Here is a 65,786-nt window from a genome sequence, read left to right as displayed (position 1 = left end):
TTTAATAACCCAAAGTTAAAAATGAATCCAGGTTCAAATAAATACTTAAAAGTAATACATAAAAGTTGCATTGTTTTGTTTCTCAGTTTTTTAGGAAATAGCCCATTAAACTGAAAATACAATATTGGGGTCAAGGAAATAATTGTCATCTATATTCTGGAGAACATTTATAGTATTTGAATAACCATTACTTATTGGGGAACATCCAGTACATCACTATAATAGGAAAACTGCTTTGTTATCTGTGAAACAGAGGGGAACTAATGTATAGTTTCACTTTAGTTAAGGGTACAGAAAAACATTAGTTAATTGTCAGATAGTGATTAATACTGATTGGTTAGTCTCTACCTATTTGATATAATGGTTTACTTTACTTTATGCTAGGGGGACCAAACGTCCGTATTTCCCGGGACATATCCGTATTTCACGTCCTCTCCTGTTTTTTAAAATTATCTTCATTGGACCATTAAATTTACAGGCACTAGGGCACTGCACACGGCGCTGTGTGTGACGTAATCCCTGAGCCATGTCAGTGCGGGCAGCCCTGTTCTTAATCAGAAGATAGAGAGCGTGGCTGTCTGTACGCCAACATGCCAAAGCGAAAATGTATATTTACAGACGATTTACAAAAGAGTTTCCCCGCTTTCAGACCGGGTCAAGTCAAATGGGAGGCCTTGTGCACAGTGTGCAAAGCAGGAACATATGTCTTGGTGTCCAATGGAGGTGTGAAAAACCACCAGGACACCGAGAAACACAAAACAGATGTGCGAGGCGAGAGCAGTGCTAGCTTGATCACACAGTACTTTGTCAAACCAGGGAACGAGGATGCAGTGAATGCAGCGGAGGCTGCATTGTCATTCCACACAGTGAAACATCACAACAGTTATCACTCTATGGACTGCACGAGTTCATTGTTGAAAAAGACCCTCCCCGATTCAGACACTGCAAAAAAGTTTAGTTGTGCCTGAACTAAGACCGCGGCTATTGTTGATGGTGTTCTGGCACCTCATTCTTTTGAAGTGGTGCACAAAGCGCTCAAAGACATCCCATTTTGTGGTGTAAGTACTAACGGGAGTAATCACGGTGCGGTAAAAATCTTCCCCATAATTATTCAGTAGTTTGATTGGAAGGAGGTTGGTGTGGAGAGCAAGTTGACTCAAGTGCAAGATACACCAAATGAGACTGCAACCACCATCGCCAATTACCTAATGGAAACATTGCCAAAAAACTATTTGGCTTCCAAATGCGTCGCATTTACTGGGGATAATTGCAGCACAAATTTTGGTGGAACCCGGCGTGATAAAGGGGGAAATAATGTATTTGCAAATTTGAAGAAAATGCTACAAAACAAAACATTGATTGGCGTGGGTTGCCCAGCACACATACTTAATAACTGTGTCCATCACGGGGCAGACAGACTTGATGTGGACATTGAGAATATCATTTTTAAAATCTACCAGTACTTCCACATTTACACTGTTCGTGCAGAGTCCCTCAAATAGTACTGTGATTTTGTTGATATTGAATACAAGAGGATGCTGTCACACAGCAAGACGAGGTGGCTCTCTCTGTTCCCAGGCATAGAGAGGATGCTACAAATGTTCCTTGCTTTAAAATCATTCTTTTTGTCTCAGGAATAGCCACCCATGATGATCAAGGCATTTTTTGAAAACCCATTTAGTGAGATATACTTGTGGCACATGCACTCTCTCATGTCCGTCTTCCACAATCACATTCAAGAAAAGGAAAGGGAGAACAACTCCATCATGGAGGTTAAGAAAATATTGAGCAACATCCACAACATTCTTATTGAACGGAAAAACAACAATTTCATGTCCCTCAAAGTTAAGGGACTGCTTGCCAAAAATCGCAGAGAAGGACTTGAAGAGGGCTATGATAAGTTCATGGCTGATGTGCTTGGCATGTACAGGTCATGTTTGGAGTATCTGGAGAAGTGGAAGACACCTATGGAAGAGTTCTCACCATTCATGTGGATGGACATGAGTGAGCCACCAAAGTGGAATGATGTGGAGGCCTGCATCAAGTACCTTGGAGAGAAGGGGGTGCCAATTGATGATGTTAAATGCTTTGACCAAGTTGCCAATCTGAAGAAATTCATAGAAAGCTGCGGTGATGATGACTTCATGGGCCTGCAGGTGCACCAGAAGTGGACCAAATACTTTGAGAAGGCCAAAAGTATTGCATGCTACTCAGAACTGCTAAAGAACTTTGCACTTCCTCCTCACAATGCAAATGTAGAGAGTTTTTTCACTAATGCAGAGCCAGTGAACAAAGGAGATGAACCAGCTCTCAGTTGAGTCATTGAAAGGGATCCTATTTGTGCAATACAATTTCAAAAATATGTCTTGCAAGAACTTTCATACGTATGTGGTGAGCCACAAGAAACTGCTGAGAAAGATCAGCTCTACAGCAAAATATAAATGGGCAAACAAGGACAAAGAAGAAAAACCGGATGAAGAAGAGGAAAAACCAGATGAAGAGGGAGACGAGGATTAAGCAGGAAAGTCAAGATAGTCTATTGATATGTTTGTTCGTTTTTGGTACAGTTATTTTTGCTACACAAGAGGTTTTTTTGTTAATTGGCTGATTTGTTAATTTATTTTTTTCAATAGCTTACAGAACAGTTCATTACTGAGGCTGAGTATGATGTGTTATTGGAAGTTGAGAGTTATTGTTAACTTTTATTGTTAAGTGAGCGATGTTTAGATGAGACATTATTTCTTTCATTGTGCTTTTTTTCATTCATTACAGGAATTGTTAACCATTTTTTAATAGATACATTTTGAATAAAATTATCATTTGTTGTTGGAGTTATTGCTGTTGACTTTTACTGAAAAGCATTTTTAATAAACTAACTGTAAATATGTTTTTGTAGGATTACGTAGACCTATGTTAAAGCTGCAGTCTGTTACATTGAGAAGAGAGCAGACTTCGACGGAAAATTTGAAGAAAAACAGGTTTCACGCCACTCCCCCACCCTCTCTGCTTCACTCATGCCCCACCTCCAAACTCCACCCCTCTCACAGCATCTGCGCGGCTACCGCATGCGACCAGTTCAGCGGTGAGAGGGAGGGGGCGGGATTCAGCGTGTGTGAGCTGTGATTGACACTCCATCAGACGCTCCTCTGGCTGTGATTGGTTGTTTTGTCTCATCCCGAAATATTCTTTCCAGATTGCAATACAGGCAGTAGGCGGGACCAATTGAAGCAGTTTTTTTCACAGGTTACATATCACATGTACTGCTGCCTGGGCATAGGGACAGTTTTAGCTAATATGACAAAAAAGGCAAGGCAAGGCAAGGCACATTTATTTGTATAGCACAATTCAGTACAAAGACAATGCAAAGTGCTTTACATGATTAAAATACAGGAAGATAAAACAGAATCAAAGCAAGTAGGAAAAAATAAAAAATAAATAAAATAAAATAAAAAATGTAGAAACAAAAAAAAAAGAATATTAAAAACAGTTGGATTAAAGAAAACATGTTTTTGTTGAACTGCTTAACTAGAATAGTCGAAGGCAATCCTAAACAAATGTGTTTTTAGTCTTGATTTAAAGGAACTCAGGCTTTCCGCACTTTTACAGTTTTCTGGAAGTTTGTTCCAGATAAGTGGAGCAGAGGAACTAAATGCTGCTTCTCCATGTTTAGTTCTGGTTCTAGGTATGCCACCTTTCTCCAGCAGAGTCCGCCGTGGATCCTCTGAGGGAGCCTCCTGCACAGCTGCAGCTCGTCTAGATCATCAGAGGATCCACTACTTAAGCTGTCTTCAGACCTTGCCTCAACGCCGCAGTGTTGTTCCAGTTGGTCAGCACTTAAGCCTAGATCCTCAGAGTAAATCTATGACTTTTGAATCCAGCTTGGATTCTAACCCCTGTGTCTGTTTTCCAGGAAACCTGTGCCTCCTCTGTGAAAGCTCTGGAAGAGCTAACCTGCCGAGCCGACCCTCTGAGCAAAACCTGAAGATTCACAGAAATCCTCCAAGCAGCTCTGGACTTGAGCTGGGTAACCCAAAGCCAAGGTCTGTTCTAAGTAGACGTGAGACGCTGAAGCAGCTACGGGCTCTGCTGATGAACTCTTCTCCAGAACCAACAGTGACTCTCCCAAAGCTAACCTCAAGAACCCTCAAGGTACAATCAGTGATCCTCTGGAAATCAAACCTCTGTTGGCAACGCTAACTGAACTGTCTCTCACGCAGACTCTGGTGAACCAGAATCCAGGCCCCGAACCTGAACCAGAATATTCAGTGTGTTTGTGCAAAATAAAACTGTTAAACTTTCATCCTTGTGTCCGTCAGTGGTGTTCTGCATTCTTGGGTCGCTTTCAGTGAACCCATCATGACAGAACACTGCGGCCAAACTCAAGGCCCAGCAGATCACCTCACCCGTCGACTGGAGGAGCAGGATGCCCAAATTCAGGGACAAACCCAAACGCTCCGTGAGTTATACCGTCTAGTTGACTCTCATAACCAAATGCTACAGAGCTGTGCTAATTATCTGAACAGCGCTAATGCTGTACCACAACCATTTCCGGGTCCAGTTCCTCCTCCGAGGTCACCAGCAGTGACGTCATCAGAGTTCCGTCCTAGTCTCCCAGAAAGATTTTCTGGCAACATGAAAGATTGCAAAGGATTTTTATTTCAATGTCGGTTGATTTTTCAGAACTCCCCTGGCTGTTTTTCCACGGATCACAAGAAGATAACTTTCATTCTCTCTCAGTTAACAGGAAGAGCCTTGGAATGGGCTCAGGCAAGATTTGCCGCTGACGACAGCTTAAATTGCTACCACTCTGATTTCATTTCTGAATTTACCCAGGTATTCAACCAAGAAACTGACCAAACTATTGATTCTAGAACTCTTTTCAATCTTAAACAGGGAAACTCTTCGGTGGCTGAATTTTCTATTAACTTCCGGGTTAAAGCGGCAGCTTCCGGATGGAACCAAAGCGCCTTGAAAGGAGCCTTTTTCATGGCATTAAACGAGCACATTAAAGATGAACTCGCAACCCTCGATGAACCTGCTACCCTCGAAGATTTAATTCGCCTCTCCATCAGATTAGATAATAGAATTCGAGCCAGAAACAGTTCAAAGAAGCAGAGTACACTTTATTCTGCCTCACATAACGTGACTGTTTGTTCTCCCTCTACAGAGCAGCTGCCAATACAGAGGCCTAAGCCCCAGTCTCTACCGTTGCCTGTTCAAGCCTCTCATTCGGGCGAAAGAGATGTTGAACCCATGCAGGTGGGACACACCAGGCTCACACCAGAGGAGAGTCAAAGGCGTTTGCTAAGCAAGCTATGTATCTACTGTGGTGAGAGTGGACACTTCATTGCTGCCTGCCCGTCTAAATCAAAAGCCTGGGCCCGCCAGAGGATCTGAGGAGTCTGGCGGGCCAAATAAACACTAAGAAATCTCCTCGACTGTTGCTGCCTGCCACACTTTTCTGTGCTAACCAGAGCCTATCCTTCTCTGCATTCATCGACTCAGGCTGTGAACATAACCTTATCGATTCTAACCTCGTCCAGCAACTCCAAATTGAAACTATTCCTCTGACCCAGCCTCTCAGTGTATCCGCTATTGACGGAAGAAGACTCCATCAAGTTACCAACCAAACTCAGCCTCTCGAGCTACTTCTGTCAGGTAACCACCGAGAGACTATAACCTTTTTTGTTTATCCCTCTGCATGTTCCCCGCTGGTGCTCGGTTTCGAATGGTTGGAGAAGCATAATCCTCACATTAACTGGACTAAACGTCACCTGGAATCATGGTCCATCTCATGCCAAGAGACATGCCTTCGTTCTGCTGCCCCCTTGGAGGGGTCTCCTAGAGGTGGGGGGGAGATGGACTCTCCTGACCTTTCTTCAGTTCCCTCTGAGTACCATGATCTCGCCCCTGTCTTCAGTAAGGTCAGTGCGACGTCCCTACCTCCACACAGACCATACGATTGTGCCATTGAACTTCTACCTGGTGCTCCTTTACCTAGCAGTAGATTGTATAACATTTCAAAGCCCGAGAGAGAAACAATGGAAAAGTACATCAACGAATCACTAGCTGCTGGAATAATTCGCCCTTCATCTTCCCCATTGGGCGCCGGGTTCTTCTTCGTGGGAAAAAAGGATGGTTCCCTGAGACCTTGTATTGACTATCGAGGTTTGAACCAGATCACTATTAAAAATAAATACCCACTGCCTCTTCTCGCCTCTGCTTTTGAGCCCGTACAGGGGGCTACTGTATTTTCTAAACTGGATTTAAGAAACGCTTATCATCTCCTTAGGATCCGTGAAGGCGACGAGTGGAAAACTGCCTTCAAAACTCCCTTGGGCCAATTCGAATACCTGGTTATGCCCTTTGGTCTAACCAACGCTCCAGCCTGCTTCCAGGCCCTCGTTAACGATGTTCTAAGAGACTTTCTCAACGTATTTGTTTTTGTGTACATTGATGACATTCTCATTTACTCCAAGGACCTTGATGAACATAAAAGACATGTCCGTCTTGTTTTACCGAGACTGCTGGAGAATAAACTGTTTGTGAAAGCCGAGAAGTGCGAATTTCATCAACCATCAGTCACCTTTTTCGGGTTTGTGCTTGAGGGCGGCCAGGTTAAACCATCTGAGGACAAGATTAAGGCAGTTTTAGACTGGCCAGTTCCAGAGAACCGCAAACAACTACAAAGGTTTTTGGGTTTTGCTAACTTCTATCGTCGGTTTATCAGAAACTACAGCCAGACCGCCCTTCCTTTAACTTCTCTGACCTCTGTCAAACGCAGTTTTCAGTGGACTCCCGAGGCTCAAGCAGCATTTGAAAAATTAAAGTCATTGTTTTCCAGAGCACCAGTCCTCATGCAACCTGATCCAGCTAAGCAATTCATCCTAGAGGTGGATGCTTCAGATTCCGGTGTTGGAGCAGTCCTTTCCCAGAGACTAGACTCTGATCAGAAGATACACCCCTGTGCTTTCTTATCCCGTAGGCTTTCTTCCGCTGAGCAGAATTATGATGTGGGTGACCGAGAACTCCTGGCCATTAAACTGGCACTGGAGGAATGGAGGCATTGGCTGGAGGGAGCTGAGCACCCGGTTCTTGTTTGGACAGACCACAAGAACCTGGCTTACATCCAGTCAACAAAACAAGCTAATCCTCGCCAATCCAGGTGGTCAATCTTCTTTTCTCGGTTCAATCTAATCATCTCCTACAGAACCGGATCCAAGAACATGAAGCCCGATTCTCTCTCTCGTCTCTACTCCGTCGATCATCCCGAGACACCTGAACCTGTCCTTCCGGCTTCATGTACAGTAGGAATGGTCAACTGGGAGATAACTGACCTCATCAACTCAGCCCTGGCCACTGAACCCGATCCAGGTAACGGCCCATCTAATCGTACATATGTTTCATCTTCTGTCAGGTCCCGTCTTATCCAGTGGATGCATGCCGCCAAATTCTCTGCTCATCCAGGAGTCAGTAGAACAGTAGCTCTCATCTCCAGACGCTTCTGGTGGCCCACTCTCCACAGGGACGTAAAGGAGTATGTGTTGGCTTGTCCCACATGTGCCCGTAACAAAGCCTCACACCAACCTCCTTCTGGCCTGCTTCAACCACTTCCTGTTCCCTCGCGTCCCTGGTCCCATATCGCCATTGATTTCGTCACCGGTCTCCCTGTCTCTCGAGGTATGTCCACCATATTCACTATTGTTGACCGCTTCTCGAAGTCCTGCCATCTTATTCCCCTCAGAAAACTTCCCACGGCCTTCCAGACTGCCCAGCTTCTCATCAAGCATGTTTTTCGGTTACACAGCATTCCCCAAGAGATCCTCTCGGACAGAGGCCCGCAGTTCGTCTCCCAGGTCTGGAAGGCTTTCTGTTCTGCTCTCGGCTGCAAACCCTCTCTCACCTCTGGTTACCACCCCCAATCGAATGGTCAGACTGAAAGCATGAATCAGCAATTGGAATCCACCCTTCGCTGCCTCACGTCCAACAACCCCGTGGATTGGAGCCAATTTCTGCCATGGATAGAATACGCCCATAACTCCCTCAGATCTGCATCCACTGGACAATCCCCATTTCAGGTCAGTCTCGGGTATCAACCACCTCTTTTTCCCGCAGACGAGAGAGAGATTTCGGTGCAGTCCGTCAACCATCATATCCGCCGTTGCCAAAGAATCTGGAGGGAAACCATCGCCACTCTCAACCAGTCTTCTGAAGCGACTAAGCGCTTCGCCGACGCCCGGAGACGTCCCGCCCCCGAGTACACCGAAGGCCAGGAGGTATGGCTGTCCACTCGAGACATCCCCCTCAAGGAGATGTCTCGAAAACTCTCCCCTAGATTCATCGGACCCTACAGGATCACTCGAGTCATCAACCCTTCAGCCGTCCGTCTCCAATTACCTCAGTCCCTCCGGATCCACCCCACCTTCCACGTGTCCCAGATCAAGCCTGTCTCCTCGAGCCCTCTGTGCCCTCCGTCCGACTCCCCACCGCCCTCCCTGGAGGTCAATGGACATCCGGCCTTCACGGTTCGCCGCATCGTGGACTCCCGTCGACGAGGTCGCGGATGGCAGTACCTCGTCGACTGGGAGGGCTACGGACCGGAGGATCGCCAGTGGGTTCCAGGCTCGTACATCCTCGATCCAGCCCTTATCGAGGAGTACGAGCGCTCCTGCCCATCAACCTCTTCCGGACCGCCAAGGGGCGGTCGTTGAGGGGGGGGTACTGTTGGGAGCTGGGGAAATTCCACCTTTCTCCAGCAGAGTCCGCCGTGGATCCTCTGAGGGAGCCTCCTGCACAGCTGCAGCTCGTCTAGATCATCAGAGGATCCACTACTTAAGCTGTCTTCAGACCTTGCCTCAACGCCGCAGTGTTGTTCCAGTTGGTCAGCACTTAAGCCTAGATCCTCAGAGTAAATCTATGACTTTTGAATCCAGCTTGGATTCTAACCCCTGTGTCTGTTTTCCAGGAAACCTGTGCCTCCTCTGTGAAAGCTCTGGAAGAGCTAACCTGCCGAGCCGACCCTCTGAGCAAAACCTGAAGATTCACAGAAATCCTCCAAGCAGCTCTGGACTTGAGCTGGGTAACCCAAAGCCAAGGTCTGTTCTAAGTAGACGTGAGACGCTGAAGCAGCTACGGGCTCTGCTGATGAACTCTTCTCCAGAACCAACAGTGACTCTCCCAAAGCTAACCTCAAGAACCCTCAAGGTACAATCAGTGATCCTCTGGAAATCAAACCTCTGTTGGCAACGCTAACTGAACTGTCTCTCACGCAGACTCTGGTGAACCAGAATCCAGGCCCCGAACCTGAACCAGAATATTCAGTGTGTTTGTGCAAAATAAAACTGTTAAACTTTCATCCTTGTGTCCGTCAGTGGTGTTCTGCATTCTTGGGTCGCTTTCAGTGAACCCATCATGACAGAGTAAGCATGCAGCGATATGACCATACGCGAAAATCCATCAACAGCCCTATTAATACAGATTGCGTATGGTTTTAGTTTTACATATGAATCCACATGCTGCATAAAGTTGGGACCTGGTCATTTTAAACGATTCTGAAGCTGTCATGATCTCGGCGCTGATGGTTCGGTTTTTCCCTTTGCTCCTTGCTCCCCTGTCTAATTATTCCTGCGGCTGATTAACCCTGATGATTAAATGGACAGTTCTATGTGACACCACCAAGCCAGCTTAAATTCTTTTCAGACGCATTCATTTACTACCATAAAGCAAAAAGTTTCATTGCTCCTGCATGAAAAGTGTAAAGTCAGAGTGGGCTTCATCGCCTATAAAAATTCTAAGGACTTACTTTACAATGCTGACAAATTAAAATAAATTCAGTCCACATTAAGGAAACTCGGTATTTCCCAGTGTCGCATACCTAAAAGGAAATAAAAGCATATTAAATCCAGCAACCCACTCATTGTTCACGTTTCATGTAGCAGAGATCAGCAATGACTGTCAATTTCAATTCAATTTATTTATGTAGCGCCAATTTACAACACATGTCATCTCATGGCACTTTACAGTTCAACACATCATACAGTCTAATTGATTCAAAGTTTTCTATCTAAGGAAAACCAGCTGATTTCATCGACTCATTGACTCGAATGCAATCCCTCACACTAAGCATGTTTGTAGCGACAGTGGAGAGGAAAAACTCCCTTTTACAAGAAGAAACCTCCAGCAGAACCAGATTCTTCCTGATCTCCTAAATATCACAAATTATCTCATAATTATGACATTTATGAGATAAGATCTCATAATATTGAGATCAGGATCTCATAATTACGACATAAAGATCTCGTAATTATAAGATAAGCTGTCAGAATTGTTTTCGTTGGTGAATGCAATACGCTTCTGTAAAAAAGATCCAACAGGAAATTGCTGTGAACAGGGTTCGAACCTGTGCGGGGAAACCCCATTGGATTTCAAGTCCAACGCCTTAACCTCTCTCTCTGGAGATGACCAGCTATGTCAGTCATTAGAACGGGTGATAAAACAGGTCAGGGAGTTGAACTGGAAGGATGCAATGAATAAAAAAAAAATTAGAACTCAGATATAAATACATCAAATTTTAACCCTCCTCAAAACATACACTGTTTTGTTTGTTTTTCTGATTGAGGGTGGAGTGAAGTTGTATCACCTCTTAACAACCTTAAAAACACTGATAATGATGCAAAATCAGCTGAAGTCGCTACAAAATCAAGAATGTGTTATATTCCCTCCATAGACAGCAAACAATATTCCAGTTTCATTATAAAAAACAACAACATAAAAATAACCTCTGCTCTTAGAGATTGGTCATGATCCAAATTTGGGTAGCGTCCATTATTTACTCGAAACAAAGTCATTTAGAATGTTTTTAGAGCATAAACAGCAGTGTATAGGATTTCCTAAAAGCGCGTTCACGAGTCTACGGAAACCGTGGCAGACCAAACCAGATGAAAGAAATCCTATACGCTGCTGTTTATGCTCTAAAAACATTCTAAATTACTTTGTTTCGAGTAAATTATGGACGCTACCCACTCAGGACACTTGGAATACATTGGACGAGCAGTATGGAGGAATATTGACATGTTTTCTGTGGACTTTTATGGACATATCTGCCTCGGGCACCATAGACCTCCATTATTTGAATGTCAGCAGACAGCAATAAGCCTCCCAGATCTCCAGATGCATTTGAGATATCAAAAAAGTACTCCAAAGTGTTGTTCAGCATGGGGGTGAGTAGAAAATGAAGGCTAATCATGTTCGGTGTACTATTCCTTTAAAATCCTCCGGAGTGTGCCTGCTGGGTTAGTCTGTTGGCCAGAGTGTTCTGTCATGTTTGGGTTGTGTTACTAGCCCAAATGCAGAACACACTCTGAGACAGGGGAAAAAGTTCAAACACACAGGTTTGAACACAGAACTGGTTCTGGGGAAAATCTAGTCCAGGACTGGTCACGACTGATTTTCACTGCGGAGGGGGACAGAATGGTTAGCTAAAGTCCAGGTAATCTTGCTGGTTGAGTGAGCGCAGGCTTGTACCTGTTCAGAGGTTTGAGCAGAGCGGCAGAGGGAGAAACCTGGAGGGTCCAGAGGCTGACGGCAGGCTGAGGGCTAACAGGTTTGATTCTCCAGGGTTCCTCCGTGATCAGACAGACTGGTTTCAAACAGAGAAACTCTTCCAGAGTTTCTGATCTCCAGGGTTCTTCAGTAATCTGACAGACTGGTTTCAGACAGAGATACTCTTCCAAAGTTTCAGGTTTCAGACAGGTCCTTCCTAGAAGCAGAGAGGACAAAAACAGGTTAGGTTCAGGTTCAGGTTATCAGGGAGACAAGATTCAGGCAGGCAGGTTGGCTCAGGCTTGCTAACCATAACTGGCAAAACACTCTCTCACTGGAGTGTTGTCCACAGCCCACTTAAGTACTGGTCTCTTGATGAGCAGATGAGAAGCAGCTGGTGAAGTCAGCTCCAGCTTCAGGACATCCAGTACGCCCTCTGGTGGAGGAAGGTAGACAGCACCCCAGATCCTAACAGAAGAACAAACCATCAGGAAGGGATCCTTGGCGCCCTCTGGTGGGCAAGCCTCTGGATCCCAACAGAAATCCTGTCCATAAAAGTTATGAACAGGACCGGTGACAGAGGGCAGCCCTGTCGGAGTCCAAAATGCACCGGGAACAGGTCCGACTTAATGCCGGCAATGCGAACCAGACTCCTGCTCCGCTTGTACAGAGAACGGATGGCCCCTAATAAAGGGCCCCCGACTCCATACTCCTGGAGCACCCCCCACAGGGCAGCACGAGGGACACGGTCGAATGCCTTCTCCAAGTCCATAAAACACATGTGGACTGGTTGGGCAAACTCCCATGAACCCCAAGCACCCGTCTCTTCTTCCCCCATGGAAGGCGTGTCTGTTGGGTTGAGGAGATCCTCAAAGTATTCCGTCCACCGCCTGACAATATCCTCCTTCAAGGTCAGCAGCTCCCCACTCCCACTGAAAACAGTGTTAGCGAAACAGTGCTTTCCCCTCTGGAGGTGCCGGACGGTTTGCCAGAATCGCTTTGAGGCCAACTGATAGTCTTTTTCCATGGCCTCTCCGAACTCCTCCCAGGCCCGAGATTGGCTTCACGGTACCTGCTTGCTGCTTCAGGAGTCCCACAAGCCAGCCAAGCTCGATAGGACTCCTTCTTCAGCTTGACAGCATCCCTTACTATCGGTGTCCACCACCGGGTTTGGGGATTGCCACCACGACAGGCACCGCAAACCTTACGGCCACAGCTATGGGCAGCTGCATCGACAATAGAGGCAGAGAACACAGCCCATTCAGACTCCATGTCTCCAACCTCCCTCGGAACCTGTGAGAAGCTCTCTCGGAGGTGGGAGTTGAACACGTCCCTGACCGAGGGTTCCACCAGACGTTCCCAGCAGACCCTCACTACACGTTTGGGCCTGCCGAGTCTTTCAGGCTTCCTCCTCTTCCAGCGTATCCAGCTCACCACCAGGTGGTGGTCAGTGGAAAGCTCTGCCCCTCTCTTCACCCGAGTGTCCAGGACATGCGGCCGAAGATCAGAAGATATGATTACAAAGTCGATCATCGACCTTCGGCCTAGGGTGTCCTGGTGCCAAGTGCACCGATGGACATCCTAATGCCTGAACATGGTGTTCCTTATGGACAATCCGTGACTTTCACAGAAGTCCAATAATGAGACACTACTCGAGTTCAGAGCTGGAGGCCCGTTCCTCACGATCATGCCCCTCCAGGTTTCACTGTCGTTTCCCACGTGGGAGTTGAAGTCTCCCAGTAGAATGATGGAATCCCCGGGAGGGGCGCTTTCTAGCACCCTCCCCAGGGATGCTAAGAAGGCCTGGTACTCCGTACTGCCGTTCCGCCCATAGGCCGAAACAACTGTCAGAGTTCTCCCTTCAACCCGAAGGCGAAGGGATGCGACCCTCTCGTCTACCGGGGTGAGACCCTCTGAGAAGGCTGAGCTAGGGGGAGACAAGCAGCCCCACCCCCGCCCTCCGCCTCTCCCCGCGGGTCACTTCAGAGTATAAGAGAGTCTCTCAAGGAGCTGGGTTCCAGAGCCCTGGCTGTGCGTAGAGGTGAGCCCAACTATTTGTAGCTGGTATCGCTCCACCTCCCGCACAAGTTCGGGCTCCTTCCCCGCCAGTGAGGTGACATTCCAGATCCCTAGAGCCAGTTGAAGCGTCCGCGGGTCAGGTCGCCGAGGTCTCCGCCTCTGGCTGCCGCCCAATCCTCTTTGCACCGGATTGGCAAACATGTTTTTCTTAATTTTCATTGACTAAAGAGTCCAAAGGAAATCACTGTAAACAGGGTTCAAACCTGTGTGGGAAACCCTATTGGATTGAGAGTCCACCACCTTAACCTCTCAGCCATCACATCTGGAGATGGGCACCATCACCCCTCACAACCCCACTTGGGATTAAGCATGTCAGAAAATGGATGGATAGATGGATATAAACAGATCAAATTTGAACCCTCCTAACAGTTTTTTGTTTTATTGGTTTTTCTGATTCAGGATGAAGTGAATTTGTATCAACTCTCAACAAACCTTTAAAACACTCATAATGATGCAACATCAGCTGAAGTCGCTATATGATCAACAAAGTGCTTTAGTTCCCTCCACATATTCCAGTCTCATAAACATACAATGACATGAAAATAAAGACTAAATTAAAGTTTTTCTTTATATTTTGTAACATTATATTTTAGCATTAATGGTCAGGGAGTTCAAATGGATGGACTCTATTTTTATTAAAGATTACATTTTTTCTAAAACAAAGGTTGATCATTTCTTTTTTGTTTTTACTCCTGATATTTCAGCTTTTTTGCAGCATTGTACTGTTGCCATTTTTACAGTGGACTATATTTTTTAACCATTTTTGTTCTGTAAATATAAAAGTTGATGCTGGCTTTACAATCAACAAGTATTTCCTTTAAATTTTAATGTGAAGAACTCAATAACCTGTGGTTTATCTAAATAATGCAATAAAAATTGAGGCTTTTGGAAATGTTTATTTGTATGGCAATTTCTTTTAAAATGTGGGCATATTTTATTCAGTTTCACAGTGAATCCCTGTTATTTTCTTATTCTTTTAGAGTTATATTTAGTGTTTTTTCAGGTTATTTGATTAACTGTTATCTAATGTATTTAATAAAGTAAAGGACTGCTTTTGGTTTCACAGTCTTTTACTGTAGCTATTTGACAGTGTTTTACTGTATATTCTAATGACTTTTGTTTTTACTTTTTTTTTTACAGTAAAGGTAGACTGTTTCTCAGGGTTTTTATTCATAACAATTTACTGTTTTGCTGCAGATGTCTGTAGCTATTTTGAGTAACAGTATGTGAAACCTTCACAGCCTTTCTACAGTGTTTAAGTTAGTAAGATACAAGCTTTGTCTATCCAGAGCAGGGCTGAACATCATGTCATCTTTGTTCTTTTTCTTGGCAAAGAAAAAATGCAGACCGAGTGAAATCCATCGACCTACAGTATGTTACTTGGCTGTGGCTGTTATCTCCATGTAGACTAAGGTTTTGAATGGTCACACTTGTTTTTAGATGTGTTCTAAACTACCCATAGAAATGTCTCAGTCTTTTATTGCACATCACCATTTTATCTCTTTATCTTTTAAAATAAGGTTAAAAAATGTTTAACAACCAGAGAGTGCCTAGGGAACTAATCAGGTTCTAATCGGTAGATAACAATTACTTACTGAGTAACACCCAGCCCACTGCTATTATGGAACTACTGCTTATTTAACTGGGAAACACTGAGTAACAAGGCAAGGCAAATTTATTTGTATAGCGCAATTCAGTACAAAGACAATGCAAAGTGCTTTACATGACTAAATATAGGAAAATAAAACAATCAAAGCAAGTAGGAAAAAATAAAAAAATAAATAAAATAAAATAAAAAATGCAGAAACAGAAAATAATATTAAAAACAGTTGGACTAAAGAAAATAAAAAAAGCTGAACTAATGATGTTTTAGTTGAACTGTTTTAACTAGAAAAGTCGAAGGCAATCCTAAACTAATGTGTTTTTAGTCTTGATTTAAAGGAACTCAGGCTTTCTGCACTTTTACAGTTTTCTGGAAGTTTGTTCCAGATAAGTGGAGCATAGGAACTAAATGCTGCTTCTCCATGTTTAGTTCTGGTTCTAGTTATGCAGAGCAGGCTGGAGCCAGAAGACCTGAGTGGTCTGGAGGGTTGATACACTGATAGCAAGTCTGTGATGTATTTAGGTGCTAAGCCATTCAGAGATTTATAGACTAACAGAAGTATTTTAAAGTCTGTTCTCTGAGATACAGGGAGCCAGTGTAAGGACTTTAGAACTGGGGTGATGTGCTCTACTTTCTACTTAGTGAGGACATGGGCAGCAGCGTTCTGGATCAGCTGCAGCTGTCTGATCCACTTCTTAGGCAGACCTGTGAAAACACCATTTCAGTAATCAGTTTGACTAAAAATAAACGCATGGATTAGTTTTTCTAGATTATGCAGAGACATTAGTCCTTTAATCCTGGAAATGTTCTTCAGGTGATAGAAAGCCGACCTTGTAATTGTCTTTAAATGCTTTTGGAGGATCAAGTCTGAATCCAGCACTACACCTAGATTTTGGGCCTGATCAGTGGTTACTAGCTGAAGTGACTGAAGCTGTGTGCTAACTTTAGATCTCTCCTCTATTGGTTCAAAGGTTATTACTTCAGTTTTGTTTTTATTCAGTTGAAGAAAATTATGGCACATTTAGGAGATTATGGGGGTTACTGGGGGCAGCGGCTTACCGTTTTTTCCTTGACCGCCCATCCCCCCCATACCCCCCACCCAGTCGTATCGTAAAAGGATACGACTGGCATAAAATACAAACAACATAAAAATAAAAAAATAAGCCGGTCCCATCGTGGCGTAATCGGAGACAATGACACACGAAGTGTGCTCCTGATGTCCAGTCTGCTCCGTAGCTTTGTTTTGGTCACTGTAACCGCAGAAAATCCCGCTTCACAAAGATAGGATGTTATACATAGGATGAGTATTGAACTGAATTAACCTGTGTCAAGAGGCACAGATGCACCGACGATGGTTGCTGCTACATGTGTGGCAAACCTGATCCCTGGGCCAGACACTGTCCACACAAAAAACATGGGGGCAGAGGAGGATGTGGCAGAGGCTCAGTTCATCATGGGGCTCCACCACCCTACCATGGAGGCCAGGGAGGACAGAGAGGAGGCTACAACTATGGGGCAGAAGCCATTCTCAGCAAGGGGGATATCAGGCACAGAAGCAAGGTTACTCTACCGACTAGTGAGGGAGCCGTTGGAGTGACCCCCGGTTCGACAGACTGCAAGTATCACACACACACACACACACACACACACACACACACACACACACACACACACACACACACACACACACACACACACACACACACACACACACACACACACAAAGTACATTTTAGAGACATGTATTAGTTTTCTGATAATTCTTTTTTATGTTTTACTCCGGTGAGTTGCTGGTCTCATGTTTAAATTGATATTCCCTTTTCCTCTAATAATGGATATCCAGTAACTAAAACTCTCAATAACAGTTTGGTCAGGGTTGAATTAGCTTTCTCTTATATACGGTATCTATATATATATATATATATAGATATATATATATATGACCTCCGGAGACATTTTTATTAATTATTTTATATCACCTAAGGCGCCTAAGAAAAATTTGTAATGGCTCCCACTCTGGTGTTTTCCAATCCACTTTGTCTGTTTAACCATGAATAGTGGATGAGCAGGGAGACTGTAGATTTTTGAATTGCTCCAATAATTTGGTAACAAATTGGTAATAGTTCAATTCAATTCAGTTTATTTATATAGCGCCAATTCACAACACATGTTATCTCAAGGCACTTTACAGTTCAACCAGATCATACAGTCAAATTGATACAAAGTTTTCTATCTAAGGAAAACCAGTTGATTGCATCGACTCATTGACTCAAATACAATCCCTCACACTAAGCATGCTTGTAGCGACAGTGGAGAGGAAAAACTCCCTTTTAACAGGAAGAAACCTCCAGCAGAACCAGGCTCAGTGTGAGCGGCCATCTGCCGAGGCCGACTGGGGTTCAAGGAGACAGAAGCAGAGATACAAAAAGCAGCTGTAAAAGGCGACCCCGTCCAGGAAACACACAGCCAGGCAGACGAGCTCCGAGCCAGCTCCCATGTCAGAGGATGAAGAGAGCACATCCACTCAGTCACGGTCAGAGAAACAGGACCACACTGGAAAACAGGCAGATCTCCTGCATCAATAATCAAGGGTGTTGATGGAAGCAGCACAGCTGATATTTCTTTCCAGGATGGAGTCACAGCCAAACAGGAACAGACGAGGCAAAGCTACTCTGAGGAAAAGCAGAGAGAGCAGAAGATTAGAGATTGAACTAACAGATTCTGCAGAATAGGAGAACAGAGAGAGAATGAAGCAGAATGATAAAATGGGGGACCCTAAGTCCTCCAGCAGTCTAAGCCTATAGCAGCATAACTATAGAGATAGCTCAGGATAACCTGAGCCACTCTAACTAGAAGCTTTATCAAAAAGGAAAGTTTTAAGCCTAGCCTTAAAAGTAGACAGGGTGTCTGCCTCACGGACTAAAACTGGTAGTTGGTTCCACAGGAGAGGGGCCTGATAACTAAAAGATCTGCCTCCCATTCTACTTTTAGAAATTCTAGGAACCACTAGTAAACCTGCAGATTGAGAGCGAAGTGCTCTGTTAGGAGCTTAAGGAACAATCAGATCTCTGATATAAGATGGAGCTTGGCCATTTAAGGCTTTAGATGTGAGAAGGAGGATTTTAAATTCTCTTCTTGATTTAACAGGAAGCCAATGAAGAGAAGCCAGGATAGGAGAGATATGATCTCTCTTTTTAATTTTCATCAGAACTCTGGCTGCAGCATTTTGGATCAGCTGAAGGTTTTTAACTACAGTTTGTGGACTTCCTGATAGTAAAGAATTACAATAGTCCAGCCTTGAAGTAACAAATGCATGGACTAGTTTCTCAGCATCACCCCTGGACAGAAGATTTCTAATTTTTGCAATGTTCCTCAGATGAAAGAAGGAAATTCTAGAAACCTCTTTGATATGGGATTTAAATGACAGGTCCTGATCAAAAACAACACCAAGATTTTTTACTTTATTATCTGAAATCAGTTTAATCCCATCCAAATGAAGTAACCGGCTAATCAGCTTCTTTTTCAAAGACTCTGATCCAAAGACTATAACTTCTGTTTTGTCTGCATTCAGAAGCAGAAAGTTAAGAGTCATCCAGGATTTTTATGTCTTCAAGACATGCCTGTAATCTATGTAATGGGTTAGCTTCATCTGGATTTATAGACAGATATAGCTGGGTATCATCAGCATAACAGTGAAAATTAATCCCATGCTGTCTAATAATTCTACCGATTGGGAGCATGTATAAAGTAAAGAGAATTGGTCCTAGCACTGATCCCTGTGGTACTCCACAGGTAACCTTTGAGCGTGTTGAAGATCTATCATTAACATGAACAAACTGAATTCGATCAGATAGATAAGATTTAAACCAGTCTAGTTAAATTTTCCTTTAATGAAATACTGTAATAACAGGTCTGTCACATATTCTAGGCATTTGTGATGGTTAATACATTCCTATCCCAGCATTTCTTAGACACTGTGGGCGATTCTAATCTGACCCCACCTTGTCATACCTGAAAATAATTAATTGCTTAATTTTGCATTCAGTAAACAACACCTGAGGAAGTCCCACCTCATAACAGGGTTGTAAAAGATAAATTAAGGGGCTCCTTTAAATTTCCCTGGATCTGAAATGCTTTTCCTTTTCAGATCATCACACCCATAGAACACTCATGTTATTTTAACACATAAGAAAGCATGTGTTAAAGGGGGGAGATTTATATAAGTGTTAATATAATCATATACAATTTAATACATCATTAAAATGAATACAATGTTGCTATTATTAAATACTTCAGTTTAGTCATTCAAGCTATCTAAGTCTAGTTTTTTTTATTCCTTAATTTTTCTTAAATCTTTGTCATTCCTTCTGGCTGATTTATGAGGCTGAACTATTTACTTAGCCGTCTGTCCAAAAACCTGTGAACTGCACGGCTGCTAAAGAGCCTGCTGCATGCCCCCACATTTGCTAAGAGGAGGTCCTTTGTCATCTGAACTTCTTTTTTTCCAATTAACATCTGGGGGGGCTTAAATGGTTACCTAAACAATTTTTCCATCCCTTTTATGTTTTGACCCGCATATTCTTCACATTTACACACGCATTCAATATTTTAAAGATTCATATTTACTGAACAATCCTTAAAATGGTAATTAGGAGATTCAACTAAACATTAAATTTAATCAGTCACTTGTTTTGTACATCAGCTGCAGACGTTGATGCCATGTTTGCTCAGCGTCTGATCCCCTGCTCAAATGTAAAACAAATATGAAGTTTGGACAGAAAATAAACCAAATCAAAGTTCATCTGATTGACAATATAAAAAGACTCTTTCTCCAACCAGCCTGTGTTAGCTGGGACAAACTGAGCTGCAGCCAGAAAAAGGGTAAGTGGATAAAAATGTACAGAAAACGGTGTTAATTTTTAAGGTATATGTTAAAATGTGAATATTTGATTGTTTTTATTTTTATTTTTTAGAAGATACATTTATTTTTGAGTTAATTAATTCCATTTTTATCTCTCATAATATATTATGGGTGATACTTTCTTTAAAGAATCAGAATTTACATCTGTATAACCAGATGAAGAGGTTTATAGATTCCACCATGCATTTGTCAATCAGTAAATATTGTCTAACCAAAGCAAACATCACTTTTGACCCTTTGTTTTAGTTCATGATGCGTGCACTCGGGGTTCTCTGGGTCTTATTAGCAGCGGTCTGCGTAGGAAGGAGCGATCATCACATCGGACACGGTGTGGAAGCACGAGACAACGCTGCAGACGACAGTGACAACAACCTCTCTCTGGTGACCTCAGCAAACAAGGACTTTGCCTTCCGTCTGTACAAGAAGTTATCAGATCATTCTGACTCTCAAGGCAAAAACATCTTCTTCTCTCCAGCTAGCATCTCTGCTGCCTTAGCTGCTCTGTCTGTGGGGGCGCGGGGGGAGACCCACCAGCAGCTATTCAGTGCTCTGGGCTACAGCAGCTCCCAGCTTGCTCAGACAGATGTAGACCAGGCCTTTCGTACGCTCCTTGCAAATACAGCAGCTCATAATGACCTCACGAAAGGCTCGGCTGTGTTTGTGGACAAACTCTTCAAGCCAAAGCCGGAGTTTCTGGATGTCCTGAAGCAGTCCTATTCTGCAGAGGGCTTCAGTGTTGACTTTCTCAATTCTACAGAGGCCGCCAATACCATCAATCAGTATGTATCTGATAAGACTAACGGGAAGATAAACAAGCTGGTAGAAAGCCTGGATCCAAACACAGTTATGTACCTTCTCAGCTACATCTACTACAAAGGTAAAAGGCCTCAACCTATGAGTTCCCTGACCTCTCGCTTTCATTGAGTTATGCTTTTAGTAATTCATAAAATCTCCTCTTTCTGCTCAAACAGGAGAATGGGAAATTCCGTTTGTTCCTCGAGATACCAGAGAAGATGATTTCAATGTGGAAGAAAAGAAAAAGGTTCAGTCACACAGCTGAACATGCTGAGCAGATCTGAGTCATCCTGTTTTTATTATACATCTACATAACTGTTCATCTATCATTAACCAGGTTAGGGTCCAGATGATGACAATGGAAGAAGATGTTAGTACTTATATCGACCAGGAAATCCACACATCAGTTCTCCACCTGCCCCTCAGGAACCTCTACTCCATGCTGCTGCTCTTACCTGACAATATGACAATGCTGGAGAACAATATCAGCCCTGCGCATGTCAATAAGTGGATGAAGTCGATGAAAATAGGGTGAGCAGATTTTACATGAAGTATCAGGTTGTTTTTTTTTATGTCTTGGTTAAGTATTGAAGGTTCCTATATTATTATTATTTTTTTTAGGGTATGGAGAATCTTTGTTCCCAAGTTTTCTATCAAAACCTCCTCCGAGTTAAATGACGTGCTGAAAGGGATGGGAATAACAGATGTGTTTGGGGATCAGGCGAATCTGAGTGGCCTTGCAGAGGAAAAGAACCTGCTCGTTTCGGAGGTAAGATGGGAAAATATGATTGAAAGATCCTTGCTTATGTTATCTTAACAAAATCAACTCAGTCTGCTTAATTGCACCGTAAAGGTTGTGCACCAAGCCACGCTGGACGTAAATGAGGCTGGAGTCTCTGCCTCTGCAGTTACTGGTATTAAAGTGGTTTTACACTCCGGTACATTTGGCCCCATCCCAGAGTTGAAGTTCAACCGCCCTTTCATGGTGATCATCACAGAGAGAAACGCAGAAAACATTCTTTTTATTGGCAAGATTGTCAACCCAATCATCTGAGGAAAGAAATCTTTTGTTGGTACAACCTGAATACAATGGAAATACTTTGTTTGATGTCTTGTTCCAAATACATAAACAAATATTTTCTGTTGTTTAATAAAAAAAAAAAGACATTGCATAATGGTTTCCCTGACTAAACCTTTTTTAAGACAATGGTTTCACTTAGTAGCTATAGAGTTTTTATGTTCCTCCTCATATTTTTTTATGTGTAGTCAATAATATGTCATGACTTGGTTTTATTTAAAATCTTCACAGTGGCGATGATATAATAAAAACATCCATGCAACACTGGGTAACACTTCACAATAAGTTTCACAAAATTGCATTAACTGCTAGAGAGTGCATAGGTAACTAATAAGTAACTAATGTGTAGTTAACCAGTACTTACTGGGAAAAAAACTCATCCCAGCCTTATTATGAGATGACTGCACAGTTAGCACAGATATACAGAGTAATTAATCAGGGACTAATTGGTAGTTACCAAGAAGACCAAAGTGGAACTAATAAAGAAACTAAAATATAGTTAAATAGTAAGTAAGTAATGGTTATTGATATAGCACTTTTCACAGACTTTGAGGTCACAAAGTGCTTCACAAAATTACAATACAAATACAAATACAGTAGAGGACTACTGGTTCGTTACTGCAAAATTAGGGTAGAAATTCTGAGTGTGGGTTTTGAATAAACACAGATACCTGATCATTATCTGTGTTTTTATGTGTGTTCTAAAATAAACTCAAGGATCATACCAAGTAATATCCTCATTACAATCATTACTTGACAATTAATAAATGTTTTTGTTTGCCCTTAAGTAAAGTGTAATGACCCAATAGTTCCTGCTTAGTTACTCAGTGTTTCCCAGTTAAATAAGCAGTAGTTCCATAATAGCAGTGGGCTGGGTGTTCCTCAGTAAGTAATGGTTATCTACCGATTAGAACCTGATTAGTTCCCTAGGCACTCTCTGGTAGTTAAACATTTTTTAACCTTATTGTAAGGTGTTACCAATATTTCCCTCTGTAATTTTTAACACATATATATTTTTGCTCACGTGTTACTTTTTATTATTTTAAACTTTGGTGGGAGGGTTTCTAAATACACACAATTGAAAGCTTGGGGAAAAAAACAGATGTAAATTTCAATACAAATTATGGCTCAACAAAAATGGAATAATATGGGAGGTACGCTCAATTATGATATAATTATTTAAGTTCTATGCCTTAACTCATTGAAACAACACTGCCTTACATGTACAATTTAGAAAATGTAAATGTCTTTGGTTAAAAAAACAAAACAACATTTTCTAAATTTGCCAGGTTTCTTGGTCATCTATCAGTACAACTGTTTGAGATAAAATGGTGGTGTGCAATAAAAGACTGAGCCAATTCTAAGGTAGTTTAGAACACATCTAAAAACAACTGTGACCATTCAAAACCTTAGTCTACATGGAGATAACAGCCACAGCCAAGTAACATACTGTAGGTCGATGGATTTCACTCGGTCTGCATTTTTTCTTTGCCAAGAAAAAGAACAAAGATGACATGATGTTCAGCCCTGCTCTGGATAGACAAGTTTGTATCTTACTAGCTTAAACCCTGTAGAAAGGCTGTGAAAGTTTCACATACTGTGCAGCAAAACAGTAAAATGTTATGAATAGAAACCCTGAGAAACAGCCTACCTTCACTGTAAAAGCAAAGTCAGTAAAATATACAGTAAAACACTGTCTAATAGCTATAGTAAGAGAGTGTGAAACCAAAAGCGGCCCTTTACTTTATTAAAAACACTACTCAAAAAACACTTTGTAATCACAGTATAGCATCAAGTTAAATACATTTCTGGGATACCTCGGGAGGTGTTCCAGGCACGTCCCACCGGGAGGAGGCCCAGGGGACGACCCAGGACACGCTGGAGAGGCTATGTCTCTCGGCTGGCCTGGGAGCGCCTAGGGCTTCCCCCAACAGAGCTGGAGGAGGTGTCTGCGGAGAGGGAAGTCTGGGAGTCTCTGCTTAGTCTGCTGCCCCCGCGACCCGGTTCCGGATAAAGCGGGAGACGATGAGTACGAGTACACTATTGTTCAGGTAAGTAGCAGAGGGGTTTGTTAATCAGTTTCAGCAGCTTTGGTGTTAATGAAATTAACATCAGGTGCACTAGAGGGCAACAACGTGACGACCATTAAAACAGGAATTGTTTTACAGCTGGAGGCCACTGACATTTCTTCCCCTCATCCTCTTTTCTGACTCTTTTTCATCAGTTTTGTTTTTGACTAGGGTCACTGTCACTACTGTTAGCATGAGGCGCTGCCTGGACCCTACAGAGGCTGCACAGGCAGTCCAACTCCTCCAGGATGGAACATCAATACGTGAGCATGGATTAGATTTCAGGAGACAGGCAGTTACTCCAGGAGAGCTGGACAGGGCCATAGAAGGTCTACAACCCATCAACAGGACCCGTATCTGCTCCTTTGTGCAAGGAGGAGCAGGAGGAGCACTGCCAGAGCCCTACAAAATGACCTCCAGCAGGCCACTAGAGTGAATTTCTCTGACCTAACAAAGAGAAACAGACTTCACAAGGGCGGCCTGAGGGCCCGACGTCCTCTAGTGGGCCCTGTGCTCACTGCCCGGCACCGTGGAGCTCGATTGGCATTTGCCATAGAACACCGGAATTGGCAAGTCCGCCCTTGGTGCCCTGTGCTTTTCAAAGATGAGAGCAGGTTCACTCTGAGCACATGTGACAGATGTGAATGGGTCTGGAGAAGCCATGGAGAACGTTATGCTGCCTGTAACATCTTTCAGCATGACTAGTTTGTTGGTGGGTCAGTGATGGTCTCGGGAGGCATATCCATGGAGGCACGTACAGACCTATACAGGCTAAACAACGGCACCCTGACTACCATTAAGTATCGGGGTGCAGTCCTTGCACCCATTGTCAGACCCAATGCTGGTGCAGTTCCTTCTGGTGCAGGACAATGCCCGGCCTCATGTGGCGAGAGTATGCAGGCAGTTCCTGGAGGATAAGGGAATTGATACCATTGATTGGCCCCCATGCTCGCATGACCTAAATCCAATAGAATACCTCTGGGACATTATGCATCGATCCATCCAATGCCGCCAGGTTGCACCTCGGAGTGTGCTGGAGCTCAGTGATGCCCTGCTCCAGATCTGGGAGGAGATACCCCAGGACGCCATCCGTCATCTCATTAGGAGCATGTCCCGATGTTGTCAGGCATGCATGCACACACTAGGGGCCATACAAATTACTGAATAAATTTTGTTAGTTGCTGCAATGAAATTTGAGCGAAATGGACTAGCCTGCCTTATCATTTTTTCACTGTAATTTTTGGGGTGTCTTTGAATTCAGCCCTCTGTAGGTTGATAATTTTAATTTCCATCATATGATGTGGCATCCTTTTGTTCCTAACACATCACCCAGTTCATATTGTGATAAATAACTAGCATGATGTTTTTCCCCATTGAGATCTGATGTGCCTTTAATTTTTTTTAGCAATGTACTGTTGTGCAAAATAATATCCTACAGATAATGAATAAGTGATTAACTAGAACTGGAGTTATAGTTAATTATCTAACCTATTCACAATCGGTTGTGAAATCAATTTAGCGTTCTTCATTCAATAATTGTAGCTTTAATTTACTTACTTACCAGGGATTGTGGTTTCACCTCTGGAGGGTTCCTGGACCGGCTGTTAAAATCTAGGTATCCATCAATCTAGTGGCCCATGCTAAGTTAACAGCAGAGCTATTAATTATCAATAAAGAACCTTCTATCTCTGTTTATTCGCACTATTACCGGAAAGGGGTAGATCTGACCTGAGTGATAAATCCTCCGCTATATGAAAGACCGGAACCATTACAAGTTATCCAATGATGTCTTTATTCTAATAATTCAGGATTACAGAAAATCTAACATCTAAGCAAACACTACACGCTACTAGAAAAATAAACACGAGGTAGATTAAATGACTAGTTTAAAAAAAATGAAGAATAAACCAAAATAGAAACAAGAATAAAACCGTAAGAGTCCGTTTGCTGGCTTCTGAAATTGTCCAAAATATGCCAGATATTAATACATTCACTAATGTCGGTTAGCAGCAGGTATGATGATAACAGTGCAATTAATCATATAAAATTAATACATCCTGCTTAAAATTTGGTAAATGATTAAAAATGTATTAAGGTCAGGGAGTATAATTGGAAGGATGCAATATTTGAAAGAAATTAGAGTTCATGATACATGAAAATGGAACCCTCCTCACAACATACATTGTTGTTTTTTGTTTTCTGATTCAGGGTGGAGTGAGGTTGTATCAACTCTTATAAACCTTTAAAAACTGATAAAGATGCAACATCAGCTGAAGTCTCTACAAGATCAAGAAAGTCTTGCCAATTCTGGTGTTCTGTGGCAAATGCCAATCGAGATCCACGGTGCCGGGCAGTGAACACAGGGCCCACTAGAGGACGTCGGGCCCTTAGTCCACCCTTGTGAAGTCTGTTTCTGATTGTTAGGTCAGAGACATTCACTCTAGTGGCCTGCTGGAGGTCATTTTGTAGGGCTCTGGCAGTGCTCCTCCTGCTCCTCCTTGCACAAAGGAGCAGATTTTCCAAGGTTTTTATTCATAACATTTTACTGTTTTGCTGTAGATGTCTTTAGTTATTTTGAATAACAGTATTTAAAATCTTCACAGCCTTTCTACAGGGTTTAAGATATACACTTTGTCTATCCAGAGCAGGGCTGAACATCATGTCATCATTGTTCCTTTTCTTTGCAAAGAAGAAATGCAGACTGAGTGAAATCCATCGATCTACACTATGTCACTTGGCTGTGGATGTTATCTCCATGTAGACTAATGTTTTGAATGGTCACAATTGTTTTTAGATGTGTTCTAAACTACCCTTATAAGTGGCTCAGTTTATTATTACACACCAATATTTTATCTCAAACAGTTGAACTGATGACCAAGATATCTGACAAAGTTAGAAAATGTTGTTTTATGTTTTTTTAACTAAAGACATTTACATTTTCTAAATTGTACATAGGCAATGTGGAGTTAAGGCGTAGAACTTAAATAAATATATAATAATTGAGTGTACCTCCCAAATTATTCCTCTTGGCAAATTAGCCATTTTTGTTGAGCCATAATTAGTGTTGAAATTTCCATCTGTAGTTTTCAATATTGTAATTTTCAATATGTAGTTTTCAATATGTAGTTTCCGAGCTTTCAATTTTGTGTATTTAGAAACCGTCCCACCTGTCATGATAGGTTTCAAAAATCTAACCCACATGCAGAGAACCACTCAGAGTTGAAAGTTTATTGGTGAGGTTACAAAAACTCAGAGAGAGATAGAAAGAAATAGGTTAATCTCAGTTGGGTTGAATCCAGCGGTCTGGTGAACCAGAACCGGAAATCTGAGGGGATATCACAGTGATGAGTTCAAGGTCCATAGGGAATTTGATCGAAGAAGATGAATGGTATAGTTTTGACTCACAGAGAAAGGTTCTTGGTTGATCCTTGGGTCCAGTTTGTGGGGGAATTGTCCAGAGATGATGGTACTTGCTGAGGGGCAGACAGGCAGACTAGTGGTGGGTCCAGAGGAGCAGTGGAGCGGACTGTCAGATTCTTGAGGTGGGCTTGAACGGATCTTGTGAAGGTTTCCCTCTGCTCAGGGAAAGACGAATAATTCCTTCCAATGGTAGAAGGACCAGGCTTTTCCAGAGGATCAGGAGGTAATCCTACCGGTAAACACAACCCTGACACTAATGCTAACCAAAAGGTAAACATCCTTAGACTCAGAGATACAAACACTCAGAAGGTTAGACTCAGCTAAGCTCAGAGAGGCTAGAGTACCCAATACTGGCAAACACTCTGGTGTCGAGATGGTGACAGTCTGCTCAAATACTCCTCTGGAGGTAATGACCAAACAAGCCGCAGGTGTGGACGGTCGACACCAGGAAGAAGGCCTACAGGCCAACAGAGAACTAGGGCACCATTTAGTGGATGGACGAAGGTACTAAAAAGAAGAAGAACACAAAGCAACCCCCCACAAACAGGAACCCTAACAGAAAGGACAACCTTCACCCAGATTGCATCAACCTCATAAAGATAAGAAGAGTTGGAGAAATGTTTGTCTGTGTCTGTGTTAATTAATTGTCAAGTCATGATTGTAATGAGCATAGTACTTGGTATGATCCTCGACTTTACTTTAGGATATACAAAAACAGATAATGGTCAGGTACTGATACTACTTAATATTATGCTTGACTCAACAGATTATGTATTATAATAGCCAGCCAATAATTTGGTATTTAGCAAAGTAGTTTCTCATAAGCTGTCATTTCACAGGCTTAAGGATTATTCAAAACCCACACTGAGAATTTCTACCCTAATTTTGCAGTAAAGAACCAGTAGTCCTCTAATGTATTTTTATGCGTATTGTAATTTTGTGAAGCACTTTGTGACTTTGATGTCTGTGAAAATTGCTATATAAATAACCATTACTTAATTACTTACTTACTTACTTAATATTTAACAACAATTTAGTTATTTATTAGTTCCACTTTGGTTTCCTTGGTAACTACAAATTAGTCCCTGATTAATTACTCTGTACATCAGTGGTAACTATGCAGTCATCCCATAATAAGGCTGGGCTGAGTTTTCTGCAGTAACTACTGGTTAACTACCCATTAGTTACTTATTAGTTACCTATGCACTCTCTAGCAGTTAATGCAATTTTGTGAACCTTATTGTGAAGTGTTACCCAGTGTTGCATGTATGTTTTTATTATGTCATCACCACTATGTAGATTTTAAATAAAACCAAGTCATGACATATTATTCACTACACATATAAAAACATAAGTAAGAACATAAAAACTCTATAGCTACTAAGTGAAAACATTTTCTTAAAAAGGTTTAGCCTTGTAAATCATTGTGCAATGTCTTTTTTTTTTATAAAGAACAAAAAATATTTGTGTATGTATTTGGAACAAGGCATCAAACAAAGTATGTCCATTGTATTCAGTTTGTTCCAACTAAAGCTCTCTTTCCTCAGATGATTGGGTTGACAATCTTGCCGATAAAAAGAATGTTTTCTGCTTTTCTCTCTGTGATGATCACCATGAAAGGGCGGTTGAACTTCAACTCTGGGATGGGGTAAAAGATACCTTCCAGAGCTATCCAGCGAATACCAGTAACTGCTGCAGCAGAGACTCCAGCCTCATTTACGTCCAGCGTGGCTTGGTGCACAACCTTCACAGTGCAATTAAAGCAGAGTGAGTTAATTGTGTTAAGATAACATAAGCAAGGATCTTTCATTAATATTTTCCCATCTTACCTCCGAAACAGTCAGGTTCTTTTCCTCTGCAAGGCCACTCAGATTCGCCTGATCCCCAAACACATCTGTTATTCCCATCCCTTTCAGCACGTCATTTAACTCGGAGGAGGTTTTGATAGAAAACTTGGGAACAAAGATTCTCCATACGCTAAAACAATAATAATAATATAGAAACCTTCAATACTTATCAACCAAGACATAAAAAACCCAACCTGATACTTAATGTAGAATCTGTTCACCCTAATTCCATCGACTTCATCCACTTATTGACATGCGCAGGGCTGATATTGTTCTCCAGCATTGTCATATTGTCAGGTAAGAGCAGCAGCATGGAGTAGAGGTTCCTGAGGGGCAGGTGGAGAACTGATGTGTGGATTTCCTGGTCGATATAAGTACTAACATCTTCTTCCATTGTCATCATCTGGACCCTAACCTGGTTAATGATAGATGAACAGTTATGTAGATGTATAATAAAAACAGGATGACTCAGATCTGCTCAGCATGTTCAGCTGTGTGACTGAACCTTTTTGTTTTCTTCCACATTGAAATCATCTTCTCTGGTATCTCGAGGAACAAACGGAGATTCCCATTTTCCTGTTTGAGCAGAAAGAGGAGATTTTATGAATTACTAAAAGCATAACTCAATGAAAGCGAGAGGTCAGGGAACTCATAGGCTGAGACATTTTACCTTTGTAGTAGATGTAGCTGAGAAGGTACATAACTGTGCATCGATCCAGGCTTTCTACCAGCTTGTTTATCTTCCCGTTAGTCTTATCAGATACATACTGATTGATGGTATTGGCTGCCTCTGTAGAATTGAGAAAGTCAACACTGAAGCCCTCTGCAGAATAGGACTGCTTCAGGACATCCAGAAACTCCGGCTTTGGCTTGAAGAGTTTGTGCACAAACACAGCCGAGCCTTTCGTGAGGTCATCATGAGCTGCTGTGTTTGCAAGGAGCGTACGAAAGGCCTGGTCTACATCTGTCTGAGCAAGCTGGGAGCTGCTGTAGCCCAGAGCACTGAATAGCTGCTGGTGGGTCTCCCCCCACGCCCCCACAGACAGAGCAGCTAAGGCAGCAGAGATGCTAGCTGGAGAGAAGAAGATGTTTTTGCCTTGAGAGTCAGAATGATCTGATAACTTCTTGTACAGACGCAAGGCAAAGTGCTTGTTTGCTGAGGTCACCAGAGAGAGGTTGTTGTTACTGTCGTCTGCAGCGTTGTCTCGTTCTTCCACACCGTGTCCGATGTGATGATCGCTCCTTCCTACGCAGACCGCTGCTAATAAGACCCAGAGAACCCCGAGTGCACGCATCATGAACTAAAACAAAGGTGATGTTTGCTTTGGTTAGATCAGGGGTTTTCCAGGCCAAGGACCCCCAAACTGATGGTGAGATGGAGCAGGGACCCCCTTATTATACATATATAGTATAAAATTGTGTCATATCAAACTGGTCCTATAGTCACTCTATTACATATGGAGCAATGTAACGAAAGTAATTATGCCCTGGGATTATGAAAGTATTTCTGATTCAGATTCCTGTTTGATGGGACAGGTGTTGTGAATGAAACGTTGCCCAGCTTGAAAGAGCTCCTGTGTGTCACTGAATGTGTGCATTGATGACTGAAAGAAATCTTCTGCCTCCATTTATTTGTTTACTACAGTGTGTTGAATTCATGTTAATGTTTATTTAAAGACTTTTCAATTAGTGAAAAAAATTGCAGGGGGCAATATAAGAAAAAGTCTAATCAACCAAAACTTTTGTGACCCCGATGCAGTACCTCGGTGGACCCCCTAGGGGTTGTGGACCCCCTGTTGAAGACCTCCGGGTAAGACAATATTTACTGATTCACAAAAGCATGGTGGAATCTATAAACCTCTAATTTCATTTGTTTCTCTTTATACAGAGAGCCTTTAAAAGAGTAAATGACAGAACTCTTCAAATATTAAATATAATAAACAAAACTTGTAAATTCTGATTCTTTACAAGAAGTATCCCCCCATAATATATTATGAGGAATAAAAACTGAACAAATTAACTAACTTTTTCAATTCTCATTTTATGATAATTGAACGTATCTTCTAAATAAAAAACAAAATAAAACAATCACATTTTAACCTATACTTGAAACATTAATACCATTTTCAATTCATTTTTAGCAACTTACTCTTTTTCTGGCTGCAGCTCAGTTTGTCCCAGCTACAGTAACACAGGCTGGTTGGAGAAAGAGACTGTTTATATCGTCAATCAGATGAACTTTGATTTGGTTTATTTTCTGTCCAAACTTCATATTTGTTTTACATTTGAGCAGGGGATCAGGCGCTGACCAAACATGGCATCAACGTCTGCAGCTGATTCACAAAAAATCTACAAAACAAGTGAACAACTAAATTTAATGTTTTATTTGAATCTCCTAATTACCACTTTAAGGATTTTTCAGTAATATGAATCCTTAAAAGATTAAAATGTTGAGAAATTTTGGTAAACAAAGAACGTATAAGATGCAATAAAAAGGATCATATAATGATCGCAAAAGAACCACAATCTTCTCCAGGTGCTTCATGAAAATGTTTGGTTTTTTTACACTTTTTTCTTTTTAGTCCACAAACAAGCACCACGGTTCAACAAACAAAATGCAATTTAATTTAATGTATTTATTTATTTGACAGGGACAGTGTACATTAAGAAGCATTCCTGCAAATGCAACAGAATTAGCCAAAAGGCTATTTTTCATCTGTTGTCCCTGAACAGATCTTAAAATTGTCTACAAAAAAACACACAACAGTAAGCATTCTACAATAAAAAAATACAAATATAAAAGAAATAAAAACTCCTCAAAACTGATTTAAAAATGCAGAATACGTGTTTGCTAGACTACAGAGGTTCATAAAATAGAATAAAACATTCAAACTATGTATATATACATACATATATATACATACAGTCATGGCCAAAAGTATTGAGAATGACATTTTTCACATGATATTTCACATTATATTTTCACATGATCTGCTGCCCTCTGGTTTTTATGTGTGTATGTCAGATGTTGTCATCACATACAAAAATACAATTGCAATCATATTACCAGTAACAAAAGCTTTCAATGACAGTTAGAATGAGTTAATGCAGCAAGACAATATTTGCAGTGTTGACCCCTCTTCTTCAGGACCTCTGCCATTCTCCCTCGCATGCTCTCAATCAACTTCTGGACCAAATCCTGACTGATAGCAGTCCATCCAATGCAGTAATTTTCAGTTAATATTATAAAATATTATATAATAAAATTGACAGGTAAGAAACATTACCAGAACTAAAAATGCGTCGCGGCTGCACAGTGTCCCATCCAACTCAGCTGAGAGCAGCGCGTTAATTTACCTGCAGTTCATGCAGTGACATGCGCTGACGTCGGGGCGCTAATACATCCTCAATTTGGATGTACGCATTTGAGTAGATATATACGTCTCCTCCCATTATCTAAATTGATGCATTAAAAAAATGTATCACTGTTGCAAATATTCATGAGATTTATACTGGGGCACAGCTCATTTATACTGGGGCACGTGCCCCAGTAAATGGGGTCTGGCGACGCCGATGGATGAAACTTTGCCTGTAATTTTAAAATTTGATTAATTTAAGTTCCAATGAGAAAAAGAAAATCCTGTAGTCATTTTCTGTGGGACTGGTTTATATAAGACTATTGAGAATCCACTGATAATCAGATGGGTTATAGTTTGGAAATATAAGCAGAAAAGTCTTAATTTGCCAAAATTGACAAGGAAGAAGTCAATTTTGGAGTAAATGCAATAAAGAATGGAAAAAGGAGAAGACCTAAACTTATGTTGAAAATGAATTCTTTATAGAGTTGTTACAATATTATGCATTTGTGTTCTTCTTGTTTTTTTGAATAAGTTACAGCTAAAGCAAATTCTGACTCTGTAAGCCGAGACCTGGCTGTGAAGTATCGGCTGATACCAATACCATATTGATTCCATCTGTTTGAAATTGATGTGTGTGTATATATATGAAGAACTGAGTACTGCTTGGATGTAAAATAATTGCCATCATGGCTTTGTCAAGCTGCTGCCTACCTTTGTGAAGCAGGAAAAAGACGAACACAAAGTGAATCCAGTAGAACTTTTTATTGCCTATGATGGCTGACAATAGTTGATTATGATAAGGTGAGGATTCATAGGTTCAAATTTCATAGCATTTTGGAAAAGTGACTCTTGTTTTACTTCAATTTAAGTAACCAAAGAGATGACAAGAAAGCGCTGTGAACAGGGTTCAAACCTGTGCGGGGAAACCCCATTGGATTTCGAGTCCAACGCCTTAACCTCTCAGCCATCACAGCTGCTGAGTATAGTGGATCATGATCAATCAAGTGATAAAACAGTTACGGAGTTTAAGTGGATGGAAATGATCAAGACATAGATACAATTCAAACTTTGCATAAATATTTGTGCTAAAAAAAAAATTGTATAATTGTATTGTTAAACAATTTAACCGATTACAGTATGTAGGTATCATCAAGACCTCCTCTACTATTGTGTGGAAAGGACTTTCTTTAATTACATAATGACATGATGAGGATTAATATGAGTTCTAATATAATAGCAGATTGGCAAATAAAGATGTGTTTTCTTTATGCTAATGGACTAAAGAGAACAATTGAATTCGCTGGGAACAGGGTTAGAACCTGGGCGGGGAAACCCCATAGGATTTTGAGTCCAACGCCTTAACCTCTCGGCCATCACAGCCCTCCTCACAACATATGCTTTTTTGTGATTTAGGATGGAGTGAAGATGTATCAACTAAAACGCTTTGATATTGATGCAGCATCAGTTGAAGTTGCAACAAGATCAAAAAAGTGTATATAAAGTGAGAGAGAATCCACTGATTACGAGATGGGTTATAGATCGACAATTTCATGAGCAGAATGCAATCATTAGCTATAATTGACAGTTAGTCAGTTTTGACTAACTGTCAGGTGTGATTGTGTGCATGAATGGTTATTTTCCCTGTGATGGACTGGCGACGTGTCCAGGCTGTACCCCGCCTCTCGCCCATTGACTGCTGAAGATAGGCACCAGCCCCCCAAGCGTGGGACGTGGGACAAGCGTGTCAGATAATGGATGGATGGTTAGGGAGTTAAAATGGATGGACTCAATCAAAAAATAAAATTTAAACTGTGCCGAAATATGTGTAATGATAAAAACAACAAGTAAGATAGAAGTACTGGTTAGGGTGGTGTGAAGCAATTTAGCTAATCATCAAGCACTCCTCTACTACAGGTGCTGGTCATAAAATTAGAATATCATGAAAAAGTAGATTGATTTCAGTAATTCCATTTAAAAAGTGAAACTTGTATATTATATTCATACATTACATACAAACTCATATATTTCAGATGTTTATTTTGTTTAATTTTGATGATTACAAATGACAACAAATGAAAATCTCAAATTCATCATATCAGAAAATTAGAATATTACTGAAGACCAATAAAAACAAAGGATTTATAGAAATGTTGGCCAACTGAAAAGTATGAACATGAAAAGTATGAGCATGTACAGCACTCAGTATTTAGTTGGGCCTCCTTTGGCCTGTATTACTGCAGCAATGCGGCGTGGCATGGAGTCGATCAGTCTGTGGCACTGCTCAGGTGTTATGATAGCCCAGGTTGCTCTAATAGTGGCTTTTAGCTCTTCTGAATTGTTGGGTCTGGTGTATTGCATCTTCTTCTTCACAATACCCCATAGATTTTCTATGGGGTTAAGGTCAGGAGAGTTTGCTGGCCAATTAAGAATAGGGATACCATGGTCCTTCAACCAGGTACTGGTAGCTTTGGCACTGTGTGCAGGTGCCAAGTCCTGTTGGAAAATGAAATCTGCATCTCCAAAAAGTTGGTCAGCTGCAGGAAGCATGAAGTGCTCTAAAACTTCCTGGTATGTGGCTGCGTTGACCCTGGACCTCAGAAAACACAATGGACCAACACCAGCAGATGACATGGCACCCCAAACCATCACTGACTGTGGAAACTTTACACTGGACTTCAAGCAACGTGGATGAAGTGCCTCTCTTCTTTTCCTCCAGACTCTGGGACCTTGATTTCCAAAGGAAATGCAAAATTTACTTTCATCAGAGAACATGACTTTGGACCACTCACCAGCAGTCCAGTCCTGTTTCTCTTTAGCCCAGGCAAGACGCTTCTGACGCTGTCTGTGGTTCAAGAGTGGCTTGACACAAGGAATGCGACAGCAGAAACCCATGTCTTTCATACGTCTGTGTGTGGTGGTTCTTGAAGCACTCACTCCAGCTGCAGTCCACTCTTTGTGAATCTCCCCCACATTTTTGAATGGGTTTTGTTTCACAATCCTCTCCAGGGTGCGGTTATCTCTCTTGCTTGTACACTTTTTTCGACCACATCTTTTCCTTCCCTTCGCCTCTCTATTAATGTGCTTGGACACTGAGCTCTGTGAACAGCCAGCCTCTTTAGCGATGACCTTTTGTGTCTTGCCCTCCTTGTGCAAGGTGTCGATGGTCGTCTTTTGGACAACTGTCAAGTCAGCAGTCTTCCCCATGATTGTGTAGCCTATAGAACTAGACTGAAAGACCATTTAAAGGCTTTTGCAGGTGGTTTGAGTTAATTAGCTGATTAGAGTGTGGCACCAGGGGCCATCAATTTTGAACCTTTTCACAATATTCTAATTTTCTGATATGATGAATTTGAGATTTTCATTTGTTGTCATTTGTAATCATCAAAATTAAACAAAATAAACATCTGAAATATATGAGTTTGTATGTAATGTATGAATATAATATACAAGTTTCACTTTTTAAATGGAATTACTGAAATCAATCTACTTTTTCATGATATTCTAATTTTATGACCAGCACCTGTATTGTGGGGAAAAGCACTTTCTTCAATTTGATTATGATAAGATGAGGATTCATAGGTTCAAATTTCATAGCACATTGGGAAAGTCACACTTGTTTCACTTCAATTTAAGTTAAAGAGACCACACAAAATCGCTGTGAACAGGGTTTGAACCTGTGCGGGGAAACCCCATTGGATTTCGAGTCCAACGCCTTAACCTCTCGGCCAAAAATGGGGCAAAAGGGACTGCCCGCGCGGGGGAAAGAAGGAAAGAAGAGGGGAAAGAGGGGGGAAAAGAGAGAAAAGAAAAGGAGGAAAACATGCACTATATCAATTTCTATCTACTTTTTTTACCTTCCCAACATTTTTTACTGTAATTTCTGCACTTATTTCAGGCTTTATCATCACATAAATTTTTATGTTTCTTGCGGGATTTGAACCTGTGCTTGGGCAATACCGCTTGCATCTTAGGGCATTCCAGAAGTAGAGGTACACATGCAGTGTATTCTGGGTTATGTAGTAACTTTAACAAAGGAACTGTTTTGCCCTATAAATCACACTAGTAATAACCCTGTGATAAATCACGCGAATGCATTCAAAGCAAATTTTCTTGTTAATAAAAATATTATAAATGAGAAGTAATTAGGGCTTTAGTTTTAACAATTCAATTCAATAGGTAACCCCACTGGTATTCAAAAAAGTTAATAAAAACATGAAGGTTGTTCTTAACTCCAAAAAACGTATGAAACTTTATTGTGAGAAACAGAGAAACAGAGGTAACAAAAACTACAAATTCTTCCTCCAGTCTTCCTGGGTAACTCCAGAGGCAGGACAAAACCACTGCCCCTTCAGCTGGGTGTGTCCAGTCTTTTTGCTTTTGTCCTGGCCACACACCTTGCACGTGTAGTGGTATTTTTCCTTCGCTAGCCTCTTCCGAGGTGGCTCCCCCTTTGATACACGCTCCTCATCTTCATGTGCAGCTTTATTTAGCCTCCAGGCACGTTGTCTTGGCTGGGATGGAAGGCTCTCTGGAGGAGCATGCTGCACAGGAGGAGCATCAGGAGATGGAGGTGCATGTGGAGGAGGAGGAGTTTGCTGCGGTGGAGGAGGATAGTTAAATGGAGGAGCATAGCTGAATGAAGGACCATATATAAACGGAGGAGCATTTGGAAATGGAAACTGTGGAAATGGAGGAGCTTGCTGCAATTGAGGAGCTGGCCAAAACTGAGGAGGGAACTGGGGAGGTGGAAATGGTGGAGCGGACACTGGTTTGTTTGCCGCCAGAGTGCGCTGACGGGGAAAAGCTTCCCCCTCGCGGTTTTCAGGCTCCTCGAATTCCATTTTTTCATGTCCGTGTTGCACAGGTGCTGCAGGAAGTGTCTTAGTTGCAGGGAGAGGCTCCGTGGCCAGGTGCAACTGTTTGGGAAGAACAGTGCCTTGCAGCAGCATGTCCCTGTCCTTCCTCTTATCCCTCCTAAGCAGCCTACAAAACAAACATTTATTATTTTATACATCTATTATATATATACTCCTTTCCTAAGGTTATTACATGCATGTACGTATATTTTTTTTTAGGTTAAATCTTGATCTACTATCTTGACTGTGTGGGAGAGGTAACTGAAATAACACATACCATGAAGAGACTGTGGTGTTGTTAACCGGCACCAGAACCAGGTTTGTCTGGTCCAGGACAACCCTGCTGTCCTCCAGCAACTGCTTTATATGGCCGTATACCTTGACTATGAACTGAGGGATGGGCATGGTTTTCCCCTTTGTGTCCTTTGGCCTGTTGCGTGACTGCTCAAACTCTTTGGCGAGTCTGAGGCAAACACACTCACTGACCCTGTTTGCTTCCGGGTCCTGGGCTGCTTGGCCATGAGTCATGTAAAGTCTGTGGGAGATAAGAATGACATGATCTGGGCTGTGAACAATGATTCAAAGTCATGAAGAACCAATTTAAAATGTCAATAGGAAATGTAATGAAATAATTTACAATTAACAAATGCTTTTCACAGTGACACATGCCATCTTTTAATCAATGGTTTGTATTGAACCAAATTAATGGCAAATTGTGGCCAAGTACCTCTCAGCCGCCTGCTGTCCAGGAGCAGAACCACTCGGCTTCCTGGGTGCTCTCCAAGGTCCTGAAGTAGCATGCGCTTTCTTTTTAGCCTTCTGGGTGTACCTAAACCGTAAAAGAAACAAATATATATATATATATATGTATATATATATATATATATGTATATATATATATATATATATATATATATATATATATATATATATATATATATATATATATATATATATATATATATATATATATATATATATATATATACATATAAATATATATACATGTATATATATGTATATACATATATGTATATACAAAAATATACATATATATATATATAGATATATATATACATAAAATTTTATTTTATTTATATTATTAAATTATTATAGTATTATATATATAAAAGCTGAACTTTTTTTTTTAAAGGCAAGGTTGAATTTTTGGTGTACAAAAGTTACTCTTCGTACCTAAAGGTGCCTTGTCCATGGCATTAAGAGCTGTGTACAGGTGGACAAAGTCTGTTCCTCCTTGGCTGAAAGGCGGTGTGGTGCGGTTCAAGTAATAGGTAGGCTGCAAGGGCATCAACGCATCCCTCCCACAAGCCCCTGGGAGTCACGTTGGGGGTTTGAGAAGTGAGAAGAAAAAACAAGCAAATGTCAATCTTGTTTGTAATATGAAAGCAATGCTGTTTTAGTTTTTTTATTTATTAAAATGTGGAAACTTTTATTTTCAGCAAAAATATTGTGTTTCGAATAATGTTTTCAGAAAGGTTATTACCTCTGTAACGGGGCGTCGGGATCAGTTTTCATCCTTACAGCACTTGGGGATCACCCCCCCCCTGTCTCAGCTGACGGCAGAGAATGTCAGGCATGCTGAGGTTTGGTCATCCCTCCTCGACCCCGCGGGGGATTTAAGACCTGTGAGGAGCCAACAGGTCATTGTTGGTCGGGGGCCAATAAGTTTTCCTCTTTTCGCTCGCCTGTAACCAGTAAAACACAAAATGAAGAAAGGACATAAATACACACTCAATGTCATACAAAAAAAGCAAAATTTTTTTTTACTTTTCAAGAAATGATGTCCTCTGGTGGGAGGGGTAATTAAAAAAAGGAAGAGGAGATGTAATACTCAGGTTTAGCAGTTTTGCTCTGAAAACTTTTTTACCGGGGGTTTTCCAGGGGGTGAACTTGGCACCAACAAAAACCCATGGACAGCAAATTTTTAAGTTTTTAAGGAGGGATAAACGAACATAAAAGCTTCTTAGTGTTGGGGCCCCCCCTCCACACTACTGCCCCCCTTTGGCCCGGCCATTTTCCCATCTTGTTATCCCCCCCGATGTACTTGGGTTTTAAAGCATTGCCCCCACCAAAGAAAAAAAGTACTTGACATCAAGGTTTTATAAGATGAACATTTATGAATACCCTGACTTTTTAAAATTTTGATGTTTTTTTTTTCATAATTAAAACAAAAACACTGTCTTAACAGAGAATAATTTTTAAAAAAAAGACATCAAAAATGAAAGAAGAAATGCAAGAATCCCTGGAATAAAAAGCACACTGGTGCGGTGGAAAACTCCCCAGGGGGGATGACCCCCACACCCCAAAGGGTGCCCGCTCTTTGCCCCCCCTTCTGGAGTGTCCCCACCTTTTTGTGTAAATGCAACCCTACAGGATCTTTGACACTCCAGATGTTTTTGCTGCATTTTCCCACACTGGGCCATGCTGTCATGATTTACCAAACGCAGGCCTGTGGTGTTGTCAGTCCCACACTGATTCCACAGCCTGAAATCATGCCCGCATCTTTTCCCACTCCACGCTCCCCTCCTGCAGTGCCCTTTTCAGTTCCCCCGGGCGTGGGGGCCTGACTGCTCTTCAGGGGGTTTTTGTCCATGTGGTGTCCTCCCCTCTGCTCTCTTGGCCCCCTTCGGGCGTTGAACATCGCCTTTCCCATATGAAAATGCGGCAAAAACTTGGAGAAAAGGTGCCATAGAGGGGTGGTGTTCTGTAGTGGGGCCGCATTTAAAAGTCTCATGAAATGGAAGCTGCCCAAGCGACCGCAGCTTCCATGGGTAAAAGAGCTTTGCTCTGAAGAACTCCTGTGAAAAAACCATTCATAATAAAATAGACCTGTGGTGGTTACCCCATGATTAAGGAAACTCCCAAATTTGTAAATACCATTCTCCCCCAAACAACTTTTTCAAATGGTTCTAAAATGTGTGACAGAGAGAGGCAATTTTTCACCCACCTTTTCTGGTGCAGCAGTCTCTGTCAAACATAGTGACCTCGGGTTTTAGCTTGGGGCCTGCATTCCTAACCGGTTGACAATTTTTGGGCACAACCCCCAAAACCCCTGACCTTCCCCCCGTTGTCAGCACAGAGTTCAACCCTGGCCAAACTCGTTGCCGATGTTTGAAAATCCATGCGCACTGTCCTCGATCCCCCCAGCCAGTTTCTTGGTAAAGAAAAAAAAAAAAAACATCACTAAAGAAGTAAACCAAATTTCTGTTTTGTTAAAATCATGCATTCTTATTTTTTTTTTTTTTTAATTTTTGAAACCCCAAACCTTCTTTTTTGGTCCATTTTAAGAATTTACCTAGGTAAAAGTGATGACTCCTTCATTCCCAAAATGGGGTGGGGATATCTTTGAGTGGGCGGTTCTCAAACCCACGAGCAAGAAAAGGGGCCTGAAGGGTGGTGGTGGTGGAAGAACAGTGGAGAGTGGAGGAAAGTACCCATCTTCATATGGCGCTCACAGTCGGAGAGGTAGGGATGGTCTGCCGTGCCCATCTTCACTGTCCTTCCCTGATACAGACTGGAGGTAGGAGGACGTTGCCGTTGCCCTTTGGGCTTCAGAAACGTCATGCATTTTCTGCCCAGAGCCACTGTGTATGAGGACAGCGGGGAACAAGCCCCTGTGTCCCACATAAAACCCGGGGAGGCATGCCCCTGATCCATGGGCAGAGGCTAAAGCACTTTGCTGCAAGTGGATAGTCCCCTCCCCCCTGGTTAGGGGCTATCCCATCAATCACCCCTAACCTTTCTGTGTCCCAGAGCTGTTCATTTTCCGGGAACATTGTGGGTTTTAAAAGGGAATCCCCCCCCATCCCCATTTTGGGGCCCAGATGAACAGCCTCTGCCCCTAGAACCCCAGGCTCATGAGAAGATGGTTTGGGGTCCCGTGGGGGGTGAAAACCACAGGCTTGGGGTTTTGTTAGCTGGCCGTTTTTTCATAAAGGCATTTGGAAAATCCACACCTGATTGCTTTTTTTTTTCCCCCTCCGAAAATTTCCAGGAAGAAAAAATTTCCAGTTTACCCGCAGTTGTTTTGAGGTTTAAAGGAGCTGCATGTGGGTGTGGCTTTTTCAGAGTACAGAAGGAGAGAGCAGAGATGGTTTTGGTCTTTGATGTATTGCTTTTTTTTTGGTCGTGCTTTCGAAACACTTGGCTTGGTTTGGTTTTGAGGGATCGTTAATGCTGCATGTGAACCAGTTGGATGTGGTTTTTAAAAGACCAAAAGTACCCCACTTAGCACCCAGTTTCACAACTCCTCTGTATGGGGTGGACAGGTGCTCTAAAATTTATCTCCCTTCACATGTGGTTTTCACTTTGTAGCACTGCACTTCCGTCCGCCCCTGTGCTCCTTCCCCGTTCCCTTCCCTGCTTCTGTGTTTCTTGGACTCCCCCTGCATCCCTGTCTCCTCTCCTTGTCTCTTGGGGCTCCTTCCTTGTCTCTGTTCTCCTTCCTGTCTTGTGTTCCTCTCCTTGTTCTGTGTCTCCTTCCTTGTTCTGTGTTTCCTCTCCTTGTCTCTGTGTCTCCTCTCCTTGTCCCTTTTTGTCCCTCTCCTTGTCTCGTGTTCCCCCTCCCTTTTCTCTGTGTTTCCCCCTTTCCCTTTTCTCTGTTTTCCTCTCCTTGTCTTGTGTCTTCTCCCTGTCTGGGGTCCTCTCTCTACCTCTGTGTGACTGAGGTCCCCCTGCACTGTGTCACTTTCTTTGTCTCCCTTTTTCTTCTACCCGTCTCCATTCCTCCTCTCTTCCCAGCGCTGAATCGGAAATTTTCCCCGCTTCGTCTAACACCGATGCTGCACTGGACCCCCCGCCTGATGGCAGATCGCTGGCTGGGGATGGTATAAAAAAAAGGATCTATACATGCAACATTAATAGTTATCCTATATACTTTCCCCTTTCCCAAAAAATTTCAGATATATATTGTTAAAAAAATAAGTCCCTTGTACAGGACTCTCATGACTTAATTTTAATGTGAATAAAAAAAATTAAAATAATTTTTTATTTGGTTGCATAATAAACAAAAACAACAGGCTTTGCATTTTCTGCAAAACCACCAAAGCCCACAGAAGAGCAAAAAGCAGAAAAAAAGGGAATTAAAAAAAAAATTGGTTTCACCTACCTTGTGGGGAAACCCCAAGGGGCACTGAAGGTTCTCCCCCAAAAAGATCCCTAATGTTTTGTCGGGTTTTGCAAGGGGCAAGAACTATTCTCTCCAAAGGCTTTTTTTCCCTTTTTTGGGGCCCCTGGCCGTTTGCCAGTAGAAGTGGAAATTTTCCCCGGGATTTTTGACAGATGTCCCCTCCAGTACTATCTGCTTACGTCTTAGTCATCTGCAAAATCAAATTAAAACAGGGTTTCATGGAGCTAAGCTATTGTGTTAGTAAACCCCAGCGACAGAAAGGACTTTTTACGCAAAATAGACGAATAATTAAGATATAATTGGTCTGATAACATTATTTTGTACTACTAAACTGCAGAACTTTTATAATCCTTTTAAATAGAATGCAACTCAACGTTTTACTGCATTTTGCACCATATTCATTTTGCACTGCATTTTTAATATTAATGGCCTTTTGCACAATTATTTCTTTAATGTTTTATTTCTCTCCTACACTGTTTACATTCTGATCACTGCTGCACTTTATAAATAATAATGTTTATTTCACTCTTTCACTTTTGCAAGCTGCTCATTACACAGTTGCAAACTGCTCATAACACTGTTGCAAGTTGTATGCAACGGAATTTCGTTTTGCATACACTCTGTGCATATAAAATAACAATAAAGTATCTCTAGTCTAATATTACGTATATTCACACCATAGCCACACAGTGCAAGCGCATAAGAAAGTTTGAATAACAGTTAAATATCATGCGATCGCTTATTTTTTTTAATGTTTTCATGGTGGTGTTTTATGGGAAATTAAATCGTTTATTTTTTCATTTTTTATGGCGGTGTTTTTATGAGTATTAATCAAGTTTCCATACCTTTTTAGCGCTCTGTTGTTGATGCTTACAGTAAAACGCCCTCTAAGTCACGGGACCGTGACGTTGAGGACGTAGAGGACGTAGAGGACTGGTGATTGGTCCACCGTCACGTGAGCCGTTCGGACGGAATTGATTGGTCCTCTGTTGAAACACTTTGATCCCGTTAGGACCTTGTTCGGATCTTGTTCGGACCTTGTTCGGACCTCGTTTGATCTTGTTCGGAACTTGTTCGGACTTTGTTCGGACCTTTTGTGATGTGTTAGGACCTCAGATACAGTCCAGTAACTGGCGGGTACGGCCATCACAGCTGGTGAGCATGATTAATACAGTGAAGTGGCTTCTTTGCTGCCCTCCTTGAGACCAGGTCTTGCTCCAAGAGTCTCCGCCTCACAGTGCGTGCAGATGGAGTAAAAACTTGAATTAAATGACACATTTTTTCTTTCTTTACTGGAAAACATGAACTGAGACAGATGTGTGTGTTTTAGTTTTGAGGAGAGGGGCGTATGTTAAATGGGAGTTACGTGATGACTGGCAGACAATGAGTTAAAGTAAAGCTAAGATTAGCAGGAAGGTTGTAGTACTTAAAAAAGCCCTTGTTATAGTACTTTTAAGTATTAGACAGTGATGATGTGAAATAATTTAACAGACTAGAGTAAGTGAGTATTATTAAGTCCTCAGCTACTATGGTGTGGAAAGGACTTTTTTACTTTGATCATGATATGATGAAGATTTATATGAGTTGTACTTTCATAACAGATTGTCAAAATAAAACTTGCTATGCTAAAGAAACCACGTGACATCGCTGTGAACAGGGTTCGAACCTGTGCGGGGAAACCCCATTGGATTTCGAGTCCAACGCCTTAACCTCTCGGCCATCACAGCTTCACACCCTTAAGGACGTCAGGCATCAGAATCAATGATAAAACAGGTCAGGGTGTTAAATTAGAGGGATGCAATGGTCGGAAAGAGATTAGAGTTCATGATATACATACGACAAATTTTAACACTCCTCAATACATAAATTGTTATTTTTTCTGATTCAGGATGGAGTGAAGTTTCATCATCTCTCAACAAACCTTTAAATAACAAATGTAATAATCATACAACATCAGCTGAAGTTGCTACATGATCATGAAAGTGTTTTATTTCCTTCCATATACAGTACAGCACATATTCCAGTCTCACAAACATAAAGTGAAAATAAAGTCTACCCTTAAATTTTTTCTGTATTATTTCTATCTGTATATTTTAGCATTAATAGTTAGGGAGTTGGGCTGCTCAGTGGAGCAGTGGGTAGCACTGCTGCCTTGCTGCAAGAAGGTTCTTGATTGGATTCCCAGCCCCGGATATTTCTGCATGGAGTTTGCATGTTCTCCCTGATGCATGCATGGGTTCTCTCTGGGTACCCCGGCTTCCTCCCACAGTCCAAAAAAACATGACTATTAGGTTAATTGGCTTCTCTAAAATTGTCCTTGGGTGTGAGTGTGTGCATGAATGCTTGTTTGTCCTGTGTTGCCCTGTGATGGACTGGCGACCTGTCCAGGGTGTACCCCGCCTCTCACCCATTGACTGCTGGAGATAGGCACCAAGATAGAAGTCCTGGTTAGAGTGGTGTGAAACAATTTAACTAATTAGAGTTTGTAGGTATCATCAAGCACTCCTTTACTGTTGTGGGGAAAATGACTTTCTTCAATTTGATTATGATAAGGTGAGGATTCATAGGTTCAAATTTCATAGCATTTTGAAAAAGTCACACTTGTGTTACTTCAATTTAGGTTACTAAAGAGACCACAGGTAATCGCTGTGAACAGGGTTCGAACCTGTGCGGGGAAACCCCATTGGATTTCGAGTCCAACGCCTTAACCTCTCGGCCATCACAGCTGCTGGGTATAAAGGATTAGGATCAATGTAGTGATAAAACAGGATACCGAGTATAAGTGGATGGACACGGTCAAAAAATGTATACACTTCAAACTTTGCATAAATATTTGTGCTAAAAAAAAATGCTGGTGTGATACAATTGAACCGATTACAGTATGTAGGTATCATCAAGACCTCCTCTACTATTGTGTGGAAAGTAGGGGTGTGCATTAGCACTGCCTCATGGTTCGATTCGATTAAGATTCACCACATAACGATTCGATTCAATTCGATTCTACGATGCATTGCGATGCATCAAAATCCCATTGACTTCGTAAAATCCGAAATGTGCCCAGATATCCGCTTTCCAAGCTTTTGGTGCGTTTTTAATTAGGCCTACCCGTCTATCCGCCTCAGCCATCTTGATTGTTGTTGGTATGTACTTGGAAGTAATTGAAACTTCACAACTTGTCCATATGAGGCCAGAAAATAAACAGTGACATAATCGATTATGGCACGTTGCCGCATCGATGCCGCATCGATGCTGAATCGTGCATGCCCCGCATTGCAATGCATCGCCGAATCGATTATTGTTGACACCCCAAGTGGAAAGGACTTTCTTTAATTACATAATGACATGATGAGGATTAATATGAGTTCTAATATAATAGCAGATTGGCAAATAAAGATGTGTTTTCTTTATGCTAATGGACTAAAGAGAACAATTGAATTCGCTGGGAACAGGGTTAGAACCTGGGCGGGGAAACCCCATAGGATTTTGAGTCCAACGCCTTAACCTCTCGGCCATCACAGCCCTCCTCACAACATATGCTTTTTTGTGATTTAGGATGGAGTGAAGATGTATCAACTAAAACGCTTTGATATTGATGCAGCATCAGTTGAAGTTGCAACAAGATCAAAAAAGTGTATATAAAGTGAGAGAGAATCCACTGATTACGAGATGGGTTATAGATCGACAATTTCATGAGCAGAATGCAATCATTAGCTATAATTGACAGTTAGTCAGTTTTGACTAACTGTCAGGTGTGATTGTGTGCATGAATGGTTGTTTTCCCTGTGATGGACTGGCGACGTCTCCAGGCTGTACCCCGCCTCTCGCCCATTGACTGCTGAAGATAGGCACCAGCCCCCCAAGCGTGGGACGTGGGACAAGCGTGTCAGATAATGGATGGATGGTGGGGAGTTAAAATGGATGGACTCAATCAAAAAATAAAATTTAAACTGTGCCGAAATATGTGTAATGATAAAAACAACAAGTTAGAGTGGTGTGAAGCAATTTAGCTAATCATCAAGCACTCCTCTACTATTGTGGGGAAAAGCACTTTCTTCAATTTGATTATGATAAGATGAGGATTCATAGGTTCAAATTTCATAGCACATTGGGAAAGTCACACTTGTTTCACTTCAATTTAAGTTAAAGAGACCACACAAAATCGCTGTGAACAGGGTTTGAACCTGTGCGGGGAAACCCCATTGGATTTCGAGTCCAACGCCTTAACCTCTCGGCCATCACAGCTGGTGAGCATGATTAATACAGTGAAGTGGCTTCTTTGCTGCCCTCCTCGAGACCAGGTCTTGCTCCAAGAGTCTCCGCCTCACAGTGCGTGCAGATGGAGTAAAAACTTGAATTAAATGACACATTTTTTCTTTCTTTACTGGAAAAACATGAACTGAGACAGATGTGTGTGTTTTAGTTTTGAGGAGAGGGGCGTATGTTAAATGGGAGTTACGTGATGACTGGCAGACAATGAGTTAAAGTAAAGCTAAGATTAGCAGGAAGGTTGTAGTACTTAAAAAAGCCCTTGTTATAGTACTTTTAAGAATTAGACAGTGATGATGTGAAATAATTTAACAGACTAGAGTAAGTGAGTATTATTAAGTCCTCAGCTACTATGGTGTGGAAAGGACTTTTTTACTTTGATCATGATATGATGAAGATTTATATGAGTTGTACTTTCATAACAGATTGTCAAAATAAAACTTGCTATGCTAAAGAAACCACGTGACATCGCTGTGAACAGGGTTCGAACCTGTGCGGGGAAACCCCATTGGATTTCGAGTCCAACGCCTTAACCTCTCGGCCATCACAGCTTCACACCCTTAAGGACGTCAGGCATCAGAATCAATGATAAAACAGGTCAGGGTGTTAAATTAGAGGGATGCAATGGTCGGAAAGAGATTAGAGTTCATGATATACATACGACAAATTTTAACACTCCTCAATACATAAATTGTTATTTTTTCTGATTCAGGATGGAGTGAAGTTTCATCATCTCTCAACAAACCTTTAAATAACAAATGTAATAATCATACAACATCAGCTGAAGTTGCTACATGATCATGAAAGTGTTTTATTTCCTTCCATATACAGTACAGCACATATTCCAGTCTCAAAAACATAAAGTGAAAATAAAGTCTACCCTTAAATTTTTTCTGTATTATTTCTATCTGTATATTTTAGCATTAATAGTTAGGGAGTTGGGCTGCACAGTGGCTCAGTGGGTAGCACTGCTGCCTTGCTGCAAGAAGGTTCTTGATTGGATTCCCAGCCCCGGATATTTCTGCATGGAGTTTGCATGTTCTCCCTGATGCATGCATGGGTTCTCTCTGGGTACCCCGGCTTCCTCCCACAGTCCAAAAAAACATGACTATTAGATTAATTGGCTTCTCTAAAATTGTCCTTGGGTGTGAGTGTGTGCATGAATGGTTGTTTGTCCTGTGTTGCCCTGTGATGGACTGGCAACCTGTCCAGGGTGTACCCCGCCTCTCACCCATTGACTGCTGGAGATGATTTCCTGGAGAGGGAACACTAAGGGGCTCTGACCCTGGAGAGGGAACACTAAGGGGCCCTGACCCTGGAGAGGGTACACTAAGGGGTTCTGACCCTGGAGAGGCAACCTATTCTCGTTATGAGTGCGTGTGTAATCGTACGAAAAGTTATGCACCGTAATTTCGTACGTTTTGGACGTTTTTTTCGTCATACGCGCATGTGCATCTGACGCACCATTCACGAATATAGAATATAAATTACAATTAGCCCTAACCCTGACCCTACACCTAACCCTAAGATATAAAACAGCAAGCAACGTAGTTAGAGACATGAATAAGTGATGATTGCACTGTTTTTCCCATTTCGTGCGTCCGCGGATCTGCTTTTATTTTCTGTCTGCCAGCGCATGCGCACTGATGTGGTTTTTTTGAGGAAAAACATCCAAAAACATACGAAATACTGTGCATAACTTTTCGTACGATTTTATATGCACTTGGGGCTCTTGCTTCTGTTTTTTTGTAGTAATTTGAGGTCTTTTTGCTTAATAGTGCAGTATAAATTAAAGGTATTATTATTATTAATATTTATTATTGCTATGCTTCTTGCCACTTTTAATTGAACATTTTCTATTTGAGGTTTCCAGCTTAGATCATGACACCAAATCATGCCCAGAAATGCATGTTGATTAACTTTCTCAACAATAATATTGTTTATTTGAACATTTACTTGAATGTCGGTTATTTGCCAAAGATTAAAATTTTAGTTTTAGGAATGTTCATGATAATTTATTATCAATGAACAATATTTTATCATCAATCCATTGTTCTAACTTGTTTAATTCTGTGAGATTTCAGTCATTAGGAGCTATAGATCTTTCCCTGAGCCGAGTATGCGTCATCTTCAAATAATGTAAACATAAATTTTGCTGAGCTATGACAAAGGTTGTTTATATATAATAAAAACAGTTTAGGGCCCAACATTGATCCCTAAGGCAAATACATTTTTTGAACTCAGTTTTGACAAAACTAATAGTAGATTGGAGACTCAGAAAATCTTTTACCCTTAAATAGAGGAGAGCCAGATAAGACATTAAAGCTACAGTGTGTAATAATTACAGGGATATAAAGTCAGAAATTGAATATATTATACATAACTATGTTATTTATCATCATCTACGAGCTCAGCCACTTAACCTTAATATTTGCGTTGCCTTAGAATTCGTTATTTATAATTACATAGGAGCGGGTCTCGCAGCCATGGAGGCAGACATCTTTGCGCTACGGCAAGCGCAGAGGCAACAAACTAGCAATAACGAGATCGCCCATTACGCTCGAAAGTAACTATGGCAAGTTGAGAGAGATGAACTGAGACGGTACTGAACAATAGATGGCAGTATTATGCCTGAGAAGCGTTTAGTCTGCCTGAAACCAAAGTAGAAGAAGAAGCAGGTATACGGCGTTCAGTAACAAGAAAGGTGGACAAGGTGGCAGGCGTGAGTGACTTTGCAAACTGTTTGGCCAAACATCAGACAAATGGAGGATCATGCCTACTCTGTATCACAACGAAAAGCGGGGGACATCTAAGAAGCGGAAACACGACGAGAATAAACGCAAGCGTGACAAGAAACGGCAAAAAACACGGATCAACACTGGCACGGCATTTACACGATGGAAGTCACTGATGGAGGAAAAACGTTTACAAAGTGACGCTCAAGTTGCCAGTTTTCTGTTGGACAGGTAATTAATCCTACACACACAATTGTCTTTTTATACACGTAATACCCCACCCCCACATCCCGTTTCAACCAAACTATTGTCAAGATGTCAGGTAGCATTACCTAGATAAGGCCACAGCTTCATAAAATTACCACAGCTGATAGTGGCGTGTGTAAGTGTGAGAGAGACAGATATATGAAGCTGCATATTAGCGAGCTACGGATATATACCTCGGTTACTTCTCTCCGGCTCCTTTGGAGATCTTCAAGCCTTTCCTCCTCTGCTCTAGTCACCCCGCTGGCACCTCTCCCTCGCCTGGCCCTGGCTGCACGCCCACCCCGGCCTCTCTGCCCTCTTCCTCTCCCTCTTCCTCGCCTTGTAACCCCCCCTGCCCCAAACAAGACTTGGACTCTGTAAACGGGGAATATATATTCTTCCAGTGAACACAATCTCGCTGTTAAACTAATGACTACAATTACTTCGTCTGTTTATATCACCATGCAAAGCAGCTCACCAAAACGTCACAACGATGTAGAAAAAATAACGGGTATATTTATTATCTTAAGTCTACATGAAATCTTTACCCTACACAGACTAATGAAATACTATCTGTAAAATTATCTATGTTAACAAACCTCATCACTTGAGAAGGAAGGTGATGCGGACGTCGTGGAAGACATTTTGTCCCGTAACGCTCGCCGTACTGTTGGGGGGGAGAAGCGGTGGGGGGGAGATGTTCATGTTGCTGCAGTCTGCAGTCTGGACGTTAGATGTCGCTGAAAATTACACACTGTAGCTTTAACTCCCCATTGAGGTCAAAATAAGTGAGAAAAGTATATAAATAATGTTGATCAATAAAAGACGCCATCTGCTTGCTGCACGTAAAGCATTGCTGTTTTGTTGGGTTTTGGGTTCCATTTCTCTGTTTTCAGCCAGCAGTCTTTAAAATTGTTCCTACTCTTTGAAAAACATTTTTGGGAAAAATACTAATACTTTGTCCGGACAAAGGAAAAAAAAAGGGACTTTTCAGAAACCATAAGTTTGAAACCTCTGTCCCAGTAGCCTCCTTTGTCTCTCTCCCCTCTGACTTTAGTCTCCTCCTTGTGGTGAAATTATTCCATGTATGGGCAGGGTAAACTGCTTGACCTTGATTTGAGCTAAATTTACACTTTCTTTTATTGTCCTAACAAGCAGCCATTTTGGAGTGTGTTCACTGAACAATATATGACAGTCTGAAAGGTATTTGTTTAAACAAAAACAAAGCCACTACATGGGCTAAAAATTATAAAGTTATTGCATAAGATACACTATATTGCCAAAAGTATTTGCTCACCTGCCTTGACTCACATATGAGCTTAAGTGACATCCCGTTCCTAATCCATAGGGTTCAATATGACGTCGGTCCACCCTTTGCAGCTAGAACAGCTTCAACTCTTCTGGGAAGGCTGTCCACAAGGTTTAGGAGTGTGTTTATGGGAATTTTTGACCATTCTTCCAGAAGCGCATTTGTGAGGTCGCACACTGATGTTGGACGAGAAGGCCTGGCTCTCAGTCTCCGCTCTAATTCATCCCAAAGGTGTTCTATCGGGTTGAGGTCAGGACTCTGTGCAGGCCAGTCAAGTTCATCCACACCAGACTCTGTCATCCATGTCTTTATGGACCTTGCTTTGTGCACTGGTGCACAGTCATGTTGGAAGAGGAAGGGGCCAGCTCCAAACTGTTCCCACAAAGTTGGGAGCATGGAATTGTCCAAAATGTCTTGGTATGCTGAAGCATTCAGAGTTCCTTTCACTGGAACTAAGGGGCCAAGCCCAGCTCCTGAAAAACAACCTCACACCATAATCCCCCCTCCACCAAACTTTACACTTGGCACAATGCAGTCAGACAAGTACCGTTCTCCTGGCAACCGCCAAACCCAGACCCGTCCATCAGATTGCCAGATGGAGAAGCGCGATTCGTCACTCCAGAGAACGCGTCTCCACTGCTCTAGAGTCCAGTGGCGGCGTGCTTTACACCACCGCATCCGACGCTTTGCATTGCACTTGGTGATGTATGGCTTGGATGCAGCTGCTCGACCATGGAAACCCATTCCATGAAGCTCTCTGCGCACTGTTCTTGAGCTAATCTGAAGGCCACATGAAGTTTGGAGGTCTGTAGTGATTGACTCTGCAGAAAGTTGGCGACCTCTTCGCACTATGCGCGTCAGCATCCGCTGACCCCGCTCCGTCAGTTTACGTGGCCTACCTCTTCGTGGCTGAGTTGCTGTCGTTCCCAAACACTTCCATTTTCTTATAATACAGCTGACAGTTGACTGTGGAATATTTAGGAGCGAGGAAATTTCACGACTGGATTTGTTGCACAGGTGGCATCCTATCACAGTTCCACGCTGGAATTCACTGAGCTCCTGAGAGCGACCCATTCTTTCACAAATGTTTGTAAAAACAGTCTGCATGCCTAGGTGCTTGAATTTATACACCTGTGGCCATGGAAGTGATTGGAACACCTGATTCCAATAATTTGGATGGGTGAGCAAATACTTTTGGCAATATAGTGTAGCTGTTTATGCCTATCTGATGTTATGCTTGCAGTTTTCTCCATTTGGTCACATAGTCAAAAAAGCTATTTTAAATAGTAGTACATAAATTACACATCATGCTAATGTACCTTTTCTATACTAATAATATTACAAAAGGAATCCCTTGACACTAAGAAGCTTCTCCTATACTTCCACTTTACATTACACCATATTTGACTCCAAAAAGCAAAACTATTTTGATGTATATATACCATTTTTAAGTTCAGTTCAATCTCTAATTTTTGCATGTCTTCTGTTCAAGGCTTTTAAAGCTGATGGTAATAAGAATGTTTTTCATTTCTATTCCTCTCTGTCATAATTTCACATCCTGTTAGGCACTGAGCATTGTTCAAGAGGTTAACTAGACTAATTAGTCTTTAGGTTTCTGTCCTTCATAGAATAATGGGACAGGAAAGTGTAGGTTTAACGTTTTTTTTTCTGCCAAGTACATTTACAGAAATACATATCTAAGAACATAGACAGTGTGCAAAGACTATTACAAGACTGTCTCCATTTGTAGGCTGCCCATACCTGATGTAAGACATCATATATATATGTTTGGGTTTTGACGTTCCCTCACAATCTTCCAGAATGGTTTGTGACTTTTGACTACAAGAATACTATTCAATTTCCCTCCATGAACTGCTCTATTGGTTCCCATTTATTATTATCTGGTTGTTTTATACATTTATGCAAAACAAGAAAACGTCTGTAAAATGATAAAGCTTAATTTTAGTGATGCGTAGACCTTTACTCCATAGGTCCATGTTCTTTCCTTTAATGATAGATGAAAACCTGCCCCACTAGAGGGTGTTGTTGTCACAAATAAGAAAATCCCTGCTTAAAGAGAGTGTCAAGATGGTTAACTAATAAACATGCATCTAACTCCCTGCTGCATTCACTGATCTATGTTTTCTGTTCTATGGCCAATAAAAAGATTTTTTCCCGTTTTTAAGGACTTGTTTCACTATCAGTCACCGTTAGTGCTTCCATTCTAATTCAGGGAAAACCACCCAACTGATTTCTGAGGTGTCACAGCATGGTTTAGATGCGTCACCCTCAGATCTCATCTTGGCTGAGACAGAATTGATCATTGGACCTCAGCCACAGCAGTTAATGGAGGCAACCAGCCGTACACCACTGAGATGGGCTGTTATGAATAAAGATTGATAGAAAAACATTTGTCTCTTCAGTACATTCCATCCATTAGGTGAGAACATGAATGACACACTTTAATAGTTGCAGCTCAATATTTTGTTCATATTTCTTTTTCTTTAAACTGTCCTGCTGCAACATTGGAAGAGAAAGCAGCATACAATCACTAAAGATTTTAAGGCTTGATAAAGGAACATGTGATCTAATCTTTGAGCTCTGATTTCTTGTACATTTATTTGAAGTGTTAAGGTGGAAGATGTAAAATTACATTAAAAAAGGGAAATTAATCATAACCTCCAGATACCTTTTGGAGAAAGTTGTTTGGGATTTCTTGATCAAAAAAGTAAACAGTCTGAAGAGTAAAGTCTTGCTCTAAATCTGCATTTTTAGAGAAGAATAAGAAGAATATACTATAGAAATACATTTATCTAAATTACAAAACTTAAAATAAAGGGCTAGGCTCAGGTCCACTGATAATAGGCTTGCAGCCAAACTAACATGGCAGGGCATAAATCAAAATCTGATTAGGATTAGGCATGAAGCCCATTGATGTTAGGGTAGCTAATATGGCAAGGCGATATGATCTACTTATCTTTTATAAATATTTAGGTGCTTATCATCAGTGAATGCTAGTTTAATGGATTATCTGTAAATCATTAATCATGGTAATGATAGTTATTTTATAGTGTTTTTTTTTCTTTGCGAAACTGCGACGGCCATCAGTGCTGGATCTAGAAATGATTTATGACAGAACGAACGCAATATTTATATGATTGTTTTATTCATTTAGGAAATAGATGAAAATAAATAGTTGTAGGTTAATCAAATACTTCACAAGCAAATACATGGTTTCAAAACTGAAATGATTCTAAGAAAGAAAAACATCATTCAGAATATTTTTTTATTGAATTGAATCCATAAATGAAAACTAATGTCACATTTCCAATTGATCTTAAACTTATCCTATTGATTTCAACAGACTTTTTTTAAATTTTGCAACAAACAAAACATTTACAGCCATAAATTGTTGGTAATGAAAAAAATAAAATAAAATCTGATCACTTGTCTGCACAAGAAAATGCTGCAGACTATAACAGTTTAAAGGTAATGTTTGTGTTCATATATATGATCAACCCATAAAACTATACATAGCTCCCATATGACTTCACATATTACATTTCTTATTAAGCACCATGTTGATATGCAGAATCGCCTTAGAAATAGCTAAGTTCTTCTACTGAGGATTATTAATAAAAAAAATGTCACCATTTACAAAGCTTAGTTTTTTTATTTCATGCAGAGTGAAAAGGATTTTTCAGTCAGGCAAAAATCAGAAAACAGGAAGGACCACAAATGTAGGAGTAGAGTATTGAAAATTGGCAACCGTGCCATTAATAGCAAGATTTAGCCATCAAATCAGGAAAACCTTTATGTTAGTAATAAAAAATAAGGGTTTGCAAATATACCATTCCTTTTGTTAAGTGTCAGCTTTTGACTACATATATGTGTAACAGGGACATGGAGACTTACAGTATATGTATGCTATGTTAATGACTTAGTCTCTCAGCAATCTGAACCTTGTTGATAACACGAAGAATTTAGATGTACTTTGCAGGTGTTTAATTAATGGTTGTATGCATCTGCAGATTTCAGGCTGTGAAGCTCCTCCATTGTTCAGCATTCTTTACTAATTAACTGTCACTATAAGAGACAAGAGACAATTTGTGGTTTACTTTGAAAGCAACAATTATATTGATGTATTGTTATCTATGGTGAAGAGTATCATTATAGTTCCTTTTTGTTTATCTGCAAGCTATGATGATAGTGGTTGCATAATGCGGTCTTGCATACCAAGAGGGTGTTTGAAAGACTTCCATTTCATACATTAGTGAACTAGGTACTGCTCATTTTAATTCATTCCTAGAATCAGTTGGATCCAGAATCAGCCATTATGTTTGTCTAACAACATAATGGCTGACATCCTGATTGATGACGATCGTGGTAATTACAATTTCCATCAGCTCAACTGTAGATAGATTTGAAGAATATAAATAAAAACATTTGGAAGGATAAAACAAACATGTGTCATTGTAATAACTTCAGGTATATACAATCTGTCCTGAGCAGTGAGTGGCTCCATGGCTGAACAGAAACAGGAAGGGGCAGCAGCCATAAAATAACCAACATTAACAAAACCACCAACCAGATGACAAAGTAGCACCATAAAGGCAGCTGATCTATGAGCAGTGAAGAATATAACAGCTATGAGTTATCAGCTGCAAAGAGGAAGACTAAATAAACTAAAACATGGATTGTAACCATCTGGGCATCAGATAGGCTTTTTCAGTTTAACAAACTCAGCAGACGAACCTTCAAAAAGCCAAATCCCAGCATGTAGAGGCTGAGTGAATGTGGTCTGGACTCTGCGGAGGAGAGTCATGGTTTTAGAGACGCTGTAGAAAGACAGAATACCTGCTCTGTGATCCAGGTACACTCCTAGAGTGGACGAAATTGGACCTGGGACTGTAGTAGGGAGTTTGTTTTGATAAAATGCACAACAGTTTTTGTAACAATATAATGACCAGGATTTATCATTGTATAAAAATAAGCTTTTCTCTGACTTTCCATCTCTCCTGATATTCTTGTATGAAACAGCTACAACAACCCCTCCCCTCCACTTCACCTCCCAGTAACAACGTCCAGTCAGACTCTCTCTATTGAGGACCTGATTGTAATTAATGAATCTGTCTGGATGATTTGGATATGACTGTTGTTCTTTAGTTGTTGTTACCTTTGTGTTTTCCTCAGACAATAACATATATCTGTTAACTGTGTTTGGATCCAGTGTGATTTCTTGTGAATATTTTAGGAATCCAGGTCTTGTCCTCGGTTCAGGTTTTGACATTAAAACATCCTCATCAGTGAGTTTGAGGGAGATGTTTGTCCATGTGTCTCTCAGGATGTCCTCTAGTATGTCTTTGAGTTCTAACACAGCTGCTGTCACATCCTCAAAGTTTATCTGAGGACGAATATTGATGCTGGATGAGTGTGTAGACTCACTGAGTGCTGACAGTGAGGGGTAGTTCTGGAGAAATTGGGTGTGATCCTCTGTGTTTGAAAATTGCTGCAGCTTAGCATATTTCCTCTTCAGCTCAGTGATCTCCTGCTCCAGCTTCTTCTGATGCTCTTTGATCCGACTCACTTCAGTTTCCTGCTGGGATCTGATCTGCTGAGTCACATCATATCTTCTTCTTCGGAGGAGACGGATTATCCCAGAAATTATCTTCTCATTGTCCTCCACTGCTCTATCAGCAGAGACATTGATGGTCTCCACCTCCTGTTGAAGCAGCTTCACTTCTTTGTCTTGTTCCTTGATTCTCTGTTTGAGTTGTTGTTGACTCTCCCTGAGTTTCCTTTGCTTCTCAGTCCTTTCTGTCGTGATTGGGACTGTTTCATGGTCTTTATGCTGACCAATAAGGCAGAGATAACAGATACACTGCTGATCAGTACGACAAAAGATCTTTTTCATCTCATGTTGACAAGAGCAGTTGTTCTCTTGGAGATTCCTGGAGGGGCCAACCACCTTGTGCTTCTCAAAAGCAGCTGATTCTTCTTTAGGTCCAGCAAAGCTGTTAGTTGGAGAAGCTTGGAGTTCAGCATTGTTTAGATCTTCCCCTAAAGGGGTTAATGTGCCACTTTTCTCCACCACAGGCGACGATATGAATTCTTTCTTGCACCGAGGACAGCTGTAGATCCCCCTCTGATCTCTATTCCATAAGTCTTGAATGCAGGTCCTACAGTAGCTGTGTTCACAGGGAATAGGCACTGGATCATTCAGTAGATTCAAACAGATGGCACAAACTAGCTTCCCTTGGGCTACTTGAACTCCTGTCGGCTCCATTTCACCAACAGTGTCACTTTCTCTGCAGTACAACAAAAACTGGTTTGAGCTCAGGTGTAGCTATGAGCTTTCTCCAGGAAGCATCTGTGGTTCCACCCATTATGTAAACCAGAGAGGGAGGGAATTAGTACACTTTCAGCTGAACTCTACCTGCTAATCCCTGAGTATGTTTCTAAATCTGAGAGAGTTCTCAGCTCCTTTATTGTGCATGTGCATTTTTTATTTTCTATTTCATTTAAATTATAATCTTATCTGTGACAGTCAGTTAGTTTAGCATGCTATCCACAAAATATGAACAAGGATGTCAAATTTACATCTAAAATGTTTTAGTTAGATAGAAGTAAAAAAAAAAAAAAACTCAAACACCATGTTTGCGTTATCTGTATTTTATATTCATGCAGGCTGCATGTGTGACCAGTAATACCAACAAACTGCCCCTTAATAAGTTATGTTAATTCTAATAGTAGCCCACACTCTGACAAATCCGCTGTTCAAAGAGACAGTTTAAAAAAATAAGCCACTGACTTGCTAAGTGAGGGAATAGGTTTCATTCATACGGATGGACTCAGGAATAAGGAATAGTTCATTCAAAATCCATAATTGTCTCACACTAGTCTGTGGGTCAGCATTTAGTTATTTCATAATCCTTTCTCCCTGAGATCAAATAGCAGAAATTAGATGACACTAAGTAAATACTACAAAGAAATTTTCTGGAAAACTACATAGAGCGGTTCTACATGTCATTGTTTCTGGGCTGCATAAAAAAAAAAAATAGAATGAGTATACCCTGTTCTCCAGGGACAACTACATGTTGGTTGAGGGTTCTAAACAATGAATAAGATATCAACTAAACAGCCAACTTTCCATATGTTTCCTGTTTGGTTTCACATAATCGGCACAAGTCCAGAGAGGTGTGTCAGAAGGGCCTGAGGCAACAAGCGATCAGAAACGGTAGATTTCTGTCTAACTCACCTTTCTGCTTCTTCTTTTCTACAATTTTCTTCCTCTGAACAAGTTAAGCAATGAAGTCAGAAACCTGACTTCAGCATTGGTTGATAATAACTTTCTAATATTAAGTCTAAAACCCAAAACTGTTGGATGTGTTATAACTCCATATAAAACACCACTAGAGACCACTGAAGAAAGTTTGTAGGCCAAAATCAAGGCAACAGTAGGGTGACCAGATGTTCTCTTTTTCCCGGACATGTCCCACTTTTCAGACCTAAAAAAATTTCTGTGGGGGATTTCAAAATCGTCCGGGATTTTGGTCGACTACAGCATGTAGTCGAAACACACCAGGCCCTCGAAGAGAGCCGTCAGCTCCGGGGCTGGTCCCCCGACGGATGGGAGCAGGGAGCCAGTGGGGGATGGAGCAACCAAACCTGAACCGGTAACCGTGGCCTGGACACCTGCATCGCTGTGCTACCTCCCGACTGCCTTACCGGTCCCCAGCCCCCCTCCTCCGGCTGTGGCTCATGGCTCTTTGCTGAGGTCCCGTCCAGTCAGCAGCCCAGCAGTCGACACTTCCTCCTTTTGTGTACTCCTTTTCAGAAACCCAAATCTGGTCACCCTAGGCAACAGGGAAAGAAGTAAACCAACTTGGAACTCTGTAGGGGATTATATGGCAAAAGAATGCTGCAGGAATACAAACAGATGCCCCAGAAGCTGCAAAACAAAGACTCCAAGCATCACAACAATGCACATTGGCTAAAAGACCTAAGAGCTGAACAGGCTAACATCCCTGAACAAGGTCCAGAGAACATCACAATGGCAGACCTCCAACAAAGTCTCTCAGGTATGAAGAACTGGACAGTACCTGGTTCAGACACTATCCAAACCTACTGGCTGTAGCAGCTAACTTCCCTCCACAAACACCTAGCAGCACAAATGACCTGTCTGTTGAAGAGTGGGACCCACCCTGAATGGCTGACTGAAAACGCCAGAGGAGCCAAACACCAACTGTTAGTTGACAGAGAAGAGCCCCAAAACTGCAAAACCAGAAAAACAAACCCGCTCTGCACAGCATGTATTGATTACAAGAAAGCCATGAGACTCATTAAGACTCAATGCCACACACATGGATCCTGGAATGACAGAACCTGTACAAGATCACAGCAGTCTAAGAGCCTTCATTGCAAGGTTGTTAGTTTGCAGAAATTGTGGAAAACCACAATTTAAGCCAATTTCAACAATCTCCTTTCAAATGTGGAATTTACCATGGAGATGCTCTATCCCCCTGCTGTTCAGCTGCCAAATAATCAACAAGACTAGCTATGGATTCCTAAATGGGGCTGCTAGCCATGGATAGCAATGGATAGCATCAAGCTGTAGAGTAAGGGTGGAGGGGCACTGTTGCACAGGTAAACAATGTATATAGTCTCTGAAAGGCCTGCTCAGATTCAGCTGGCCATTAGATTGTGGTTACTCTATAAAAATGTTTATTTTATACATTTAGCAGACAATCCTTATGAAACTTACAAAGTAGGCCTAAGGACTCCTTCCCTCAAGCAGAGATTTGGACCCAGGGCTTCCTGTGTGCAAGGAAGGTGACTCAGCTAGCCAGCCACTGGAATATAAGGGGAAGTGACTTTGCTAAAACTGGAAGCTACTTTGCTATAGTTGCGAATGAACCTGAGAAAGTAGTTGGCAAACCCAAGGAAGTGCTGATGTTGTTTGTGTGAGGTGGGAATAGGCCACTCTGCCAATGCTCTTATCTTGGCGGGATCTGGCTGAAGCTGACCTTTGGCAACTATGTAACCTAGGAAGCTGACTGATGGCTGGTGGATTTCACATTCCTCTTGCTTCAGATATAACTTGTTCTCTAGGAGGTGCCAGGGTACAAGCCAGACGTGCTGGGTATGCCCCGCCGGTGAAAGTGAAAATATTAAAACATCATACAGTTAAAAATAGAGGTAATGAGTTAGCATGATGCCACACACATATGTACAGCAGTGGCGGTACAGACAGTGGCCTGGCTAGTGCTTAGCAGATCACTCGCGATCCACTTCAGACTGTAATACTGATAATATGTTGAATTTATCTGAATATTTAGTAAGAATGTCAACGTGTTAATATGAACCATGACAACAATGGCTTTTAATTTGAAGATTTTTTAAATTAGCATTTTAACTGAACGTAGGAAAATTATATTTCCATTGATCTGACGCCACAAGCATATTTACGGCAGGGGTCGGTAATCACCTGTTGTTTGCAACCAGACACAAAGAAGAATTGTAAACACAGTGACTAGGCTAATGCTTAGCAGTTCACAAGCGATCTACCTGATAATGTAGTATTGAAAATATGCTGCAGTTTTCAGAACATGTAGTTACATTGTCAAAGCAAACACAATCACAAGATTTGGTGGTATGACTGTTTACTTTTTTTAAATAGATGCATTTACAACTACATACATAAACATTACTTTTTCATTACATCCTTGAGATGACATGTGTTGTGAATTGGCGCTATATAAATAAACTGAATTGAATTGAATTACTAACCCTAACCCGGTTCCCAACTGGCATAAGCCGGTTCTTAAATGGCATATACCATTTTTTCAAAACTGGCATGCCGAATACCACTTTTGGCCCTCACTTTCACTCGACATGGAGAGGAAAGGTAATCCACACAGGGTGGGTCACACTACCAGAAGGGAGAATAAGACATGTAGAAGAGAGCTACAAGTTCCTTGGAATAGCACAGGCAAATGGCAACCCTGAAGAGGCTACAAGGAGAGCAGCAAGAGCCAAATACTTGCAACAAGTAAAGTAAGTTTTGAGATGTCATCCCAAGAGCAAGGTCCAGGACATCAACAGCTATGCCTTGCCAGTTATCAGGTACCCTGCTGCAGTAATAAGTTAGCCTAAGGAGGAAATTCAGGCCACTGATGTTAAAACACGAAAGCTACTCACAATGCATGGTGGATGCCACCCCAAATCCAGCATCCACATACTATACACTAAGCGCAAAGAAGGAGGCTAAGGCCTAGTGAGCTTTAGAGCCACCATTGAAGATGAAACATCCAAGCTCCACGAATACATCCGCACTGATCATGGCAGCAGAGAAGCAGGCCTTGGGCACCAAAGCAATAAAGGACAAGATATACTATACCAGACAAGATCCCAGGTGCAGTCTATGCAAAGAGGTCCCTGGAACAATCCATCATCTCACAGCAGGGTGCAAGATACTGACAGGAAAGGAATACATGGAACCTCATAACCAAGTGGCTGGTATAGTATACAAAAACACTTGTGCAGAATACTAACTGGAGACATCCAGGTTAAAATCGGAGCCACCTCCCAAGTTTGTGGGACTTCCAGATGCAAACACCCAACATGGCTGTGGCAGATCAAACAAATATTCTGATCATTGATAAGCGGGAAGCCATAGTGATTGGTGTTGACATCCCAAATGACAGAAACATCAGTAAAAAGAACAGGATAAATAGGAGTAATACCAAGGCTCCAGGGAAGCTTTAGAAAGAGCCTGGAAGTTGAAGGTAACTGTAGTATCCATGGTCACTGGAGCCCTGGGGGCAGTAAACTCCTCACTGGAGAAGTGGCTCCAACAGATACCTAGAGAAACATCAGACACACCAGTCTAGAAATGTGCAGTTCTAGGGACAGTTAAGATACTATAAAGAATCCTCAAGCTCCCAGGCTTCTGGTAGAGGACCCAAGCTTGAGATGGAGCCACCCACCCCATCCACGAGTACGAGGTGTGGGTGATACAGCGGTTTTTAGATATACATACAAAATACAAATGTATGTCTTTTACTGAAGCAGTTCTATAAACTTTAAAGATGCTGTGTCAGAATTAGAACCATTTAGAAAGAATGGCAGGGGGCGGTACTTTCCCAATACTGCAGTGGATAATAGGAAAAAAGTAATGATAGGAAAATATTTTATGTAGCTTAAGCATAAATTTGCATATCTTTAAAGACATAAAAAATAAAAATAAAAACTTAAGAAAATTGTCTAGCCCATAGATGAGGGGGCTGGTTTAGGTCCCCCCCTCTACCCTGGGCCCAGGACAGCTGACCTGGTTGTCCCTCCAGGAGGGAAAGTCTGAAACCTGTTGATAGCTAATGTTGGAAATGATGGACAAAATTGGTAATAATAAGTGATACTGGGCTTATTACTCAATTGGTTAATATTATTGGAATAAACAAAATACAGACATTTAAAATAGGATCCAATCAGATAGATTTTTTTAACTGGTTGTTTTACTGATAGTTTTCTGGCCTTAGAAAACTCAAAAAACAACCTATTCTGCAGGGATTTTTTATATGAATAAGTGCTGTGTGATTTAAAGCAGGGTTGATAAAAACTTAAATTAATGTTATGAAATATGGGTCTGAGAGGGTCACACTCACTAAAAGAATATTATGACATTGTCAAAGTAAACCTGATAATAACTCTTTGATAACTTAGAAGTACCTGAACAATCCCTGGTAACTTTGTAACTGTCATTGTGGAGGAACTAAAGCTCTGTTGTTCTAAATATAGTTATAGATAAAATATTTCCTCTGCTCTTTATATTAAAACAAGAAATGTCTTAGTAAACAAGACTTGGGCAATAAATTATATAAAAATGACTCCAGTTGTAAGGGGAAGTACGCTTGGCTGTTTGGCTTTCCATTTAAGCACAGGTCCCGACAAGACGGGAAAATTCCTGAAATGACTGTAGGTCAGAAACTGTTAGCATGAGTCACTTCTCTACTCCTTTTTAGCTGTTGACGTTCCAAAAAAAAAAAAAAAAAACAGTGACACAGAAATTAGCTTGCACTCGTTAACTCAGAGAGATGCTTGAAAAGATAACAAACGTATTGAAGTGTAACTGATGGGAATGTATTAAAAATAGGCTCAGTTTTTGGTTTTAGTAGAGACTTTTTTCTCATTATTTGTCTGAGACAGTCACAATTAAAAAGGAGAATTATGAGATAGTAGGAGTAAAACTATAAATACTAAATACGTATCATTAACTTATAAGTACTAAAGAAACCCCTGGTTTCCCCCTTTGCTCTCATTGGGTATAACTTATAATTAGTCTCTGATTTTAAAGCATATCTGCTCCTTTTAGTGAAAAAAATTCTGTTTATATGAAAAAAAGAGACATATGTAAATTGCATACACAGTAGATCATATTGCAAAGAGATAATTTTCTGGCTGCACATTTATGCACACGTCTTGACAAGAAATAAATTCCTGAAACAACATGAGATAACAAACTGTTAGCATGACTCACCTCTCTGCTTTTACTTACCCAAGAAGTTCATAAAAACTTGTGCCCGGATCTACAACGACACGTTAATTAGTTAGAACTGGAACCGTTGACTCAAAGAGATAGGAGGAAAAACAAAAATCTTAATATACGATAAGAATATATTCCTGATGGGAATCTAAGAAAAATGTGCTCAGTCTGCCTCTTTAGTAAATGGAGTAATTTTATTAGGTTCACTGGTTTCTGAGGGATCCCTCCATCTATCCGTTCATGCTTATTCCTAAAGGGTTATGGTGGCGAGGGGGACTGGTGCCTATTAATCTGCCCCATGGAGCCCTTTTGGACTGATAACCATAGATTAACCCCTTTTGCCTAGAATCCATTAGGATATTTGCAATGTTAGTATTTAAAACCCCTTCCAGTGTTTGTTTAATAGTGATCAAAATACTGATGATTGGCTGATGTCTAAAGGTGCAGGTATGGCCGGATGGATTATTTACACAAACTCAACATCGGCTTTGACTTTGACGGCAATCTGACTATGAAGCTTCACATTTTGAGAAGTATATGCCAGTGGACATGTGCTTCAGGAAAGCATCTGTTCTGTTATTTCCCTTTAACATCCTCTGGATGCAGCAAGTAGTACGTCCTTTTCCTCACTTGTTTTTCCAATCTATCTTCTTTGTTTAGTAAATAATACAGAAATTTGATATTTATTCTTTCCAGTTCACTTTATATAATAATGTGCAATATTTTGGAATCATATAGTTACCATGCTAAGGAACTAATACTGAGAACAGGAGTTCAGATTCTAACTGTGCCAGAAAGGACTGTGTTGAAAACCTTTGCCACGCCTGTGAGCAGGTTACAATGACTCTCCGTGCCAACTCCTGAATATGGGAGCAGTCAAAAGGACACACACAGACATATTTATTGCTTCTCTTTTTCGTCTATAATCTGCACTCTCAGATAAAAATAAAAAAAATAGATATGAATAGAACAGAATAAAAGAGAATGATTATTCTTCAGACACAATGTAATAATTTAAATATAGATGGACAAACAAGAGTCAACAATAACACACACAAATAGAAATACATACGATCCAAGACACACATTACTCTTAATGTTGAATTTAAAAATAGAACCGACTGTTTTTATCTTCTTATAAAGAAAGCTGAGGAGCTAAAAGTGGTTGCGCTTCAATTCTACCGTGACTGAGTTTCATATTACTGCCAGATTGAAAGTAAATGTCGTGTCTGATTCATCTTAAAAATAAGCCCCATTGCGTAATGTTTTATACGTTGAGGCATTTGTTATGTCCCCTGCAGGAGGAATGATGCTTTATTACACAAATCTACAAATGTTCAGTGACTGTGACATACATTATTAATCAAAGTTGATTAACAAAATAAAAAGTTTGAAATGTATGTCCTGCTATTTATCAAGTTTCTTGAATTGTCTCATTATAAATATCTTTAATTAAGATGAAAAAAATAATAACAATAACACATTTTAGAAATCATCTTTTAAATCAAAAATTACAAAACCTGCATTATTGATTCAGGGGAAAAACTTAAATAGAAAAATTTGATTTAATCCATCAAATGAATTAACAATGACTACGCTCTGAAACATGATAGGTGAATAACTTACAGGTGTCTCCTGAGGTGTGCATATCTCCTTATATCAATTTCTTTTACTTGCAAATTTATTGACCTACAACTAATCTCACATCTGAGGGCTGGCTTAGTTGGAAAGGTCTGGCTTGTTTTGTTGTTATTTGGGTTTCATAAAACTGGCTAGCTCTGATTCAGTTGCTATGGCAACTGGGCGGAACTTACACTGGTTGGATCCAGGTTCAGAGCCAGCTAAGTTTAAACTATATGTGTTCATTGTTGAATCCAGGGCCAGAAGGTGCAGTAAGAGACAGGAAGGGTTTTGACGCCATCATTTGGTCCAAATGCATATTACCATCAAAAAAAGCAACAAGTTAAAAGGA

The 65,786-nt window shown here is 41.2% G+C and overlaps 3 protein-coding genes and 8 non-coding genes across 11 annotated transcripts; 1 reads left to right on the top strand and 10 right to left on the bottom strand.

Annotated features, from left to right (window-relative positions):
* Nucleotides 1-19,945: 19,945 nt before the first annotated feature.
* LOC119771652 (serine protease inhibitor 2.1-like) lies at nt 19,946-22,109 on the top strand. The gene is made up of 6 exons (XM_038267768.1): nt 19,946-20,104; nt 20,391-21,021; nt 21,116-21,191; nt 21,282-21,470; nt 21,561-21,708; nt 21,793-22,109. Exons 2-6 carry the CDS (start codon nt 20,394-20,396, stop codon nt 21,991-21,993), a joined length of 1,242 nt encoding a protein of 413 aa, XP_038123696.1. The 5' UTR covers nt 19,946-20,104; nt 20,391-20,393; the 3' UTR covers nt 21,994-22,109.
* A 6,909-nt stretch (nt 22,110-29,018) lies between these two features.
* Nucleotides 29,019-31,537, bottom strand: LOC119771659 (serine protease inhibitor 2.1-like). The gene is made up of 6 exons (XM_038267774.1): nt 31,503-31,537; nt 30,024-30,654; nt 29,859-29,929; nt 29,575-29,768; nt 29,336-29,483; nt 29,019-29,250 (listed from the first exon to the last, which is right to left on the bottom strand). Exons 2-6 carry the CDS (start codon nt 30,649-30,651, stop codon nt 29,050-29,052), a joined length of 1,242 nt encoding a protein of 413 aa, XP_038123702.1. The 5' UTR covers nt 30,652-30,654; nt 31,503-31,537; the 3' UTR covers nt 29,019-29,049.
* A 2,067-nt stretch (nt 31,538-33,604) lies between these two features.
* Nucleotides 33,605-33,686, bottom strand: trnas-cga. The gene has a single exon. It is a non-coding gene; the product is annotated as a tRNA-Ser (tRNA).
* A 324-nt stretch (nt 33,687-34,010) lies between these two features.
* trnal-caa lies at nt 34,011-34,092 on the bottom strand. The gene has a single exon. It is a non-coding gene; the product is annotated as a tRNA-Leu (tRNA).
* Nucleotides 34,093-36,362: 2,270 nt separating this feature from the next.
* trnas-cga lies at nt 36,363-36,445 on the bottom strand. Its single transcript has one exon. It is a non-coding gene; the product is annotated as a tRNA-Ser (tRNA).
* Nucleotides 36,446-44,362: 7,917 nt separating this feature from the next.
* On the bottom strand, nt 44,363-44,444 carry trnas-cga. Its single transcript has one exon. It is a non-coding gene; the product is annotated as a tRNA-Ser (tRNA).
* A 917-nt stretch (nt 44,445-45,361) lies between these two features.
* Nucleotides 45,362-45,443, bottom strand: trnas-cga. Its single transcript has one exon. It is a non-coding gene; the product is annotated as a tRNA-Ser (tRNA).
* A 711-nt stretch (nt 45,444-46,154) lies between these two features.
* trnal-caa lies at nt 46,155-46,236 on the bottom strand. Its single transcript has one exon. It is a non-coding gene; the product is annotated as a tRNA-Leu (tRNA).
* A 641-nt stretch (nt 46,237-46,877) lies between these two features.
* trnas-cga lies at nt 46,878-46,959 on the bottom strand. Its single transcript has one exon. It is a non-coding gene; the product is annotated as a tRNA-Ser (tRNA).
* A 493-nt stretch (nt 46,960-47,452) lies between these two features.
* Nucleotides 47,453-47,534, bottom strand: trnas-cga. Its single transcript has one exon. It is a non-coding gene; the product is annotated as a tRNA-Ser (tRNA).
* A 7,543-nt stretch (nt 47,535-55,077) lies between these two features.
* LOC119771656 (tripartite motif-containing protein 16-like protein) lies at nt 55,078-57,625 on the bottom strand. The gene has a single exon (XM_038267772.1). The coding sequence runs from the start codon at nt 57,557-57,559 to the stop codon at nt 55,988-55,990; it is 1,572 nt and encodes a 523-aa protein (XP_038123700.1). The 5' UTR covers nt 57,560-57,625; the 3' UTR covers nt 55,078-55,987.
* Between the last annotated feature and the right edge of the window lie 8,161 nt (nt 57,626-65,786).

This window comes from Cyprinodon tularosa, unplaced genomic scaffold (assembly GCF_016077235.1).
Source record: "Cyprinodon tularosa strain WSP-4 unplaced genomic scaffold, ASM1607723v1 ctg684, whole genome shotgun sequence".
Lineage (NCBI taxonomy): Eukaryota > Metazoa > Chordata > Actinopteri > Cyprinodontiformes > Cyprinodontidae > Cyprinodon > Cyprinodon tularosa.
The sequence above is the reverse complement of the archived record's forward strand: the minus strand, read 5'-3'. Positions and strand labels throughout refer to the sequence as shown.

Bases quoted from the DNA above. Each gene is read 5' to 3' on its own strand.
- LOC119771652 (XM_038267768.1), top strand. From the start codon at position 20,394: ATGATGCGTGCACTCGGGGTTCTCTGGGTCTTATTAGCAGCGGTCTGC. The intron at 21,022-21,115 runs GTAAAAGGCCTC...CTGCTCAAACAG, and splicing joins CAGCTACATCTACTACAAAG to GAGAATGGGAAATTCCGTTT. The intron at 21,471-21,560 runs GTGAGCAGATTT...TATTTTTTTTAG, and splicing joins ATGAAGTCGATGAAAATAGG to GGTATGGAGAATCTTTGTTC.
- LOC119771659 (XM_038267774.1), bottom strand. From the start codon at position 30,651: ATGATGCGTGCACTCGGGGTTCTCTGGGTCTTATTAGCAGCGGTCTGC. The intron at 29,769-29,858 runs GTTCAGTCACAC...ATCATTAACCAG, and splicing joins ATGTGGAAGAAAACAAAAAG to GTTAGGGTCCAGATGATGAC. The intron at 29,251-29,335 runs GTAAGATGGGAA...TGCACTGTGAAG, and splicing joins AGAACCTGACTGTTTCGGAG to GTTGTGCACCAAGCCACGCT.
- LOC119771656 (XM_038267772.1), bottom strand. From the start codon at position 57,559: ATGGAGCCGACAGGAGTTCAAGTAGCCCAAGGGAAGCTAGTTTGTGCC.